At 40.6% G+C, this 68698-nt stretch overlaps 3 protein-coding genes and 3 long non-coding RNA genes across 7 annotated transcripts; 3 read left to right on the top strand and 3 right to left on the bottom strand.

Moving 5' to 3' along the window:
• Positions 1–3868: 3868 nt before the first annotated feature.
• LOC124327465 (alpha-crystallin B chain-like) lies at positions 3869–5796 on the bottom strand. Its single transcript, XM_046786400.1, has 3 exons — positions 5161–5796; positions 4626–4750; positions 3869–4186 (listed from the first exon to the last, which is right to left on the bottom strand). Exons 1-3 carry the CDS (start codon positions 5191–5193, stop codon positions 3994–3996), a joined length of 351 nt encoding a protein of 116 aa, XP_046642356.1. The 5' UTR covers positions 5194–5796; the 3' UTR covers positions 3869–3993.
• Positions 5797–8611: 2815 nt separating this feature from the next.
• On the top strand, positions 8612–23000 carry LOC124320886 (SCY1-like protein 2). Its single transcript, XM_046783789.1, has 16 exons — positions 8612–8949; positions 11779–12055; positions 13952–14356; positions 14996–15116; positions 17252–17347; positions 17596–17741; positions 18004–18134; positions 18555–18669; positions 18908–19053; positions 19220–19373; positions 19884–20133; positions 20207–20375; positions 20627–20814; positions 21500–21732; positions 22115–22294; positions 22415–23000. The coding sequence occupies exons 2-16, from the start codon at positions 11795–11797 to the stop codon at positions 22436–22438; spliced, it is 2619 nt and encodes an 872-aa protein (XP_046639745.1). The 5' UTR covers positions 8612–8949; positions 11779–11794; the 3' UTR covers positions 22439–23000.
• Positions 23001–33291: 10291 nt separating this feature from the next.
• On the top strand, positions 33292–34050 carry LOC124344331. The gene has a single exon (XM_046797854.1). The coding sequence runs from the start codon at positions 33292–33294 to the stop codon at positions 34048–34050; it is 759 nt and encodes a 252-aa protein (XP_046653810.1).
• Positions 34051–38868: 4818 nt separating this feature from the next.
• LOC124338320 lies at positions 38869–39511 on the bottom strand. Its single transcript, XR_006917713.1, has 3 exons — positions 39258–39511; positions 39115–39194; positions 38869–39056 (listed from the first exon to the last, which is right to left on the bottom strand). It is a non-coding gene; the product is annotated as an uncharacterized LOC124338320 (long non-coding RNA).
• Positions 39512–57009: 17498 nt separating this feature from the next.
• On the bottom strand, positions 57010–57757 carry LOC124338527. Of its 2 annotated transcripts, none has more exons than XR_006917863.1 (3): positions 57724–57757; positions 57169–57384; positions 57010–57099 (listed from the first exon to the last, which is right to left on the bottom strand). It is a non-coding gene; the product is annotated as an uncharacterized LOC124338527 (long non-coding RNA). The 2 variants fall into 2 exon arrangements; XR_006917866.1 differs by lacking the exon at positions 57724–57757 and adding an exon at positions 57533–57688.
• A 5833-nt stretch (positions 57758–63590) lies between these two features.
• On the top strand, positions 63591–65198 carry LOC124328049. The gene is made up of 3 exons (XR_006916235.1): positions 63591–64053; positions 64125–64395; positions 64459–65198. It is a non-coding gene; the product is annotated as an uncharacterized LOC124328049 (long non-coding RNA).
• The last annotated feature ends 3500 nt before the right edge of the window (positions 65199–68698 follow it).

Genomic DNA, 68698 nt, shown 5'->3' with positions numbered 1-68698 from the left:
TTGCGCGATAAAAGATAAATACGAATTTGAAAAAAAACTGTGAGCACGGGCGACTGCAGAACAAAAGAGTTCATTGCAAGGTTAAGATAGAAAAGCAAGCTTATCAGCTCGCCGCGAATGGATAGTCGTAAGCCAGTTGAAAACTGTCTTAAATGAAAAATTCAGGGCCTATATTTAAGTCGGACTTATTCACAATTCACACTTTTCTTAACAGACTTTTTGGTCTTAAAACGGGATTTTTCTGTCACAGTTCAATATCCTTGCAAGTTATTTACGTTTAGTTTGTTCAACTCATATTTTCCTATTTTTATACATAAAGTTCAATATTTCAATTTTTATGAATCAAATAACTGTAAAACATAAATGCAAATCTGGTTGTTGCGTCATGGTTGGGACATCAAAGATTGCGTCATCACAGCGATGCTATGGACATCTGGTGGTGAATTATTTTGACCCAAATTGAAAAAGTTGTAGTCGCCACCGCAAGATGTCACTAGTCGTTAATCAATTATTTTAACAGTTTTTCATTAATTACGGGAGAACTAATCAAGTAAATGAAATTATTTTTGTTCTGGTCGCACCGCATATTTTTTGCGTAATTTTAAAGACCAAAAAGTCTGAAATCTGTCGTAAAAGGCCCGAGCTATGGAGCGTTACATACATACATACATACAGACAAAGTGACATGGCGTTTTTTTTTCTGCGTATGCGATTATTAGCTTCGCCCTTCGGGCTCGCAATAAGTAGAACACATCTGTAGCAGTACACATCATATGAGAGTCATAGAGTTTGATGGTAAGCTTCAAAGTTTTCTGATAATCGCATATTATTCGATATTATTGACGAATTCTGTGCTAATTGGCAAGTTTCGACGTCGAGATGGGTTTTCTCTCGTCTATTAAGAGTCTTTTGCGTCTTGGGAGTCGGTATGATCCTCAAGAAGAAAAAATTGAGATCAACATGCGTTTTACTATCTTTTGTAAATACAAAAGATTGTTCTCCGGATGGATTTGAGCATATGGAACGTGAAGAGAAGACTCTTCCGGATGGATTTGAGCAGCTGGAATGTGAAGAGATCAATCTCCCATCGCTCACGGATGGATTTGAGCACCTAGAAGGTGAAAAAAAGACTCTTCCGGATGGATTTGAGCAGCTGAAACGTGAAGAGAACACTCTTCCTTCTCTTCTGGATGGATTTGAGCAGTTGGAACGTGAAGAGAAGGCTCGTCCTTCCCTTCCGGATGGATTTGAGCACATGGAATCCGTTCTCCCGGTTTTATCTAGCGGTATCGAAAATACTGTAGCATCACCAACAGAAGATGAAATCAGGGCAGCAAAGAAAAAGGCCAAAAAGGCCAAAAAGAACTTCGATTTGGCTGCCAGGAGACGGGAAAAGAGGCGACTAGAGAAACTAAAAAAGTCTTTACTGTCCGAATTGCCAACCGCCAACCCGGGCGAGATCGATGTCATTTTGACGATTGAGGAGTATCCTTCTGTTCCGTCGTCTGTTCCCGCATTGCCGGAGATTGTTGCAGACTCGGACATGGTTAGCAGTATACCTGATGATTATGGAGTATTAACTCCAGCAGCACTTCCGTCATCCATCGAGCCTGCTGATATGGACGTCTATGGAAAAGTAACATCGAGTAATGCAGCAGCTTCGGCATCAACAGAGGTTTATTCACGACACGACACCTCACCACCTGAAATTGCACAAGAAAGCTCGGCACACTCCCACCAAATGTACGAGCACAACTTCGAGTACATTCATCTGTCTAATTTGCCTTACTTAGCGACAGGCGAACAAATTGTTGCATTCTTCGAAAATCTAGTTGGGCCTGTATATTCCTTGAGCATGTTTTTGGATGAAAACGGTCTCTATACGGGTAAGGCATCACTACTCTTCCGCAATCCGGGCGACACTTCCAGAGCGATGTTCTTTTGCCGTTACGGTATATCAATTCAAGGACGAAGAATAAGAATGAAGCTGTTTTCCAATGGATTGCAGCTGCATCCAGGGGATTTTGTTTTACCAAGCGATCTAGCCTCAGACGCTAAACCAATTTATTACTTGCAGCTGTAGGTGCCAGGGAGCTCGCGAGGTACTACACTGGAAGACGATGAATCAAAATTGTTTTTCTTTATTATTTGATATTTCTAAATAAACGGGTTTTGCCCGCCAAACGCAACTAGTTTCTGTTCCGAAATGTTTTAACTGGTTTTAACTATACGAATTTTCTTTACGAACAATAAAGGTAACCAACTCACCGTAATGACACTGTTCAGTGCTCATTACTGATTTTAAAACTTTGAGCTCTACGCAGCTGACTTTTACCAGTATGGTTTAATCGGGTAGGCCTATACTTCTCGATATAATTTTTGCTATTTTGAATTCTTGCTTAGAAACTTAAAATGAGATTTAACATGGATATAGGCACGCCGTGAAACAAACAAAGATAAAAAGACATAAAAGGAAAATCTGTTCTCAGTTTTAGTGCACGTCTTTACAATCACATCATTCACATGACTACAAGAACACGAAAGATATACACAAACAACCAGCAGTTAATTTTCCGAATATGTAAAATTCTTTTTTGAATCATGCCGTTAATGCTGAAGCAAGAAGAGTGCTGTGTGACTCAGAATGAATGCGGTACTTGGGGTTGTAAAGTGCCCATTATAAGCTACTAGCGTCTAGTCTTCTACACCAAAGACTCCTTGAGGCCATCGATCCTGCTGTTCTTAGTCACAACTTTATTTTGTGAATGGGATGGTACGTAGCCTACACTAGCTTGAACCGGATTCTTCTTACTCCGACAACAAAGAAATTCTTGAATAAATAAATGCGATTCTTGGCAGCTAGCTCTTTCAACACGCAGCGCGATCCTCGCAAAGAAAAATCCTTTTTCAACCATTGACGGATCGATAACCCTTATAAGCCCTTACTCGAGCTCGAGGTACCGACGAGAATCAAATTTTTAATCTCAAGAAACTAACTGATAGTACTATCCCTAATAGAATTGAGGAAATGTTTACAACGACATAATAAGACATCACGAAAGGAACTTAAAGTTACAATTCCATGTTTACGATTGATAATTTCCTGCCATTGTCTAGTATCGTCTAGTGTCGTCTAGTGTCTGTCTCCATGGAAGCTATGCAATGCATAATAGCTAATCTCGATTGAACTGTTGAATACTGTATTTTAACATAATGCAATTAGTCCTAATTAATCTACTTGACTCACTTTACTTCACACCTCACTTTTCTGGGAATCTAGAGAAACATTTTAAGTTATAGGACACAGCACGTCAATAAAAAGTGTTATCAAAAGTCGAGCCTCGAGGGCAGGCGAAACAATCCTTACCTCATTTGTTGAACTGGTGATATCTGGATCTCCACTTGGCTGCTTTGTTTGAACCACGAGCTAGGTAACGAGGAACAGATGGACACAATAATGAAAATGATGACAATGACAATGACAACATGACCACTTAGGTCATCAAGATACGTACATCCGTCAACTTTCTACAAAGAAAAACTCGTTTGCCAAATGCGTAATAAAATTAAACATTTCGAGTTGGAAACTTAAATAAATCTACGATAGTTGAACCGACGTGAAAGCTATACTTAGCCGAACTTTCGTCGCAGACAACTTTTGTCTTTTCTCACTTGCCAGCTGTTGTAGGAAGCAGGTAAATCGATTTACCAAACCAATTTACCATCTATAACATGCTTCAGAGCTAAGCTAACGGAAGATAGGGTCATTTTTACGTTTCAATTGATGGTTCCATCAATTAATCATTGTTTTGGTCAAACTCTCCATGAAGTCATTTATAGAAATCCGGAAATACTGTGGAGCTACTGTATATTCATATCACCCTGACACCGTGTAAAACTATTATAGCAAGCGTTTCTGCTCACAGAGGAAGGACACTATAGTGGTTTACAATTGGATGTATAAAGTATGACTTCCATCAATCGTAACAGAATTTAGGGTCCACCGGGAGAGACGTGTGGATGGTCAGACAAGTGACGATGCGGATCGGCCGGAAAGACCGGAATGATTCGCTCGTATTTGTTTGCCGTTTCTTTGGCTACGATCGTCAGTATCCCATCCGGTGAAAGAGATGACTCGATGCTGTTGGCATCCACACCCATCGGAATAGCGATCCGCCCTTCAAATCTGTCGCACAAGAAACAAAACAAAAAATATTTAACTAGAATGAATTTGAATTTGAGCGCCGTTTTTTAGTCATCTTAACGAAAGCTTTCGCCGATAGATGGCCTGACTCGACCGACGAAATGTCCAATGAAAAACTTCCGTTTCTTTTTGTATTAAAAATGGTGAAAAGAGTCTGAAAGGATTTGTCGTCAGCTGTATTGGAATTGCCAAACCAAACGGTAATAAGAAACTCGTATTAATTCTTGACAAAAAGAAAAAAAAAAACGCGAAGTGAAAAGCCGGTGGGAAACGGGGAATTCACCGTTGAATTTCTACAAATGGGCCTCATAAAATAAACACGCGGAAGTAACTCTACACAGCGGCAATAAGTAACGCCAGTCCGGAATTAATGGCGAAAACTTTGTGTGCGGGGTGGAATGAATCTTTGATGGTTACGTACCTCCTACTGATGTGTCCGTCGTTCTCCATTTGTTCGTCGTGTCCGGCGTGGACGATGAGATCCCCTCCGTGTGTCATAAACACCTTGATTCCGGTCGATCCGAACGGCGCCACATTCACTTCCAACTAATGAATGAACCATAGAAACAGAAATCGCAGAAATCAAAGAAATATATAAGAATACAAAAAAGAGCGAGAGAGAGAGAGAGAAACACGATCTGATTAGCAAATGAATTCACGCCCCACGAAAAAGTCTAACTTTCAAATAATTTAAGCGGAAGTAATCAATAGTTTGCAGAGTACGGGCAGAGTACTACTACTACTAGATTTCGGGAGTAAAGGAGTTTAATTATCCGCTCAATGAACACTCAGAGACTCTCCATAGGTGAGGGATAGGATTCATACAAAAATCCAGTGAGTCTGTATGGCATAGACTATAACCAGTAAGTGGCCGTTTCCAGCTCGTTAACGATCCAACTAGAAATCTGCTGGGCAACAGTTGTGTGCGAGGAGCTAGTAAAACGTGAATTATATACCTTGAAGATCGAACCCTCCTTGAGCCACCTCATCGCGTCCCTAGTTGTTATTATAACTCGGAAGAGATGTGACGATCGACTATACGACCAGCGCCAACCAGCCAACCAGCCAGCCAGCCAGCCAACGTTCGATATTAGACACCTGCGAAAGATGTGAGAGCGGCGATCGATGGTCGACCTCCACAGCGATCGATATTGGCGGAGGGCACCAGCAAAACTGCTGTCTGCTGGATGCTGGATAGAAGGCTCGCAAAATGTCTTGGTGGTGCTCTTCTGATTGCTTTGCCCCAGTGCACTTTGGAGAGCCCCGTCTCTCTGTATGCTCTCCCACTGTGTCTAATAATTGCTGGACCAACGATAGTACACACACAGTCTCCGGCCCTTTTGGCGTATGAAACAGGTCCGAGTTGATTGAGAGAACGCCACACACACGACGATCAATAACAGCTGCCGCTTTTCTCTTGCTGTTGTCTAGATATATAGACGTCGTCGTCTATATACCTTGATTCGCCTGATTCCTTTTGTGTGTGTTTGCCAACTCAAATAGATGTATTGAACGTTTAATGGCTGTATAAACAATAAAAGCTGCTCGCTCTTTTCTTTTTCGGGAGGTCGGACGTGTATTCTATAGCCACACTGAACCCAGCCAACACTGGGGGAAATAGAAGCGCAGCAGCGGTGCAATCGTCGTCGATGTGTTTGCTGCATATATACGTTCGTTGCATCAACGGCATCAATTTTCTACGAATTCTCATCCGGACTGCCTGCCACTTGTTGATCCCCCTCAACGATTGATTAGATTGCTCGAGGGGGGAGAGAAAGGGAGAAAGATCGTATATATTTTTTGATTGGCCCTATTCTTTTTCCTGCTTGCACACGAATTTGACTAGCTGCTGCTACTGCTCTATGCTATGATGATTAAGCCGCTTCGTTAAACCGCTGCTGGATGTGGGTGTATCTCGATTTCATATAAATAACTCACAATTCCCAGATTTTTTTTATTTTATTTATTTTTGTCTGGGATCCAATTATTTATTTCCTTTCCTACAGCTTCCGGCAATTTCAATCCGGTATATATCACACAAATGATCCTATTTTTAAAGCTGGCTAAATTTAGGTGCGATTCAATGGTCCATCAATGAACCTGGCGGGTCTTGTGCATTCAAGGGGGATCATTACGTATTCTAATACATCTTTTGAAATCAAGTTTTTTCTGAATGAATCAAAATAAAATCGGTCTATACATGTGATCTCGGCTGGCTGTAAATACTATACTTGAGGAGAGGGGCTCACAGTCTTTGCTGCTGGGCTGTGCTGCTAAATCCCGCAACATATATATCTACACAAAAGCGGGAGGAGAGAGGATGTTGTTGCATGTGCCTATTCACAAAAGAGAGAGAGCCGAGGCTATTTACTTAGATGAGTAGATATAGAGCCCTCGGGAACGGATACATATTCTAAGGAATCGGCGGGGGAGAGAGGAGAGAGAGAGGCGAACTCTAGTGCGTCTTATTCTGCATATATTGACGTCATCCCTTTTGATATGACAAAGTTTTTATCTGTTTTGATTTCCTGCAAAACGCGCGCTGGATATATGTAGGAGCAGCAGAGCCTACGGTACCAGTGTTCTACCAAATCTCGTCAAAATACTTCTTGAATGTTTTATCAAGCAACTTTTTTTTCTTTTCTTCCGGCTGCTGGTGGGGGTGGAATCTAAGTATAGAGAGCGAACCAGCGAACGAAAACTGAGTTTGACCGAGCGTGAAAATCTGGTCAAATGGCGTGTGAGCAACAAGTGTGGGGTGATAAACACGTCAGTAACAACTTTATATGTAGCTATAGAGTCCGGTGGAGGCGTGGGCGGAATTCGCTATAAGGACCTCCTGATTCAACAGTTGGGAGGAAGAAAAATAAATGAGAGCTATAAAATGTCTCTGCGATGGCTTGGCTCCTTCTATATTTTCCAATAGGCGGAATCAATACATTTTCACTAGGAGAGATCTGCCCTGATGGGGTTCTTCCTATATAACTAACATCCTAATCCAGGCGTAATGGAAAAAAGAGTCGCCCGTAATCTTTATTTTCTATTTTCATAAAGATATCTTTCGATTCTTTTCTTCTATCCCTTTCTTCTCTGTGTGGTTGTGTGTGTGCGTGTGTGTGTGTAGTTGAGCGGTTGCTATAGTGACCTCCAGCAGGTATTGCGGAGCAACTCCACGAAAACTTACAAGTACATCCACGCCACACTTTTTGTTTTCCTCTTATTTGTTCTTTTTGGGGGCGACACAAACTCTCATTTGGAGTTTGCGCCATCAACGGAGAAATCAAATCATTCCACTCATCTTTCTCGATCTATGGCTAAACTTTCGTGCCAAATCGATCCTGGCGGAAAATATCAAATGGCCCTTTTTCTTCTTGATCGAAAAACAAATGCAGCTCTCCGACACAGCCAAGACACAGCACACAGCACACTGTCCCGAATTGATTAGAATATCTTAAATGCTGAACGACGCAGCGCGGCCGCCTTTCGCGTTTAGAATTCCGCGCCGGGAAAATAAATAAGTTGCTGGGGGAGTCTACGCATCTGCGTGAAGAGAGAGAGAGAAGTAATAGTAGTAACGTGAAGCTTTTATCAAAGGCTTCTCTACAATTTGTGGCTATTACTATATCTCTCGTATATGCAACTTTGACGGGGAGGAGAGGATCGAGGCTGTAGAATGCACAGCATATCTTGTATAGCCTACAAGGTTGTGTATACATTTCGTGGTTGTGGGCCACGGCCCCGGTTACAATCCAATTGAGTTTTGTCTTCCACCATCTCTGCTAGATGCTCTCTATCTCTCTCTCTCTCTCTCCCCTTTGTAACCGGATCGATATGTAGACACTGCGGATGTCGTAGTTTCTTTTTAGATGATGTCTCTCTACCTTTATAGATGTGATGTGTACTGAAAACTACAATATAGTACTATTTTGTCCCGACCAAAGAATCTGATAGCGTCGTAAGGACATTTCGTGTCACTCTACCACAAAGACTTTTGGATATATTTTATATATTCCGGCGGCAGCAGCAGTAGCAGCAGCAGCGACCGACCGTAATAATCGATATGCCATTAATGCGATGAGGTTTTTGGCCATCCACCGTCGATTCACCTGTTTGCTGTGTGTTGTGTATTCCATTACATCATCTACTTTTCCTTTCCGCCTTCCCGTTAAAGACTGCTCACTGTAGCGCGCAACTCTTTCTATTATACATGGAGGTATATACTATATCGGAAAAAAAAGGCGGAGCCCAGCTAGAGCCGTACCGGAGGAAAACTCGAATACATATATACAGCGCTGTGTGTGTGTGTGTGTGTATTCTATACATATGTGTGTGTGTGCGTGTAGAGCGCCTGGTCGTTTCTATAAAGGCAAGTCGTGTCGCAGGTGCGCTGCATCAGAGAACGGAAGGACGTCGCAGCGGCAGCAAGTCTCTCCAACATCCTCCAACATCCCGAAATCACCTATCGACTATTTTTCAATTCGTTCGGCAGGAAACAAGAATTGCCAATTTGTTTTGTTTTGACTTTTGGCTCAGATCACCGGCGAATTTTATTTTTCTCGAAAAATGACCTAAACTTCCAAAGGCTATATATTGTGACGTGTCTTTTTTTTCCATCAGTGCCATTAGACGGACCGATTGAATAACAAGTGATTCATTTTTCAAATCGCATCTACCCAACTTGGTCGATAAACAATTCAACAGGTCGTCCGAATCTAACCCAGCGGGCCGTTCACAACATCCACCAGGTATATATGAAATCATAATTCTTTCAAAAAATATTTCAATGTAGCCGCCAATGGAAAGATAACAAGACATTATTATTGGCCCCACCACCACTTTGGTATGATGGCCCCTTTTTTTGTATTTTCCGAAGGAGAAAAAAACCGCTGGGTTTTTCTATGAGCTGATTGGATGTGTCTTCGTCCCTTTTTTTTCGCCCTTAAAGATTGCTTTTCTTTCGCCCGTCTCTTTGACGTTCCAATCACATCAGTTGCGCGCGCGCAAGATCAAAGACTATTCCCATCCATGTTGTGTAGTACCTATCCAGCAGCAGCCCCCCAAAAAATAAATAATCAAAGACAAAAAAACCTTTTGTGATGAACGGATTTCGTACGTCCCTCGTCTCGTCTCTCTCTCCTTTTAATACCCCCGTCTTAAAAGCAAGTTGGGTCGAATCAGTTCAGTGCTGGCCGCCCGGAGTTGCGCGCATCGATTCGTTGCCTGAATATAAAAGAAGCGGGTCGTCCAGGTGCTGGCTGCTCTAGCTGTACCAGCCGGTAATAAAAAAAGGAAAGAATGGCGGCGTGCTGGATATTAACTAGCTCCAGATTGATGCGTTTCAGTCGAAAGGGAATGAGATTTGTGCGACAACTAGATGTCGTTGGTTATATTATTCACGAGAGATCCAACAGGTGCCAAACTGACGTTAGTAGTGCGTGAAAGGTTTCCCGGTAAATCCGCGCGGTGGGGGAGAAGTCGAACGCTGCTGGGGGAGGGATATACAACGGGAAATTATTGTTCATTTAACGACCGCCGCTCCTATGTATGTATATGTGATTCGTTTATACGTCGCGCTACTTTGCTGCCGCTCCGGTTCTATAATCCTCCGTGAATGAGTTGAGCGTGATAATAATCCGGTCGTCTTCCATCCCTCTGGGAAATCACGAAATAAGTAATAACAACTTGACACAGAGCTGGTAGAATTAGTTTAAGGAGGAGAAAAAAAATTTGTTTTTTTATTATTTTATCAGCCATTTCCGCGAATTTCAAAAATAGGAAAAGAAAAAGAATTTCCTTTTTTAAAAGGGAAATTTTAAATGGAAGTTTTCCGACCTTTCTGCTGCTGCAACACTCTGGAAAGAGGATCTATATAGGCCTTTATTAACACATGCTGATGATTATTTGATTTGCTTCTGAGTGCACGGTGTCCTTCCGGCGCCGATGCATCCGTATCTATCCAGCAAGGCGATGAAAAATGCAAATGGTGACTGATCTGATGGCACTATACAGAGACTAGAAAGAGAAGAAGAAGGAATAACGCGCCGTTATCAAAGAAAAATCTAAAAGAGAGATAACAGAATGGCTAAACAGTATAGGATAGAAGAAATCTTGGATGGGAAAAACGACGACTGTATATTCGCGCGCCATCCGCTCTGGATACAAAATCTATTATGAATGCCAAGTCTCGTCCCGGGATGCGTCACCAGACTTGGATTGTTATTTGATGTTTTCTATTTATACACACGTTTACTACATGTATAAGGAAAACTTTTAGATTTGTAGACGGAGGATCGTTATCGATATTTCATCGGTCCCATCCAGCAAAGCCATTCACACGTTGGCTGCTGGATTAGTCAATCGGCGGAATTAGACGTCACCGTTGACGAGTTCTTATTGTTGAGACTATCTGTGCCGAGTGCTGGGATTGTGTCGTGTGGTGCAGTATAAACTTAGATCTATTTAGAGATCCTTAGACAAGAATAGGCGCAATTTATATCCCCCCCGACATATTGTTGGCGGGAAATTCTAACGTCCATAAAAGTTTCGGATGGTGTGATGTATAGGCAGGTGGGAGTTATAACTGTTATTGCTTCAATACTATTATAGTATAAATAAAAAATGAAAGTATATTTTCGGAAATTGGTTTAGAGGCAACCATATACGACGAGGATTTGCAAACTCGCCCATTTGCTCCGCTTTTGACATGAAACTTTGAAAAGCACTCGCTTTTTCGTTTATAGTGCTACTGCTGCTCCTCCTCCTTCTAAACACAGACGTGTATAGCCTTTGTTTCACAAAAGTCAGACCGTTAAGAGAGGCAAGCTGACATATTATTAGGTATACACAGGCGCGGGCTTTTATGTTGGATATTCCCGGCGACGTCTATATAATCACGGCTAGGCACTCCTCTCTCTCCCTCTCTCTGTGCATAGATCAACCTCTTTTTTTCCTTTTTTCAACAAAAACGGGATGAAAAGTCTAGAGCCGAGAGATTCAATTAGTGAGAAAAGAAGCGCCCATGCAGATTGTCCTTTAATTAGCAGATAGAACGAATTCGACATTTCACCAACGGATGTAGAGAGAGAGACTGCTGCTGTGCGATTAATTCGAATTTGACGACGAAGTGCATATAAATGGCTTATCACTTATGGATATTAAAGGTCGAATTTCGATGGTACTCGACCCAGTCGGGATCAATCCCATCATCAGTCTAAATGTGTGTGTGGCGTACTAGCGTAGCCGCATCTGGAAATGATTGATCAAAAAAGATGACATGCAAGACGTTTATAGTCAAAAGGTCGATTGCTCGAGTAGGGGTATATAATTATTCCAGCTAATAAGTTTCTTATTTTCCCTGCCGAATGATTTCTATTCGAGCATCAGGTTTCCATTAATCAAGAAAAAACGAAACTCGAGCTGCTTCCTGTAATTAGATCTGTATACGGATTCTTCGAATCGACGCGCTGCTGTGTTGACGCGGTGCTGGTCGGATGAGATCCAGCAGCAGCCGTCAATCCGCGTTATGCGGATTCCCAATTGATTTTTCTTAATGTAATTTATTTTGACATGTATAGAGGCCGAGCGCATCTTATGCCGTGTATCAGCATGTTTTCACGCTTCAAAGCGGACCGCAGCGGAGGTGGCGGCGGAATCGGGAGCTACGGCGGCGGCGGAGGCAGCAACGGGTCCGGCGGAGGCGCCGGAGGTGGTGCCGGAGGCTCCTCCCTCTCTCAGACCCTCCTGGAAGGCAACGCCATCACAACTTTTTTCGAAATCGGGCGCCAAACTGCCACGGCCGGACCCGGTTACCTTTGGAAAGTTCACGACGCCTACCGTAAAAGCGACGGAAAGGTAGATATAACAAATTATTCAATCCATTTCCCAGAATTCCACCCGTTAGGTTTGGCATGGCATTGCACAATGCATGATGTAATAAATGGCGGCCGGAATCCTTCCAACTGTCCACCTTTGAATATCAGGAGAGAAAAATGATGAATTAATTTTGGCGACGATTTCATTTGCGCTAAACCGAAGGGTGTGGTCGTCACTTATGTGGACTTCCCAGGCATCGTGACCGGAAGCGAAACACAGCCATCGAGATGATGTGTGCAACATAAAATACATCAACTCATCCAACAGCTGTGTATATTGTCCTCTAACTGTTTAGTTTACATGGCAGCCATGACGATCAATTTTTCTCCTTGCGCCGCTTCCGTATCCTTAGAAACCAAGTTGAATCGTCACTAACCTCCATTTTTTATGGTAATGCAAAGAAGGAGAATAAGGGGAAGAAAAAAGCTAAGGGCTCAGCAGTTTTTCTCTCTTGTATAGCGATCGACAGACGTGCTCAATCCCATTGAAACAGCACTCGGGATTTTTTTTTTTTCCCTACCGAATTTCTTCTATTTTTCCCGCGTCTAGGACTTTTTCTTTTTCTCCGTCTCCTGTTATCGCTCTGATACAACCCAAAAAAAAGCCTACCTCTTTCCCCCCAAAAAAGTTGTTATCCGAGAAACAAACAAGCGAATCTCTTTTTCTTTTTTCTTCTTTACCCGATCTCATTGTGCAGTCTAAAATGAGCAGAAGGCGGAGCTACGCGACCCCAGCGCGTCGATCTAACCAGGGAATGAAACGAAGCGTGTCGACTTGACGAAGCCAATCGGCACTACTCCGACTGTCTGATTGCCTTTGTCGAGAGAGAAAGAGGGAAATATCTAGGCGGTGGTGGTGGGTGTGGAGATGTCTCTTCATTTTTCTATCTCTTTCTCTCGAGTTCTATTTGTTGGGTATTCCTTGATTGAGAGCGATGACGGGCATTATAGAGTTGCGAAACGGAGCGTGAAATAAAGAACTGCCGACAAAAAACAACAACAACGCCCTCGGTTCCGGAGTGAACAGCTGAGATGGATCGATAGGATCTACAGTCTACACACACACACCTGCCGGAATATACAAACGCGATATAAACAACGAACACAGCAGACAACAAAGGAAATAAGGAAATATACGTAGTAGAGTATAATAAGAACTCCCGTTGTGACGAGAGTTTTCTTTTCACAGACTGGCGGGAGGGAACAACCATGTGCAATTTCTTTAGCTCTTAATTATTGCCGCTTGTTGGTGTAACTGTTGGCGATAGATCAACCGGCCGATTGTTCGCGTTTATTTTCTTTCCAAAAAGTTCTTTTATGGGAACACACACACACGTGAGAAGCCGCAATTTTTCGTCGGTTCGTTACCTTGGCATCAGCTTTTGACATTTGAGATCAAACGCGGGAATACAGAGGCCAGCAGAACGGCAGCAATGACGTCAAAAGTAAACTTTCGACAATTTTGCCTAGCGGTGACGATTCACCCATCCTTTAATACGTTGTCACGGCGACACGCCGGGGAAATGTTTTCAAATGTTAACTTTTGGATGTGTTACATTTAACAAAAGTTTTTAAACGGTTTTGAATCACCCGCCCTTTTTTTCTAAATTTTAATTGAGCGCGCGCATACAATTTGACGGATGGAGTAACGCAGCAACTTTTGAATTAACAAAAAGTTCTCGACTTTTAGGCTTGGCTCAATCAAAAACGTTTGTTATAATGTGCCAGCTGGGAAAGGGTGGGGAGATAATGGATCCGGGCGGCCGCCCTATAGTGGATTGCTAAAAGCCACGCCCCTATCTCGGCATGAATTAATTATGTCATTCGTCCAATAACGATTTTTTGTGTTGTTGTTATTGTTTCATTGTGTATGCAGGAAGCGTCCGTGTTTCTGTTCGATAAGCGGACGGCCGACAAGTTGCACAAACCGCGCCGGAAGGAAACCATTTCCGAGATGCTGAGACACGGCGTCCGGCAGCTGGAGCGCTGCCGACACCCGCGGCTCCTCCACGTTCTGCACTCGGTGGAAGAGACGAGCGACACTTTGGCGTTCGCCACCGAGCCCGTCTCCACTTCGCTGGGCAACGTCCTGGCCGCCCTGGAAGACGAAGTCCAGCAGCAGCAGCAGCAACCGTCGGCCGGCAGTAGCAGCAGCGGCGGCAACTCGATCTTGACCGTCGCCGAAACTCACAACGGAAGTCGCCGGAACAGCGCCAGGGAGATCCGCCCTCCCGAAGTCCAGCAATTTCTCGACATTGAAATCAAATACGGAATTTATCAGGTATACTAATACTAATTGAATTGATTTGATGTATCTTTTATCACTGTTGAGAGCGGGTTGGGACGGGTGATACCGTGATAGAGTCCAATAAGTCACACGCCCATGTAATCGGTTCATCGGGGCATTTTCTCCGGGACAATTCGGCCGGAAATTCTAGTCGAAATGGGGAGGAAATAAATCGATCGTGTTTCATTTTCCTCTCTCCTCATCTCTTTTAATGATGCAACTTGATTCGCCGGAAGGATATGAAATCAACTGGACAAGATTCTCGTCTCCATCTTGCCGAGGATATGTCTTTCTATTTCTCAGTAGAGAAAGAGTCAACGACGACGTCAATCGATCATTAATCGCCATTTTGGAAGGTCGTGAATTTTGACAATTTGAAGAGAGAAATAAAAATGGAAAGTTCAAAGGGACACACGGTTGCCATGGTGACTCAATACATGAGAGGATCATATTCTATTTTTGGAAAATGTTGTGTGTTTTTTCTTCTTTTCTTCTCCCTGGGCGAAACAAAATATCCAATCTCCTTGTGTACGTACGGTATATCTACTGGCCAATCAATTTCGTCGGATTGCTCGTCAATTGATTAAATATAATTCCGCCGGGTTTTTATTTTATTTTCCCTCTTTTAATTAGCTGATCGAAGCGCTGAGTTTCCTGCACATGACGGCGCACCTGTTACACCGCAATGTCTGCCCAGGGTCGGTCCTCGTCACCCGACGAGGTACCTGGAAATTGGCCGGTCTCGAATTTGCAGGTACTGTCGTTCTTGGTCTCGTCTTTCTATTTCTATTTTCCGACTCTCGTTTCGCCATCTTTTTCACCTGGCTGACTTTATTCTTCATATCACTTTTAAAATTTATTCACCTCCTGTTTGCGCAGACACAATATTGACACACTGCCAGGGGCTTTTCTCATATTCAAATGTAGTCAAAGAAAAACAGCTAGAATTTTTACCTCACTCGAGGAATTGTCCATAGTATTGTCTATAGTATATCAACCCTGTGGGCAAATTGAAAATGTCTCGCGGGAATTTCAAAAAAGAAAGTCGTCCAATTTAATTATCTTCAAAACAAAAGTGTGTTATAGGCGGGAGGCTATCCCCTGTATATATAAGACATTATACAACACCTTTTTTTCGGGAGTGTAATATACGGGTATAGTGTTTAACGACGCCGTTTTTCACGACACGCTCCTTCCCATCCGACATCATATAAAAGGAGGTACGACAAAAGGAGATGAAAGTAGATATATTTATTAGATGTTGCATACAAAACTTTTGGTCGGTGGGGGATATAAATTTCGCCTTTCAATATTCTGCTGGGCGGTTTATATGTGTCCCGACAAACTATCCAGACGACCGCCCGGGAGAGAAAAAAAAGGATCTATAGTTCGATGAAGGGAAACCACATCTCCCAAAGTTTGGTCACAGAAGGATCTCTTTTGGGACGTGAGCTATATAGACGAGGTTTTTGTGTGTATGTAGGTATAACAGGATTTATATCGTTGCTGCTGCTGCTGCAGGAAGAGCTAAAGGATATATGTTATGTGTGCTGCGCGGACTGTTGTGTGTCTATTAAGTCGACGGTTATATCAATCCACCGAGTTGGAACTTGGAAGCGGACATAAGGAATACGTCAAAGTTTTCTTGATCCTTTTTTTTTTCTTTTTTTTCCTGGCGTTTGTGGCTATGGTAACGGTTGGCGCTTGTCTATCGCGTTACACGCCCGCTCGCGCGTTAACATAGGGGCAACCGATGTGCTTCAACTAAAAAAAAAAGAGAAAAAGAGTTATATAGCGACAACCTGTCGACGAAATAAAAAAATGTCCCCCCCAAAAAATAAGGAGCCAAATCGCTGGATGAAAAGAATCCGAATCGAGATATTATTTCGGCATACAAGGTATACTAGGTAGAAAGAGAAATCAATAAAAGCACCTTGCCCACCTATACTATATATGCGCAGCTGGTGATCTCTCTTCTTTCACCCTCACCCCCCCCCTGGTTTTTTTGCCTCTATATATCTCCGTTGCACAAAAGAGAGAGACCTACTCTACATCTAGCTATAGGACATGCTGTTTACCTTGGAGCTCACCATCGATCCTCCGCTATAAAGGAAAAAAGGGCGTCTCCTTGGCTCCTCTATTTTTTTCCCCCATTTTCCTTTTTCTTGTTTCTTTATTGAGGGATTCACATGAGTTATATACGTTCCAGGGCCCTTGGAATAAAAGAAAATTGTTTGGTATAAACATATGGGAAGAAAAGAAAAAGAAAGTTTGGACATGTCAAAAAACCTCGGGTGTCTTCTCGGCAGAGACAAATGGATTCAGGGCCGTCACCTTGTCCCCTCTGTTATTATATTGCACTTCTGACTTTGAATGAGGATCGTTGGGTAGACGTTTCAATCCCCCACCCCCTCCACTCCCACACAAACACTATCCCCCCACCTATATAGTCCCGCGGTGTTTGATGTCCTTTATTTGCAGACACTGTCAGGATGTGTCGCTGTGACTTCCGTGTCACGACATCCGCCCAGGCAAACACACAGTGTCTCATATCCGTCCCTTATGACGTACGTACGCGCTGCTGCATCCCAGTCTTATTAGTTCAACAATTTGTAAATAGCCTCAGGCGGTCTTACCCGAATGATGAATGTCCCTTCTTACATCAATCCATTAAGGAAGCCTGGGGTCTTGTTTTGTAACCAATGTAATCGTTGCTGGCCCTCTTAATTGATGAAATACGTAATCATTATATTACGGGCAGCACTTTGAATCGCTTGGCTCTGAATGGATATGTACTAATTAATGATCGGCTTTCTCTTTGATTAGATGTATACATACGTGTATGAGAAAGAGTGCTATTTATATGATGTATCATTTCCTTCGAAATAGAACGGATGAACGAACAGGACGGATCCGAGTCGTTGACCGTCCAGAGATGGACCTCGCGGATTGCCAAAATGGCCCAACCCGATTTGGACTTTATCGGTAAGTAGTCCCGCGTTTTGTTGTTAGATCAGATCAGTTCGGCCAAATGGAACTGATCCTTTGATGGGATATATTCACGGAAAACGGGACGTGTATTATTATTATTAGCTATCTCGAGGATTTAGAATATATACTATATACGCTGTATATACGTGCTGCTGTGTACAATTGTGATATTGTGAGTTGAATTGATGTGTGTGTGTGTGTGTGTTGTCTATTTCTGGGGTTTCGACCGACGCATTGATCAGCGCCGGAAGTGCAGACACAGTCGACGGTCAGCGCTGCCAGCGACATGTTCTCACTGGGACTGGTGGTGGCGGCCATCTTCAATCGGGGCCGACCACTCATTCAGGCCAATCACAGCAATCCCAATTACACAAAGCAAATGGAAATGGTAATATAACACTGACCAAGGATCAAGACTCTTTCTTTCACCACCAATATATCTTTTAATATCACCGGAATAATCCTATCGGACTCCCGATCCATCGCTTCTTCCCCCCTATAACCTTAAGCGGATGACGGGCTATTTCAAATCAAAATTATTCCATTGCCTTTCTTCTGATATCCATCAAGAGTCGATCAAATCAGCACCCAATCGACTCCGACTAAACAAATCGGACGGGCTTTAATTTCTGATCGTTTCTCACACGCAGTTAAACGACCAAGTTCGAAACGTTCTTCCGTCTCTGCCCGTGGGTCTGCAAGAGGCTCTCATCCGGCTATTGAGCCGTGACGCCCGCAAACGACCCAACGCTCAGCTGTTGTCATCCATCAAATTCTTCAGGTATATAAATAATCAAAAGATTTTTTCTTTTGATTCCGCTTGATTGCGGAAGCATCAAATATTGATTGAAAACAACCAAACTATATACCGCCGCCGTGATGAAAGGCAAAAGTACATCAGTTATAAAGAGGATTCCCTCGATAGTGCATAAATGTATCATTCAATCGCCGTGAAAGCGGAGAGCGCACCGGGCTCCCGTCGCTATTTAATATGTGACTCTCTATACACGGAAGATTCCGCAAATCGGATTAGACCAAATACGCGCCAGAGTGCAGCGGGGGAAAAAAAAAATACGAAATTCACGTTCTTTTTTTTTTTTTACTTTTTGACTATCGGATAGTTTTTTTTTCTCGTTTGGATGACGATGAAGTTGGCATTTATTTTTTGTCTCAATTTTGTTTCTTTCGGGGAAAAAAAAAGTGATCCTGCCGTGCATGCGCTTCAATTCCTCGACGTCATCAATATGAAAGATCCCGGACAAAAGTCGCAGTTTTACCGCACCACTCTCAAGGATATTCTGCCATCGATTCCCAAGGTAAAATAGGCGAATCTCAAGAAAAGAGCAAATCCTAATTCAATGGAGAGACACCATTAGTTTGATTAGATTCTTATTTGACTCTATCTCTCTCTCTAATATACTTAGCCAAGATATCTACGCATTCAATTTCATTTTCTAGAGCAGCTGCTGCTGCTCGATCGATATTTGTAGTAGTACATTGGACCTAAAGTGCTGGACACCTTATCTAACTACATCTTTCATTGCCCGCACACAGAAACTTTGGTTCCAGCACGTTTGGCCCAGTTTGCAGCAGGAGCTGAGAACTCAGGAGGTCCTGGCCGCCGCTCTCCAACCCATTTTGCTCATGATTCAGGAGATCTCGCCCGATGAATATCAGCAGCACATTATGCCAACAATCAGGTCCGCCATTTTATTCATTAATTTCCCAGTGTGCGAGACTTGGCTGCCAATTGGCTGATGGTGACCAAGCTGGTGACGTCGTTCATAACTCAAAACCACGCAATTTATGTATATATATCTACCTTTTCGCTATATGCACGGCGCTGTATAACTTACCCATCACCAGGCAGATCCTGGGGGTGCCGAAATCGATCCAGGCCAGCGTGACGCTCCTGGAAAACTTGCACATTATCGTCGAGAAAACGCCGGCGGAAGATCTGCAAGCCGAAATCTTTCCTATGCTCTTCTCGTCTTACGAGTCGACCACTTTACAAGTTCAGGTAATCGTCCAAATAATAGAAGATGTCGACGCATTATTTAGATATTCCGGCAGTACACAGCACACACTGACGCTCGGCATTAAAAGCCAATAGGAATCCATTTCTCTCTTGTGTGTGTTTTTTCTCAAGAGAGAGAGAAAACAGAAGCGCCCAGCTGTTGCCATCGATCGGTCGCTTAGAGGCTCCTTGAACCTGCACTGATGCTGACGATCCCGGGGTTGCTTGGATGTCGATGACATTTTCAAACGAGACCCTTTCCATCATGTCAAACAGATTTCTCCCCTTTTTTTGATAAGTGAATCTGTCGATTGCATTCGTAGTTTTAGATTTGATCGGGGCAACAAACAAATGCTTTTGGGAATCCTTGATGTGTTTCTGCACGGCTAACAAGGTCCCCCCACCCCCATCCGCTGTGTGACATTTATACGCAGGTGGTGGATCGACCGGATATAATTGATTTGAGCTCTTTTGCATATTTCGTTTTGTTTTGTTTCTTTGTTTTAAAAAAAGAGCGCGGCGTTGGTGGCCGTGACCAACATCGCCGGATCGCTAGACGACCAGATGATCCGCAAAATGGTCCTGCCCAAGACCAAGACGGTGTTTGAGCGCAATTCCGGCGACCTCAAGTTGACGTTGAACGTCCTGGCGTGTCTGGCTCAGGTCATCGATCGACTGGACAAGTCGGCCATCATCGACGAAGTCCTCCCGCTCCTCTGGGACGTCAAACTCCAAGATCCTGAAATCATCCAAGAAGTTGTCAGTAAGTCGCTCGCTGTCTCCACCACCTGATGTATAAAAGGCCGACATGTATAGTGCATTGTGTAATCCTCCAGGTATCTACCAGCGGATGATCAGCAACAAGAAGAACGGACTGTCCGTCAGTCTGATGGCCACTCGAGTCATGCCGTCGCTCCTACCGCAAACGATGAATCCTTCGCTGAGCCTAGAACAATTCTCCAATCTTCTCGAGGTCCTCCAGGAAATGCTCGACCATATTGACAGGTATATACCTGAATAAATTTTCTATTTTTAATTTGTTTTCGCGGGAATTTTGATTAGCGTTATATAAAAGTTATGCGGTGTCGGTTATATAACGACACCCCGGAATTGTTTTTTTTTTCTTTCCCCCTTTTGGGTTGTGGCGGGATGATCCTCACAGTTCAGTGCGCTTGAACGCTCAAAAGTTGTGTGTAGACGTATAGTAGACCCTTATGTCGGACGTCAATCATTTTCTATTTCCTTGGTTGGATAAGGCATCAACGTAATAAGCTCAAGTTGGACAACCTGTCGCTGGGGACGAGTCCGGAGCGGATGCGGCCTTTACGGCACCAGCACAGCACGGACAACATGCACGCCGCCAACAACTTCAACATCCCCTTCGTCAAAGTCGAGCAGCGCAAAACCTGCAGCGAGGAAAACATGATCAAGACCCATTCGTCCAGTAAGTTGTTAGCCTACAAACGCTGATTGATGCTTCTTTCGACGGCCGTCTTTCTTTTTATATTGATGTAATATGACTAGATTGCATTAGAAATGACGAAAAGAGAAAGAAACATCAAGAATATACCAAGTACTTGGAAGGAGTGAGGTCCACTCGTGAGCAGAATAACACAACAGCCTTTTTTGTGGGGGGCCCCCTTCATATCTTTTATTTATTTATTATTTTTTATCTCCACAAGACTGTGTATGGCTGCTGCTCTTCACGCCGGAGCTATCAAGTTGGCTTTATTAGATATTTATGGTAGGCTGAAAGGGGGCACGGAACATCATCACGACAATGGGGGCCGCTGCTGTTTGCTGTTGTACTTGCAGGCCGGTAACTAGGACGCATTTAGCATCGGCCGCCCCCCACCAACATCTAATGAAGTTGTTGAATCAATAAAACTTAATACACAGAGAGCGAGTGTGTGTGTGCAGTGTTTGTTTGAAACTGGCACAGCATACACACAATGGACAGATCCGTGCACACACACACACACACACACTCGTAACGATGTATCGACCTGGTTCATTAAAATGTTGAGCTTGGAAATTGTCGTTTCGTGCCTCCAAGGGAAGGGAGGTCTTGCTCTTCTTTTGTGCCTACGTAATGAGTGATGCCTCTCTCGCTCCTTTTTGTTATTCAGATTCGGGCCCTGGATCGCCTGATAGCAATTACCTTCGAGTGGCTCAATCGCTGGCCGGCCGTCGGCTCTCAGACAACACCAATTCCGGCAATCGCGGACGCCCCGCCCCTTCGTCTAGTATCCACCTGTCGCCGGCTACTTGCCTGTCCGTCGGATCGCTGCCGACGCGTCGCCATTCCAGCATCGGATCCACCGATCGCAGACCTTCCACCGCCAACCTTTTACCTCCTTCGGTAATATAACGAGACCTTTTGTTCATCATCATCATTTCCTTCTCTTTTTTTGTTGTTGTTGCCCGGCTAGAAGCGAAAAAGTGTTATTTCCCCAGCAGCAAACGAGAAAGACACACAACTCGTCGCTGTTCCTCATTGATCATTACACGGACGTACCTAATACGTCACGTACCTTCGTTATCGAGTTACTCGTCAATGTTGCTCAAACGTATTCCTGTTACTCGGGAGAGCTCAGAAAGCTTTCGAAACGCGCATTTGATCAACAGAGAGATACATTGTCGTATGTCACTGATATTCTTTAGATACCTGGAAGAAGAAGGAGGGACCCAAGGAAAAACGGGCATCAACTTTTAATGTTAATATATTTTACTTTGAACGTTAGAGTGGCGGACCCAATGGCAGTACGAGCGTGCCCATGCTGAGTACGGCCTCCATTTCATCATTTGGCGGACTAAGCGGCTTGACGAGCCGGCGGCCATCGATGTGTCCACCTACCTTTATAACGGGCAACAGGACAGCCGAGAGCAGCAACAGTATTCTCCAACAAATCGGATCGGGAGTGGTGAGGAAGCTGTTTCGAAACAGCTGATTGATATCCTACTCTGACAAAGGTTTTGACTTGCCGGCCAGTTTAATACCCGCGATGTTTTTCCATTTCTTTTTCTTTCCCCATCGGCCGCAGTACCAACTCTTTTCCGGGAAATGAAACTCATCCACTTTCATCGCAATCTCGAGAGATTTTCTTTCCACGTCGACATCTACCACGCGCAGCAGCCAAGCCCTTCAGTTGAGACAACATCCAACTGTACAGATGATGAATTATGTCTATCTAGATAATACTATCTTTTTGCTACAAATTGTTCGTTATAAGGAAAAAACAGAATGTTATTAGATAGAGAACAAAGAATCATTTCTTCCCGAATCTTCCATGATTGACCGACCATACATAGCAGTTGAAGACAAAAAGCTGCTTATTTTAAATGCACCAACTTCACTAGAAAAAAAAAGAAAAAGATTTTTAAAGAATTGTTTGTAAACAATATCAGTTATATTTTCTCCTCTTAAACAGGCGACTCGAACCTGTTTGTATACGCTTAATTTCGTCTCGTGCCCTCTCTTGAGAAATAAATCCCCCCCCCCCCCCCCAAAAAAAAAAAGATTCTCACTCGAGACCTTTCCAACATGATGTATTCAAATACCTTCTCTTATATCGCCCATGTACACGAAAGTGGTCAAAAAATAAACACAAGACAAGTGTTCATCAATGATGGATTGGGTTCTTTGTAGGTTTTTCGCCTTTCTTCTGGTTTAGTAATCGAATTTGTCGAAGTCAAAGTCAAAGAGAGACTGGTCAAATTGATTCAAACGAACGTAACCATCTTCACCACTGGCGTACGTCTTTCCATCGGGATAGAAGGCCAGAGAATTGATAAAACCTAAATGGCCCTTGACAAGAGCGAATTCTTCTTCGAGAACCAGATGGAAGAAACGGGCGTCAAACTTTCCGACACGCGTTGAGGTCATTGTTACGTCCATGGCATCTTGAAGAATTACCCCATCATCCCCTCTATCCCCAGTCTATCCCCCTCTATCCACATCTATCCCCTCATAAAAGGATTTGACAAATTGTTCGATACTGCCTTTCTCTATCATTGATATTATGGAAGGTGTCTTAAAATGCTTCAGCCAGGCTTCAGCTACTTTGCTGGAATTAACCAAGCTTTCAAATGTGCACAAGCTACACTTTGACTCCCACTTTTCCACCCCGCGCGCCTTTTTAACTGTTAAACAGAGAAAACGCACGCTTAGCGCTTATAAGGGGGCGAAAACTCGGCGTGGGTAGAATGGGGGGGAGGGAGAAAGGGACTATAGAACGGGCAAAAAAATCATTCTATATATTAAATTTACAATGGACTACATTAAATATAAAAAATCAGAAAATGAAGACTGTTGTTGAGCTTGTAAAGCTCTTCGTTTCAGAGTTTTCCGCGTCTTCCTAGCATAACCCGTTCTATAGTTACCCCCTTTAAAGTACCCTTATTTGCATGGAGCTCTACGGAGTGTTCCCAAACTTAGGGATACATTAAAAACCTACCCTTCCCTTGAACGAAAAAATCTAAAAAAATTTAGCTTAATGCTACCCATATGGCTACGGCCAAAAATAAATTCGTCGTGTTCCGACGAAAATTGAATTTTTGGGATTGCCGAGAAAAAATCAAAAAATGCCTTTCTCCATAAGGTTCCCTCGAGCGCGCTCTCGCGTTCCCAAACTTTAGGTAGGTACTAGGTACTGTATTTTAAAAATTGGAAGTTTTTTGTTATCAGCTTTTAAAATTAAATAGGCATATCCGCATTTTGTGAGATCTGTACAGGCAATCAATTTAGAAGATTGTATTTGGCTATATTTCAATTTCAAAATTTATGGCCCAATACCACGCACCTTACGTGCGCTTAAAATTCGTATAAATTACATGTTACAAAAAAATTTTGTTCGGAGTTCGCATTTACATTTCAGGGTTTCTTTTTAAATACCCTACGGAATTATGTGCGAATAATTTTTTGGCTTATAAAGGAGATCTTTTTAAAAACGCCCCACGCACATTTGAGCTTTTTGAAGGCCCCCGATCTTTCATGTCAATGCATTTAATGTCTGTAATGAAAATTGAGACCTTCATTATTAAAGCCAATGTTACAAGAAACTACTGTAGATGGAAGACAAAAGGCCCATCGGTGATGATTACCTGGGAAAGTAGGATCCAGACCCGTCTTAACAACAAACTCATGAGTTTTCCCCAACATGGATCAAGTTTTTCTGTAGGCAGTCCAAGGATTACCTCTCTCAAATTCATGGCCCGTTCTTTTTAAAACAATTGGAAAATGGGTCCACTCAGCATCCATCTTTTAAAATCGGCTCTAATGAAGGTTGAACAACAAGGTGCAATGAATGTGTGTCTATTCAAGACGTCACATTTATGTTTGGTTTGCCGTATAAATGAGATTGACTGCTTTTTAGTGTAGAGCAATAGCTACTGCGAGAGATTCTTGGGATGAACGAAAGCATTGTACAACTACAAATCTGGAGAGCATAGCAAGAGCCATTTGTAAGATGTTAACGTTTGAGACCACGACTAATCCTAAGTAGCTAAAAGGGGGCCAAGAACAATCTTTATGACAAGAAAGCTAGAAAATTGTTATATCTGAACCAGTCATAAAAGTCGCAAACTCTGCAGATGCAAAATAATGGAACCAGGGTCACTATACAGGGAAGTTTGCATTGATACTGATTGAATACACTCTTTCTTACATGCACCCACCAGAGATAAGGAGATGGCTTACTCTTTCTAAAGTCCAGCAGTCGGCATTTTGCCCCCTCCCCCTACTGAGAAGACGAATTCGACTGCGCTGCTCCTTTCGGCGAGCTCCGGAAGCTTTGCCTTACTTGGCGGTAGGGGCGATCCTCAAGAGGGAGAACTACTGGGAAATGCTCCATGTTTCTGAACAATAGAATCATGATCTATCCCAATCTGATGGAGATTGTTGTCAAAAATTCTTATCTGCTCACTTCTAGTGACTTCATGACGAAGCTCATCCATAAGAAAGTTTGGGGTCTGGATGATTAGAATGCTAAGTGGCTTTCTAATCCCAAATACATTACAGTAGAAACATACTGCACTGTCATGAACTTCATGTGGAAATACATCAATTTAAAAATGAAGAAATTAAGTGGGAAGAGGATGTCATCTGGTGAAGTCAAAGAGTTTCCTGTGGTTGTGGATGTTGCTGTGTCATCTGAAGACTCTGAAATACTAACAAGCTTTGAAGCAAAATCCTCTGGAGATATCACAAAATCCAACATTGCGTTGGCAGTCGACTACAAGTTTGGTGTCTCTTTGCAGAAATTGTGGGCATTAATGATTCTGTACAAACAAATTCATTAACCGTTCTGGTTTCTGAGTTTAATTCTGACTTCACCTTGCACAAAAACTGCATTCGACATTTTTTCAGGTGGGACACTACTGCAATCCTCATAGGAGAGCAGGAATCACTGGCTTCAAGGCAAAAAGAGATGGCCTCAAATCTAACGAAGGTTTTGTCTGGAGGTGGTAGCTTCAGCCTGACTAGTCACTGTCAGATTGGTCAATCATTACTTCAGTATGTTCTGCTGGGTTGACTGTTTGAGTTGTGTTTCAAAACCTCAAAGAAGAACTCAAAACAAACACAAAATAAATGATCCTGATTTCTGATGGACTTCCCTTTCTTCTCAAGATTGGTGGGTTACAAGTTCAACTTGTGGAGAGCTGTTACTTCAACAGAACTATAGGGAGGACTTAGGCCACGATTAACCAGTTTCCAATAAAAAAAAACTAATGTCAAGATGTAGCTTACTTTGGACACCTCAAATGGAGGGTTTTTCAGCTATACAAGTCATCACATGTCAAAACCGGAAGAAACACGCCAGATTAATTGAGAATATGACGAAGCTTACTGGACTGGAGGCAACAGATAGACTCAAATCATGAAGTTCTATACAAAGCTTCTAAGGACTCCAATGAAGTGCTTTTTAATTTTGCTAAAAGAATTCATTCAGCTGGTATATCTGCTTCACTCAGTGGTAAAGTCAGTTTATCAAGAGTTGTTGCAGCATCTGTGTACATAGCATCCAAACATGTTATGACTCAGTCTACTTTTTGGTTAAAAACGAAAAAAACTGGTGCCAAGATCACCTTGTTGAAATCAACTTATTAAAAGTCAAGAGAATCCATGGAACAACCTATGTTCACCCCTGAGGGCTTTTCCTGACCCTGTTTTCCTTGGGAATTCCCCAGGAAAAAGCCTAGCCTGTGCGGAATTTTCCCAAGGAAATTGATTCCTGAATGTTATTTTAGTTTCCCAGCGTTTTTCTGTCTGCTGTGGCCACAACGTTTGTTTGTTTTGATTTTAAGATTTCTTTCTTACAAGTTACAGGATAAATTTGCCCAAGCTGGTGAGTTTGCAAATTGCGTTATTTATGCTTCTGTGTAATATTCGTGTTATTTTTTGTGAAAACTTCGAAGCACAAAGGGAAAAGTAACAACATAAAAACTGAATCGACTATTTTTTAAAGCCGGAAAAACGTAGATAAATGTGACCAAAGGTAAAATTATACCTTATTTCATTGCAATTCAGTTACTGATTCTAGTTCTACTAGTCTTTAGAGTACACCAAATCAAGCTCGAAGAATATTTTTCACCAAGGTTTAAATACCTTTGTGCAGTTACTGATTCTTTTTCAATTTTAAGGTATCTTAATTGGAAGATGAAATGAAGACACTAACCTAGTAGCCAGCAGAAAAAATTGACTCCACTATATATACTCACTTCAGCATGAAGTAATCTCTAGTCTTCTGCAGTAAGCTCAAGCTCGAAGAATATTTTTCACCTATCCAATAGGAGAAATTAGTAGAAATAGAAATAATTTATCAGTGTATTCCTGGACAGCAACTAAATACAGATTTTGTTATAGAAATCTAGTTGTTTTTCAGTGCTAATCAATAAATCCAGTGTTAATCAGTGCTACTCCCAGATTACTCCTTGGATGAGAAGCGTGAAAGGCCAGTGCACATCTTTTTTTTCCTGTTTCGGTTTCCTTGGTTTTTCTTTCCCCCTTTTTTTAACGAATCCCCTTAAAACTTCTACCATTGCGTTAGAAATAATAAGTTTTTTTGGCTTCCGTCTCTTGAATGGAAGAGTCTCTCTTTGATGCACGTTCGTCCTGCTCCTTTTCTCTCAGCATTTTCTAGTATTTGCTGGAAATAAAAAAGTATTTTAAACTTAGACATATATCATTTTTTAAAGTAAAATTACCAACTCCATTGATTGCATTTCTTCGAGATTTGAAACGAAAACACTCAAAATCTTGGTACTTGCGCCCAATTCAGCCTTCTTCTTAGGGGAAGCTTTAATTCTACCACCGAGTAATTCTTCTGCTTCTTCTGTCTCTCTTGGTGTAATAGTACCTTAGGCCACCAGCTCAGCGTTCTCATCTCTTATAAGCTGCATTTCTTCATTCGTTATGTCTTGGCAATTTAGATTTAGCAGCTCGTTTTCTAGAAGCCAAATAGCTACTTGAAGCTTTGGGCTTTACGAGCGCTCTGTTACCTTATAAATATATCTATGTGATATCATAAATTAATACAATTAATTATATTTCCCTACCCAATAACTCTTGGAGTTTCTCATAGAATGCCGGTTGCTTAAATGGCCCTTTCCCAGTCTCCGATACTGATAGTCAAAATAGGACTTGTAAGTCTCATTCAGCTTGCTTCAACTTGTACGGACGACCCAAGCTACTTCCGGTTTTCTGGTGATTTTAACACAAGTTTGTCGCAGATCTGTTGCTATATGGAAAATAACGTCAGCTTCGGAATTTTTTGTCAGCAACCATCTCCCACCGTTCTTTCATAATTTCTAGTAGCCAGACAGATGCAGCACAATCAATGATTTTTATGACCTTGTGGCTTCTTGCCCGACCATAGATCATTGTCCGTTTCGAAATCAGCTTCAAGAATTATGTCATTGTCGGTGTTTTGTGTGGCTGTTCCGTTATGAAACGGCCATTTGGCTACCACTTTGTCCGGCACAATGCGTACACTTTCAGTATTGGCATGTAGCGCCAAGGGTGGATCTTAAGGGGTCACCATTGGTGTTGCAAAAAATCATTAAGGATGTTGATGTCGAGCTGCTCCGTTGGCTCTTGGCATGGAACTTCGTAGTGCCCGAGAGGCACCTTGTCAATTTCAACAGTCGCAATGTAGGACGATCCTGAATAAAACGACCGAGTATTTATTGTATAAGTTTTTATTCTATGGAAATAATGCCGGGACACAACATAGAAAAAAAGGAATGTATGCTTACATTATTAATCATTGTGCCAGAATAAACATAAAAATAATCGCACTTGAATTTTATGAAGCCATACAGAATGACATTGTCAACGATATCAAAGTCACTCTCGTTCATGGCGAAGGTTTTCGTGAAACTGAGATTTCCACATCATGTATCAGGTGAAGGTAAAAGGTAGGTGGTCAGAAGATGCCCCAATTAACATGATTTCCTTTTTGTATTGTACAAGAAGGTTTTCTTTTCTCGGACTACATAATGCTTCCTTACCTTACCTCCCGTAAAAACGACCATAATGGATACTTCTTGTCAGTTTCTTTTGAGATAGCTAAAATCATGGATAATTTAACTTTTGATCGGCAGTAAAGCGGTTTTTTTATTTACTGTTATCGAAGACCTCAGTTTTGAAATCTGAAAAAGAATCGGATTATGCGGACTATAACACTTTTTCAAAAATAAACCTGCTAACGAGGATTTTCATTATCCATAACATCAGGAATTCCCCATATTCGTGTATCTGTATAAGTATAATTGGTTCGAAAATGAATCCAATTAAAGGTAATGGTAAATAGAAAACTTTTACAATTTCTTTCGCCGTATAGTTTTGTTCATTACAAATAGTAAGCTTCCTGCTGGTACTCCAGAATTTCCGTTTTGTTGCGTGTAGGCAGTGCCGATGGACAAAATAGTTAATAGGCCTACATTACACTGTGGTACAGTCGAGTCTATTGACATGCGCGGGGGTCCCTTACCCTACGCGGGAAAAATGTAGCGTTGCATTGAGTGTACGAGGCACGAAAGATATTTTCCTACCGTTCTTGGGTTTCTATTTTCTTACCCAACCCAAGAACGGTAGGGAATTCCAAAGGAGGAAAATCCCTCAGAAGAAACTGAAGTGGTGTTCTCACTCCAAAAGGCTACAATTTTCTCTACAACTGTGTTGCTGGGTCCTTTAATAGGATTAAAGGTTGCCTGAGTGGGATTGCTTTGAAGAAAGTCAATAATTAAATGTAAGGGAGTCCAAATCTGATATTTTGTTCAGCCCTTCTAATCCAGTAAAATGGAGATGGTTTGCAATGGACTCCATACCTGCATCCAGCAGAGCCAGGAATAGACGTTGGACAAAAGTCTGTGAATCAATCCCCTGGATAAGAGACACTCTTTGTTCCAAATGGAAGATCTGGTAACGGGCCAGAGCAGACGACGCACCAGCGAAGACACACGTTTTTCTCACTTTGATCAATCTTCACGTTTTTTCCTCCGCTGATTGAGTGTATAACGAGAGAAACATTGTGAATTGGAAAGAAGAAGAATACATCTTTTGTGACCCGTAAGCTCAGGTATCATAATTATTGTGTATATTGGCTCAAAGTCTCTTTAAGGTTCATGCAATATTGAACATAATGGTGTCGAAACCCGGGATCTCATAGAACCAGCACGCTCGTTACTTGTTAAAGCAAATTTATCGATCAACTAACTAATATCTTATAATTATAGTGAAACCATTTGTGATAAGTAGACATAATCTGTAAGAACAAGGGAGTGTGATCACAGAGTTGACAACACATAAGTTTGTCACGAACCACCCTGAAAGATATTGGTTGACACAACTTGCCTCTTTCATTCAATTGCATTACGGTTGAAAGGTAAGATGCAAATACGAACCATGGCCTTAAGGCATAAATTAATTATCCCTTTTTGACAGATACAGCCTTAAGGCAAGTAATTGACTCTCAAGAGCAAGAATTCAACACTGACTCTTAAGAATATAAAACTATTGGAGAAAGTTATAGCAGAACGGAGGGACAAGTCAATTCAATTAGAAATAAAGGTAAAAAGAAAAATCGTACGAAATTCAAAATGAACCTGGCCTTAAGGCGTAAATTAATTCCAGATAGAAGAGACGACCGACCAATTGAAACACATCGTGTAGAAATGTCAACATCATCAGGAAGTGAGCTCGACGAGAGCACCTCGACGCCTGAAGAGGCTAAACTTAATCGGAAAACATCACGTAACAAGTTCACGAGGCTTGCTAAAGCCATTGAAACTGCAATAGCACACTCTAAAAGCATTGAAGCCGTGGAATTACTGAAACAATCGCTGAAAGAACATTATGAACATTAATTCAGCAGAAGTAGTGGCTGGCCCAGATGGCGAGGAGAAGGATAAAGTCGAGAAATGGGCCTACGATCTGGATGCAGCCTACACACTCGTGAATGAAGCAGTGGAGACATATGTTGCTCAAACGAACGCAGCCGACGAGCAATCACGCAAGCAAAAATAATATCAAGAGTCCGAAGAAAGAAACGCTCGAGTGGCAGCAGAGAACCACATTGTGCAAAAGCTAAAAGAAGCTGAACAAATAGCGGCTGAGGCAAAAGTGGTAGCAGAGATAGCCAACAAAAGAGCAGAAACAGCAGCTGAGGATCACGCAGCCTCACTCATAATAATCAAACACCAAGACGCAGCTCTTAAGCGCCGTCATGACCAAGAAGACGAAGAGATAGCGAGAAAGCGGTTGGCGGAGGACACCGAGTGAGCTGAATTTCGTAGGGGATTGAGTGCATCAACAACGAACCCCGTTCAGCGAACCACCAACGCGGCACCTAGGACTCCTAATAGACTCTAGGACTCCAGCTCCTATTAGAAACGTTAGTTTCCAGGACGAATTTTCGCAAGTTGACCCACCAACACCACCACCTTCAACTAACCGAAGATACAACACAACCGGAAACGGGACGACGAATGGGTCAACGATCCCCAACACAGTCGATGCTTGGATATTCCAGCCATTCGTGCCAGTAGCTCAAACGACAGGAGGAGGCGAGGCGATGATGACGATGGCCAAGCTGGCCAAAGCAGCAACCTTTGGGGGAGAAGCTCGCGACTGGCCTATAATCATCCAAACCGTAAAGAGCATGATTCACGACGTCTTTCCATCAGACGTACAGCGACTCACGATGCTATCAACGATGCTGGCGGCTCCTATATTCGAGAGGGAATGAGCCAAATCTTCAACACACCACTAGCGTACCGAGCAGCTCTACACGAGTTACACCGTAAATACGACCACCCGCACTTGGTAGTCCGTTCGTAGATCCAGCACTTAATGGCCATCTCGCTCGGCGAAGGAGGATCCAACCTCGAAACATTTTCAACACAGTTAAACGGTGCAGTCGCTACCCTCGATGCTGCTGGTTACGGCCACGAACTGGAATCGAGTGTAGCTTTGGAAGGACTCGTATCAAAATTGCCTACACACTTGCTGGCGAGATGGGGAAGGAACGTAACGCGAATTTTTCCAAGAGTACCCACCCTACGCGATCTGAATGCGTGGCTCGGCTTCGAACTGATGGGAATGAAAAATGTACAGGGCGTGATTCCGCTAACCAAACCGGCAACCCCAACAATTGCTCCCCCGCAACACTCGATTCGTCAGCGGCTCCAAGAAAATGGAGTCGGTTGGACCCGGAATAGTAACCTATCGTTGTATCGTGCGTCAACAACAATCAAAACAACCCAACCAACAGTGAACGCGATAGCTGCAAAACAAGAATTACTTAGCACATGCAGTGTCTGCAATGAAGAACCGGGTCACGCTCTGGAACGTTGCATCCAATACCTTGGAATGTCGGTCGACGACAGGGCGGAAGCAGTGTTCGACTTGGACAACTGCTTCCGTTGCTTGGGGCGCAACCACTTGTGCCGCGATTGTAAGAAATCACTACGATGCGAGATCTGCAACAGCGCCTCACATCACACACTGATTCATGGTGCATCTCGAGCAGCACCTGGACAGCAAAGTCGCCACTCAGAGCGAGGCCGACTCCGTCCATCCTCCAAGTGAAGCCAACTAAACACCGAAACGACGCCGACGGGAAATCACAACGCTCGTTGGTTTGCTGTTTCACCGTATGTGCGCCTTCCCGTGCACAACGGATCAAACGTCGTGTCAACCGTAGCCTTACTAGATCCCGGCTGCGAAACATCACTTATTTCAAAAGAACTGGCTCTTATTTTAAATCTCACTGGAAAACGAACAAAAATGAATTTGAAAACTTTTCACGGGCAGGACCCGAAACTAATCTAAACCGAAACCCACTACCAAATCTCGTCTATGGCAAACTTCAGCAGCAAGCTCACAGTCGATCCGCTAATTATCGTGCCAAAACTTCAAGTCAATGAAAGATTCATCAATTGGAAACAACACCAAAACCGCTGGCCAAATCTTAGGAACGTAGAACTATCAAACTTCGACTGGAGAGAGGTTGGCATTTTCATCGGAACAAACGTTCCTCAAACGGTATCTTCATCTACTACACCTTTCCTGCTTCTCGCATTGGTGTTGGTCAGACTCCGAAAACGTTCTTTACTGGCTTCGTTCGGAGGCTACACTATACGCCCAGTTCATCAGCAGCCGCAAAGAACAGATATTGTCCGTCTCACCCGCGTCCAGGTGGCGTCATTTTCCCTCAGAACAAAACCCCGCCGACGATCTTAGTCGAGGAATAGAAGCGAGCGAGCTGACGGAAGGCCAGCAAAGCCTAGCTGGACCTGCCTTTCTACTAATGGGAGAAGAGGAGTGGCCACAAAGGTTCGGAGGAGGAGCGGTGCAGCCGAAAGACCTGGAAATCATAAGACAGTGGCTGTGTGTTAGGAGGTGATGGTGAACACCGTGATGGCGACGGAAACAGGAGCTGCCAATTCCCTCCTGCCGACGATCAATAATCTAATCGAGTCCAGCACCACACTCTCCGCTCTCAAGCGGTCCGTAGCCGGGTTGAATGCTGCTCTGGGCGAGGAATTAACGCCGTCATTGTTGCGGGCTGGTCTTAATCGCTGCATCAAAATGGCCCAAAATTCAGCGTTTGCCCGCGAAATCGATGCATTGGCCAAAAGCAAGCAAATCGGACGCGATTCACCGCTCCGCAAACTCTCTTCATTTCTTGATCCAGACGGTCTGTTGCGAGTGGGAGGACGCCTGCAACATGCCACTATGAACGAAGACGCCAAGCATCCAGTTATCTTACCCCATCACCACAAGTTGACGAAGCTCATCACCATCAACATCCATGAATCGCGATTTCACGCCTCGACCGGAAGGACACTCTATGAGGTGAGCGCCACCTATTGGATCGTCATAGGAAGAAGAACGGTGCGCCAAGTGGTCAACTCCTTCCTAGACTGTCGGAAGCGACACGCGAAACCATTGGCTCCGGAAATGGCACCTCTTCCCGCCTGTCGAGTTACCCCTTTCCACCCACCATTCAGCAATGTCGGGGTCGATTACTTTGGCCCAATGCACGTTCCAGTCAAGCGAAGTACGGAGAAAAGGTACGGGGTGCTATACACCTGCCTCGCCACGAGGGCCGTCCACCTGAAGCTGGTCAACACCAGAACACCGACTCGTGTCTCATGGCCTGGCGCCGTTTCGTAGCTCTGCGAGGCTCCCCAAAGAACGTGTGGAGCGATAATAGGACCAACCTGACAGCCTGTGAGAAGGAATTGAAACAAGGGCTGGCAAGGATTGTTAACGAGGGCCGACTGGTGGCGGAAATGGCTGATAAAGGCATCAATTGGCAATTCTCCCCTCCATCAGCCCCACATTTTGTTGGATCCTGGGAAAGTTTGGTCAAGTAAGCGAAATCAGCACTTAAGGTAGTGCTGGGCAACACTACGGTAAATGAAGAGGTGTTGCGTACCGTCCTAGCAGAAGTGATGGCCATCCTGAACGCTCGCCCGCTGACACATCTGAGTGTCGACCCGGAAGACGAAAGCCCACTTACCCCTAATCACTTTCTTCTAGGCCGAGCCCACCCACACATTCCTCCTGATTTGTTCGATGAAGATACGCTATCGCGTAAACGCTGGAGGCAGGCGCAAGAACTGATGACCCGGTTCTGGCGCCGCTGAATGACGGAGTATGTGCCTTCGTTGATGGAGAGACGAAAATGGACCTGAAAGAGCCGTATCGTCCAGGTCGGCGACCTAGTACTCATCGTGGACCAAAATGCACCAAGGGGAACGTGGCTGACGGGTACGGTCAGCCGGTTGTTACCGGCCAAATCTTCGCTGCCGACCGGAAAGCAGGTGGTCTTGACCGTCTGGGAAAAGACGACGACCGGTGAATACCGACGGCCCGTCGTGAAACTAAGTCTCTTATGACGCGCCACGGACTCCTCTTCCTAAGGAAAGGACTATGTTCCAAATGGAAGATCTGGCAACGGGCCAGAGCAGATGACGCACCAGCGAAGACACACGTTTTTTCTCACTTTGATCAATCTTCACGTTTTTTCCTCCACTGATTGAGTGTATAACGAGATAAATATTGTGAATTGGAAAGAAGAAGAATACATCTTTTGTGACCCGTAAGCTCAGGTATAATTATTGTGTATATTGGCTCAACGTCTCTTTAAGGTTCATGCAATATTGAACACTCTTGATGCAAGTCTTTTTATTTCCGACTGTCAATTACACTTTTAAATTACACATATTTTTTGTCGAGTCTTGAAGGTTGTAAAAGAGTTAAAATTACTGGAGCTTCAATAGCTAGAGCAGCCGCTTAAAGTAACGTTAAGTCTGCAATTCATCAAGACGTCTTTACTAGTTTCCAGTTCAAGAAAGTTCACATCCCAGAAATTCACGACTCTTCAAACCACATTTAGCTATGAAAGCACTCTATTTTCACGAGAAAGCAATTTGCTCTGGAGAATTCATTGTGTTCAGATCTGTTGAAGTTTATGATAAGAGCCTCACCCAAGCTACCTATTAGGGAGCAGTATGAAAAAGCAAACACAGTGCTGGCATTCTTGAGAGAATTCTTAAACGATCATTCTAACGACCACGAATAATTTCTTAATTTTTTTGTGTCAGTGAAGATAGGTACCATTGGAGGATACTTTAGACCACAGAAAAAGGTTAATTGTGAATCATCTGAAACTACCTTTAACGACATCTGATGAGCGGAAAGGCTTTAAAGACGTTAAATAAATCTGGCAACTTTACATCTAATGCGTGGTGTGGAAAATAATAATAATAATTAAAAAAAAAAACACTGGTGCCATCTAGGAGCTAAACCTAGTGTGTCCCATTTTTTAATTTAATTTTTATTCGAGGATATTCTTTTTGGTTGTTTAATGAGACAAAAAAAATATAGTCCCAAATGATGGTAGGCCAAACTTATTTTTTACCCCCCCCCCCCCCCAGTAGCCTCTGTCCTATTGGGAACCACCGCAAGGAGACAACTGCTCCTGTCTCTTTTATTGCGACACCTCTGAACATCCGTTGGCCGTCAATGTATTTAATTCGGTGAAATTTCCTTATACGAAAGCGAACAAGCGTATTTTGTTAGAACTTTATAATATACAATCGAGTATTAAAAAACACGATATGGTGCATACTTTTGTTGGGCTTGCTTTCGTCGCTGATACCAATACCAGTCCCACCTATTTGTTCTGAATTGTTCAATAATACTTTGATGGTGACGTCACTGCAAAAGAATTCCAAATCAACTCTAGTCTTATGGCTTTATATCCGTTTAACCACAAATAAAAAAAATATTCTGCTCTGTCTCTCCCTCTTTTTTGCAATTATGTAGTTATGTAGCGCTCGGCCTCTACAAGTTTATTTCCTGCCATTTTCTGCAAGTTCTTATGCTAAATTTCTTGAATAAATTGACCCACATGGATTTTAAAACTATGAAACAAATTTGTGTAATAGATAACGTGAAAATCGTGATAGAAAGTGAACAACTGAAGCAAAGCAAAGTAATTTATTTTATAATTGAATTTTATTCATAATATGCATGGTAATACATGAAATTGGGAAATATACACACATAAAATCAAAAAAGGACTTTCGTTGAAAAACAATTGTTTGAAACACTGAAAAACAACTTCTAAAGATCATTTTCAGTATCCTTATAGGCATTGGTGCAGTGTTATTGCAAGATGGCCAGCCGGTGGATTTTTCGTCCACGTCCTTGACTGAAACTCAAAAACAATATTGCCAAATAGAGAAGGAGTTGCTGACCGTTCAGTTCGGTTTGCTAGGACTTTGGCAGTATGTTTATGGACAGAGAGTGACCGTTGAATCTGACCACAAACCTCTCGTGGGACTTCTGGAAAAGCCGATAGCAACTTGCTCATCGCGAATCCAAAGAATGCGGCTTCAACTACAAAAATTCGACTTTCAGCTTGTGTAAAAGCCCGACAAGGAACTTTTCATATAGCTGATACGCTAAGCAGAGCGCCATCTCCACGTTTGTTCACAGATGACGTTACTCAAGATAGTGAAGATCAAGTGCACTATGTTCTTCACAGTGTTATCAGGTCTGGTTCTACACGGAAGCGTTATGCCGAAGCCACGTCCTTGGAGCCAACCATAAAAATCGCTACAAATGGTCATCCAAAAAGTTTGGCCTGAAAAGCATAGCCAATGTCTGGCTGCAGTGAAACCATACTGGTCCGTCCGGAGTGAATTGTCGATTGCGGAAGGGTTTTTATTGTGTGGCAGTAGTTTAATTGTTCCCATGTCGCTTCGTCGTGAGACAATGGATGGCATACACGATGGTCATTTCAGTGAGACGAAATCTCTTATACGTGAAAAATCGACTGTTTGCTGGCCTGGTTGGGAAGATCAAGTGAAAAACATGGTGGCCAGTTTTTCGATTTGCCATTGCCATTTTGGTCCCCACGCCATTTTTGCTGGACGGTAATTTATATGTGATACATTTTCAGACGACCATCACCCTTTTCTTGCTTCCTATACCCCCTCTTTTGCCCTTAGGGCCTAAAGGCGAAAGACGAAAAGGGTGAAAAAGGGGGGAAAAGGAGCAAAATTATCACATATCACATTTAAAGAACCGCCCACCAAAAATGGCGTGGGGACCGTTTTAAAGTTAGGGAGCTAATCTCAACTCTGAAGTGAGATTACGGGGGAAAATTATTATTAAAAAAAAATACCATGAGAATCAGCGTGAAAAACTGATTCTAATGATATTTATTTAAAAGGAATCTATTATTCATGCAAGGACCCTATTCTCCAACAGACAACAAACGGCAGACTTTGTTCTGTTCAGACCAGTAAATGTTCGGTCATCTGTGTTAACCTTTGGCCATTGTGATCGTGCCTTAGTCAAAAGAAAATGGCAACTTGGTGTTGTAAATGTGGTGGGCCCAGAGCCACACTCTTATGTCGTACGTTTGAGTGATGAACGCCTGTTTCGTCGCACATCGGTAATAGAGCCGGACTAGCAGTTAGAATGTCCCAACGACCTCCTCGTCCAGTGTTTCTCCGCGTTCCGGTCGTCGTCAACGCTGCTCATTGATCGCCTTTGGGTCCGTCGGATGGGACTCCGGCAGCTGCTGCCCAGTCTACCATAGCTGAGACGTCAGGTCAGATCGCGGTAAGCTGTCATGTTTCTTCGTCTACTCCAATTAGTCCATCATTTGTTTTTCCGTAAGCTGTTAGTCAAGGGTCTGGACCGGTTCGTTCGACCGAAGCGCCCAGCCATCCCGTTCGTGAATTTTCGGCATCATGGCCTACTCGTTTATTTCTTTCCCGTGTTCCAGTTCGTGACTGAACAGTTTATGCGCCAGCTTCAGCCAGTAGTTATCATCAACAAGCTCCTGTGACGGCCCTTGGTGTTACCCGCTCCGGCCGTAGCTACATCAAACCCCCACCACCTTCTCAGTAAATGATTTGTGTGTTATTTTTATGTTTCTCTTCGTGAGCATTTTGTTTGCTGTGTGTGCTTGATTGGGAGACAACTCGCTGATTGCCTCCTATTCTTGATCAAGCGGAACACGCAAATATTCCGTTTATACGATTGTATCGTCATTATGATTCGCTCCATTTTGTTCTTATTGTTCATTATTTCAACCTTCATTTTTCGTTCGTTTATGTTCATCTCACACCAGTGTTGCCACAATCGCGATTGAAAACTAATCGCGATCAAAATTTCGATCGAATATTTAATTGAAAATCAAATCTTTTTAAATTGATCTTAATCGCGTTCAGAAGGCCAACAAATAATTTCCGAGAAATTTTTGTTTTCGATCATTTTTTGACCCTTTTCCCTTCAACTGTGGGAGTTTTTGTACTCTTACCCGTCTGTCTTATCTCTTTGTTTATTTCGCACATTTCAATCCTCTATACCTATAAAAAACCTCAACAAACTTTTTCCTTCTTTTGATAGATTTCACTAAATAATCGAAAAAAATGATCAAAATTAATCAAAACTCTCAACAATTTTTGTATTCTGTGTAATGTGGATCGTATATTGTGGAAAGGGGGAGATGTTGTAATATCTACCGCTAGATGGACACTCATCCTCCAACCCCAAGTCAAGGCCAGCCAGACCAGACTCAGTAATACACAGACACACTGAGACATTCAGACAGCCGAGACTACAACACCCCATCCAATGGCATTTCCTCGAAACTAAAATATATAGAAAAAATGATGAGATGTTTATAAATACTGTATTAAAATACATAACCATTCGTTCTCCTTGTGAGTGAGAACCCTCTATTGAGAATGATCGGGACATGATACCTGCATCCAATTTATCTAGCACACCTAAAACAAATATTCACAGTAAGTATAGATAAACTTTTTAAACAATTAAAAAATAATTCCAACATTATGTGTATAGAAAAAAGATCTCAATTTGAGTTCCGAAATGATGAAGAGCAGAGTGAAGCTGCTCTCCAGCATGAGTCAAGTGGGGCTGAGGGTGAAAAAAACCAAATAGAAGTCAACCAAGACTCTCTTTTCAAATAATTCTCGTCGCGGTGGGATTGAAAAACGAAATCGTAATTTTTACGAATGGGATCCGTTGAAAGGGAATTTTTATCAGGGACTGGAATCAAATTGCCCTTTACATAATCAAGGGCGAACTTCTTAGCTTTCTTTTCTGCTCCTTCCTTTTCTTTAGGGAAATACATAGTAAAGTACTGCTTTTTTGCTGGATCACTTACTGTTCTTGGTTGCTGACAATCAGTAATGGCCTGATTAGCCTTTAGTCCTACAAGTATTTGTAGATATTCTATTTCAGAAAGACTGAAAAAGAATGGACGATAGGCGTTTTACACTTACGGAATGCTTCTCAGAGGTAAAAACCTTTCATCCTTTTTTGGATCAATCTTTAGAGGGGACGATTTGAAACTGTTGACGTATGCCCCGTCCCTAAAAGATCTAGACAGGTCAAGGATGAGGCTGTTTACGTAATCCTGAAGCTCATGAAGTAAAGGTTGGTTATTTTGAAACGTGGTATTGAATTTATTGAATTTCTCTAGTGCGTATACTAGAAATTCAAGGTAAAATTTTGTGAACGGATCCTTAAAAAGCGATAGCATCTTCATGTTACTGTCGTTAGGTTTTTCATTGACAAGTGACGTAAAAAAGAAGGAGAGGGTTGTACTGTTCGAGTACTCGTGCCGCACATGGCTGTAACGTTAGCCAACGTGTTAATCCTGGTATAAGTATACTATGAGCTGCCGTTTCACAGAATTCTTGAAATTCAGGAAATTTGTCTTTGTTCTTGTAACTGGAAGTAAAAAAGGCAGATAGTTGTCGAAGGAATTCTTCAATTAATGTTGGCAACATTGCAAATGCCTTTGAAGAGCACAAGTGGCAGCTTTGACAGGAGCATTTCACTGTCAAGAGATGGGGGATCAGTGCTCTTAATTTCTGAGAGACGGAATTATTCTCGCCAAACATGGTATTACACGTGTCAGCAGAAAACCCAACCATTTGACTTTCCGGAATCTTGGACTTTGCAAGTTCAGCAATTAATGCTGTGAAGAGTCATTCGGCTGTAGCATCTTTGCAGCGTTTCATTTTCAGCATTTCAGAATTGAATTTTCCATCCCAGAAAGAGAGCATTACTGCCATCTTATTTTTCGTGGATACATCTGCGCCAAAGAAATTAATAATGATTATTTCGCGTATTAAAAAAACTGTAGTTTTTAAGTAAAATACCAACCAGTGCTTTCATCGATTATGACTGCATAGAAACAACTCCTCACTCTGTCAGCCAATTCAGTTGTCACAAACTTTCCTACAGCTTAGATTACATAAAAAAATTTAGTATATTTAAGAGCATGATTTGTAAAGTTCTTGTCCAGTTATACCATCTCGAATGACGTTAGCAGTCTTGGTTTTCCCCATCGATACCCGATTTAGGAAAGGATTACTAGGCAGTTCTTTTTTTAAAATGTCAATTATTTCCTTTGGCAATGAGAAGGCAAGATTTCGTTGGGTGACCAATAAAGCCAATCTCAATTCCAAAGCCTTCACTTTGTTTTCAACAGGATTATTGAGAAATGTAGCCATTCTTCTTTCCTGCTGTTGTTTTTCTGCATATTTTTCCATCGCTTCTTTAGGATCATTGGAATTCTTGTGAGAAGAGATATTGCATTTCTTATTGAGGATAAACAAAGAGCAGGCATTGCAAAACGGATGAGCACAGTTATCTCGAGGGTCAATTTTCTTAATCAGAAAATCTTTAAAATCTTTTTCAAAGAGCCATGCATCCTTGAAAAGACGTTTAACTGTTTTATCCTAAGGATGAAAAAATTTATATGAATAAAAACTTATTGGGAATTTTTTTTAGAATGACTCACTTGCTTTGGCTTGCTTAGAACTACTGGCCTCTGAATCTCTATTTGACGGTTGTTTCGACATTTGACACTAATCCTAATCCGTGAAATCAGAAACTTAGAAACATTACTACTTGAAAGTTTTGAATTGTAAATTTGTAGTCTGCTCCACTTTACTTTACAATATAATGTAGCGAGTCGCGACATTGCCAAACCCAAACGCTTGAAAAAGATGAAACTAAATAACACGAAAATGGTATTTTTTGTTCTTTTAAATAATCTTAAGTATTTTCAAAAATTTTAGCAAAATCTTGAAAATGGCCAGACCATGGCCACATGGCCAGACATACTGAAAATAGTAAAAATGGCCAAAAACAGCCACTTGTGGACGCACTTACGGGAAGAGCCTTCTATAAAATGATAAAGTTTTGCGCTTTTTATAAATTGTTTGCCCTTTTTTTTCATTTAAATTTCTGCACGGGTCATTTGTATCGTGTTAAATAGTATAAAAAAATAACGGTTAAAAAGAGAATTATTTTATCTTTTTGATGGTGTATTCATTATTGTGAAATCGCAAAAAAAATCTTGAAAAGTCTAACAAAACGAACGCGGTAAAAGAAAATAAACGTTTGTTGCAGGAAAACAGCAAACTGCAGAAGATAAAGGAAGGAAAATGCATCGAAGTTAAAAGGAAGTCGAATAAATCGGTAAAAAAATCATATAATCCCACACTATAGTAAGATATTTCATTTTGTTTGCGTAAAAAGTTATAATACGTACAACAAATTCGTTTTAATTTAGATACGTGAAAAAAAAAAGAAAATGATCCTTGTCATGTAACACCAATTGCATCAAGCGTACAAAGGAAGCGAAATGTAAAATGATTTGTTAGTACCATTTTGACATGAAAATGACTTCTCAAACCAATACTTTTAACTAATGGTGCTAGAAAACGACGTTGACAGCGATTCTCATGAAGTGGCTTATATTCCTCCTCGCAGTCTTGACTACCTAGCGTTCAACTACAGCGAAAACGTCGTGAAGTGAAGAAACCAATTAGGTATAGCATGTGTCCGTAATGGAAGCTGTAAAGACGGAACTGTGAAGATTCGTGTTTAACTTTGTTACTTATCTTCATTTAAAATCACCTTTTAATCGAGAATCAATCTAGTTCCTTATATCCCTTAAATTTTGATTTTTTTAAGCAAGTAAAATAATAATACCTTGTGCTTCAAAAGGATTCTAATGGAAAAATGCCACAACAAGGAAATTTGAAATGCTTTAAAATTGTTTCAGCTAGTGTTACCGCTACCAAACCAGCAGTTTGTAAGTTACAATAGCCTATTCATTGAAATAAAATGTAAAATGACCGTGTAATTAATTATTCTTTATTTATTACACATTAACTGAAAATCACAAAGTAGTTACAATATAAAACAAACATGGTTTATCTATTCCCTTTGATCGCAAACCAAATAAATATGACGACATTAATACAATATTGCAATGCCAGGCTAATCAACGTTTGTGGAACCATCTGATACGATGTGGTTGAGCTTTAGTTGCATTTCTTCAAGTAGTTTCTTGATGAACACATCGCTGCGGACTTTTCAATACATTATACTGAGACTTACCTCCATAAGGTGTGCTTCGAGGCGAAGAAATTGAGAATTGATACGGAGATGACACCGTTGGCATGAGAGACTCAACGTTCAATCCATTTTTCAACAGATCTGCGGTTCTAGAACATTAATAAACTAAGAACATGTTATTTGTCAGAATTTACGACAAGTTAAAAAATAATAAAAATGGTTTACCAATGTTTCTGTAGTCACCAGTGGTTAAGGTGAATAGGTCATTAATTTGAGTAGTTTGATTCCCAAAGTGTGAAGAGTTATCCAAGGAATAATGTATTGTTATGATGGGCTCCACCCGTCCAATGCTTTCCAGTACTACTGGGTGGCTCAAATGCTCAACTTTTTCTAAGCTGTTAGTGACTGTTGAACATTAAAATATTATAAACAGAATTTGTTTGTGTATATGTATATCAATTATGTATACCAGCTCTCTGTAGTACCTTTAGTTGAAGACAAATTTTCTGTTGCATCCCAGCAAATAGGAGTAGTATTCATACAAGAAACTGACGAACTGTGCCATGTTTGCCAACATGTATGGGAAAGATCTACTTTCTGCTGTTAAGTTGGTATCAATACGGTACGGTAACGTGAAACTTCATTGTCTTACTGTTGTTGTCCGATGAAATGGAATGTGTCTCGTCAATGGAATTCGCCTTTGACCCGTGTTTGAGGACATTTGGTATGTCAATGTACAACTCTTCTCGACACTTTTTGTCAATCGCAAATAATTGTTCATAGGCTCTGCTTAAAATTCTCTTGACTATACCGATATATGTGCTTCTTTTTCCTTTTCTGTACAAATGTAACAAAGACATTTCATTAAATTTTGTAATAATACTCTTTTATTTAACCCATCAGGAACAAATATGGAAATATAAAGATCAAACTCTTGCGTGAGATTTAGTATTTGTCAACAGTGCACCGCAGTCTTCTAGCCAAGACTTTAACTAATAAAACGACTGAGTCCCGATTATTGACTGCTGAGTGCTCACAAAGTGATTGATGGGTTCTAGTTTCATGGAATGATCGGTGGGGTCTGATCGGTGACCGTGTTGTGATTTCGTGCTCCAATTCTTTTGGATTATTTAATTATTTTGGTTTGTTTTTCAGACACAGCGTTCGATTCATCTCTTTCCGGAGTATATCTCAGGTCTCTGTGGAATACCGATTCATATTATTTATCAGATGATTTCATCTGTCTCTCTCGCTTGTCTTTTCCCCCCAACATCCTTGTATAATCCCCACAGACCCAGCTGAAAAAGAACTGCAGTATTTTGCCGAAAACTGCAGTATTTTGCAAAAAAATGTAGTTATTCTAAATTTACTTTAGTTTTCCATTACTATATTTATTTTACTGTAGTTTATCCTTGTAAAACTGTAGTTTTACCAAGTCTGTTTTTCCAAAATTAAAACAACTGCAGTTTTTTTTATTAAACTGTAGTATAAATTTTAAAAACTGCAGTTCAGCAAAATGTATTTTAGTTTTTTATTACTATGTTTAGTTTAATGTAGTATAAATTTTAAAAACTGCAGTTCAGCAAAATTTACTCCAGTTTTTATTACTATGTATCTGTAATACTGCAGTTTAAACAGTTGTTTGATTTATAAAAATAGTTAAACGAATATGAAATTGTACGTGAACAATACATTTAATAGGAATTGTTCACATACACTTGGCAGTTATAAAATTGACTGAAAAAAAATTATTAAATATTATACAGCAGGAACACATTTAATCCATTTCAAATCTATAATTATTTGGGACAAATGACTAACTCTTTAAAAATAACCCGTTCCCGAAATGATTCTGGGACAATAATCTTCATAAAATTAACGAGATTACTGTTTCTTGACTTGACAAGTTTAGTTTTTCTCTATATGCAGCAGCGGTACAAAATTATTTAAAGTCTATTTAATAGTTTATAATAAGTCCATTAACCACTTTAGGCCTATTTATCAAGTAGATCAATTTTCATTTGCACTTAGCCATACATCACATTTTCCAACGTGAAATATTTTTATGTATCTCCCCTTGCTTATAATTTTACCAATTTCTTAAAACGTAAGTAGTCTAACCTATAATGTTAAGTCTAAGTACTATAATTGTATTTGTGAGTGTTTTCGACAAACACGCCCGCTACCTTCTTACTCCTGTTTTCTAAACTAACAAAGACTAGAAAACTTTTAAGTCCATAGGTTATAGAAAACAAAAATCATAACCTATTTCATAGATGTAAACCAATTTAATATGACAATTGGTCTAGTGGTTAGCGAGATGAGTTGTCAACTCCAGAATTGAAGGTTCGATACTGGCCCCCGTCGAATCTTTTTTTTCGAAGTTATTTAACAGTGATAGTAATAAAACTGCATTTTTTATTGAAGAAAAACTACAGTTATTTGAACTAAAAAAACTATAGTTTTGCGGCCAAATTACTCTAGTAATGGAAACTATATTTAAACTACAGTTAAACTGAAGTTCTTTTTTAGCTGGGGATGATTCTGTCAGTGGCTTGCCTCATCTCCTATCGCTTCTTCTCTCATCTTTCCAGTCAAGCTTGTCGTATTCAGTTTCTTAATTTGTCTTTTGGTTAGAACTCCAACTGTAGGCAATTTGTTTTCCTTTGAGGCCCGGTTATTGGATCTATTTTGCAACAGTGTTTACCTTGTTGCCAATAAGTTAAGAAGTATTTATTTTTTTAGATTTTTCAAAGCAAGAAGTGTGTGGTATATATGCCATATATTCCATCCCGTTCGTTCTGGTTGTAAGCATCAACTAAAAAGGCTTGTTCCCTTAGTTTTTATCAGCTCCAAGGAGCTCAGATCTGTAATGCCCCGGCGGCAGCCCCGCCCACTTCAAGATGGCCGCCGCCAAGGACGTCACACCCTGACGTCACGACCGGCACCACACTGACGTCAACCCTACTGCGTAACCACTGACGTAACGCGGGAGAAGCGGCCGGTCAGCACTTACAGACCTGGAATGACTTGCCACACCAACCCGGTCCGACTCGCCGCACCAACCTGTTCTGACTGTCCGCGACATCCAGTCCCGGCTGGTCGCGCGACCCCGAGATGACTCGGGAAGATGAGCTGCTCTGCAGCCGGCGTGCTGAACTCCCCCCCCCCCCCCCAATATATAAATCGCATGTATTCATGTCTCTCACTCTCTCTTGCTGTACTCCCTTCCTGTTGACCGGACGAATACACCCGCTTGTCACCGATCTACTTGTCTCTCTGTAATCACCCAACCCAGGTATTACAGATCTATTGTGATCTCCCTCCCTCTCCTTGAGCGAGTGGCAAGGCCAGTGTTTTGGTCCGGTCTTGTGTCGTGGGCTTCTGCAGAAGTTAACCCGGAAAATTCCTGGTGGAGACCTTGAGGGGACTGAAATCTGGACACTCTACTCATGCGCCGAGTTGGGTGGTGAGTGAACCGGAGAATGGTAGTTCTGACGCCGTGTTCGTCAGTTTTTTTGTCTTTCCCAGTGTCGAAGAGGATCGTCTATTTTTGTCTCTTTCTCTCTCTCCTTCTTCTCTTTTATTACCCTCCTATGTTTCTCTGGCATTACTTGCAAGTTGAGGACCCTTCGTAATGGGTGATAATGATGACCCTGGTGAGGGCGTGATTGCTTGGGGTTCTCTCTCTATAGCCTCCAGCATCCCCACTCCATCTCAGGACCACTCCATCTCTTGTAAAACCTGCCTAAGTCTGTTTGTGCCAATCGACTTCAGATAAAAGTACTTCCCTAGTTTTTAATCCAAATTGGCTACCAAACCGAAAGTGATTGTGGTCAAAAGAGACCATTCGGTAGCTTTTGTTTGCTTTCAAGAGACAAACCCATCTAAGCTCCAGAAAGACGAAATAGGTGACGACTTACCTTTCCAATTTTCCTTCGCTTTTGAACTCGATTTTAAGGCTTTCCTTTCTCTTGATCACATGATGCAGTTATGTAAATTTAAGTCGTTCTTTGCTAAACTCGAGGAGGACGCGATCTCCGTCAAAACTTAAAAAGGCCTTATGTCCAAGAAAATCAAAAAATTTGAAAAAGAAGTCGCAAGCAGAATTATTCTTCGTAGTGATCTGGAGTCAGCCAAGGAAGACCTCGTTATTGCCGAACTCTTTCTTGCAGACAAGGATATTTGACTGTTTGAGCTTCAAAACTCCGGTAAGGCAGATGAAAAACAGCACTCGGCCCCTCCTGTAAACGTTTTTTCTGCCCCGCCTAAAAAGCAACCCAGCATTCCTGGTAAACCTTTCCTTATTGCTAGAGTAAGGGACTCTGTCTCGATCAGTTCAATCACAGAAAGCAAAATCTACAATTTATTACCTTTGGTAAAGGACAAAGAAGGTCCAGTAGTCCAGTAACTGAAAAAGCATAGTGACAACTCGGTCAAAATGTTCTTCAGAGACAAACACAACCGTGCTAACGCGCGAGAGCTTCTGGATCAATACCAGAGGGGAAAAGGTCTTTAAAAATGTTCATGTGCCAGAGAACTGCTACCCAGCCATTCTAAGGTTGAATGGGATCAGTGGGCTAGACAGAGTTATAGAGGATGGTGCCAGCAACAATATGGACCTATTTAACGCAAGAACTCAACAAAACTGTGCCCTCATCAACAGACTTCAATCCAAAAATCCCCTCCTTAAGTGAAAAATTGCTGGTTTCCGTATCCTTTTCAATCATACGACTTTACTTTAGTTATGCTCAGCCTTCGCAAAACAACCCGTAACCGTTATTTGGAGCTGGGTTGCATTAAATTAGGGAAACTAGCTCACGCAATCGTTTAAGTCAAAGTAAACAACAAGGTCAGATTCTGTAGTCACTGTCAAGACCACGGATAATTATCCGGGTTCTGTAGCAAACCGATAACTTGCTGCAAATGCAGCCTATTACATTCAACTCAGTCTTGCGCTGTTTCCCATCCTTATCTCAAGTGCGTGTCCTGCTCTCTAAATCACGTTGATGGCTCGTATGGTTGCTCGGCCCACCTTAAAGCAGTCACCAACTTCGTGAAATACAATTCAGCAGTCCAACCATGAATTGAAACCACTCCTCTTCTGCTTGAACTTCAGCACTTAACTCTATTAATCTCAACTTTTTTTTTCAAATCAATTAATGTGAAAGATGCGGCACAATGTGAAAGATTTCACATTGTGCCGCACTTAATCGCACTAATCGAAATTGATATTAGATCTGGATATCGATGTGTTTTTAATTCCTTATTCCACTGCCATCTCCTTGTCTTCCTCTATTGAGCTTAAATTTATTCCAGCTGGCTACGTGTCCTTTCATGGTCTCTCCTTAGAGCATGCCTTTGGTGCTACCATCTTTATCAAAGCCTCAATAAACGCTTCTCTCTTCAGCTTCGAATTTAGCAATAATTGTTGTGTAATAAAGTTACCGAACAACCTGTTTTTCTTTTCTATCTACTGTAGACTATCCCTTCCTTGTATTTCTTCTCATCTGTCCGCAATCTGCGAATGTATTCCTCCTTGGGTGAAAAAAAGCAGCCATCTTGGGTATTGATTAAAAATCGAGAAACCAATCTTGGAACAGTTTTTGTTCAGTATGGGCCTCGGCAATTGGGGAAAAATGGGTAGTTGCTTCCCTTAAAGCAGCGCAACGACCTTTCGCTCTAGCCATAGGTCGTCTATTTAAATCCACCTATACGGATGCGGCCCTCGTTCTTGCTAATCTAGTTCCTCTACACCTGAAAGTAATTGAAATCGTAACGAAGAAACTAATCTCTACTCGCACCGATCTCCTGCCTCAGCCCTCGCGTTGCATTGATGGTGAAATTCCTGGGAGATTCTAGTCATCCTGTGAACCTGTTGACACCTCTCTGCGCCTTCATAGATTTAAACTACTTTGCTCAAAAATGTGTAATCTGTGGAACCGAATTTGGTCTAAGTCAATCCCGATTTTTCTTCCCCGCAGTGAAAACCCCTTTTATCCTACACTCTTCTTTAACCCATATTTTTCTTTGCAGTCTTCTCTCTGGCAATTGGACCCTAAACAAGTTCCTATTCAAGATTAAAAGAAAGCCCTCGCCACTCTGTTCCTGTTTGTCTGGTGAGGAAGAAGATATAAGTCATGTTATATTTGTATGCACCAAGTACAACGCCTCCAGAGAGGTCCTTTTTGCATGTGCAACCAAACTGGACCTGTTGTGGAGAATACAACTTAAACCCTTCCCAGAGCACCCCCTTCCCTGTCACTCACTAAACGCTTCAAACTTCAGCCCTAATCTCTCTCTTTCTCTCCTCTTGCAAATTCTCTGGCTACCATCGTTCAATTTTTTCAGGTTGATTATTTCTTTAATTTCATAATAAATTTCTGTTACTATAGCATCATTTGTAAATGTCTTTTCTTAAGGAGAAACGTTTTAACCACATTAAAAGTTTTCAACCAAGGGAGAGTAAGTAAAAAATTTCTTCTAAACTAAACCTTGATAGAGATCGATTTTAATACTAAACACAACTATTAAAGAACAATTACAGCTTGAAAGTGTCAGGCACCTTGAAGAGATCGAAGAGGTCGAAGAGTCAATCCTCGAAAATGGTAAATATAAATTATTTATTAAATGCAAAAAGCTTTACAGTTTTCTTTTTTTATTTTACAGAGCGTGATAATGCCTTAGCAGACTTGTATTATGATGTCAGCTCTCTTTTTTTTGTGACTCGTGGCCATCTAGCGCTCGGACATAACACACATATTTGAAAACAAAAATAGTGTGATAGAGGCAGCCAGTTTAGTTAGTTTAAAAAAGAAGCGGTAATTTATGTTTTATAGTGAATTTTGTTCTTTTATTTAATTTTAAATTGAAATAACAGATGATTTAGCAATGGAAAATAAAAATCTAATTTGAATTGGTTGTTTAACTGCTGGAGCTATTTTCTATGTTAAATTTGATCCTGTGTTTCTTCTACAGTAATTAAAATGTATATTCTTTGCGAGATTCTTTGTTTAGCTTTGCCATCTTCGCAAAACATTCTAAATCCCAACAAAGAAACGTAACCAACATTTTTTGTCTTGGCTACACGGGACGGATTGCCTCATCATTCAACTGATGCTGCTGTTTCTCCAAAAAGTGGATTTGTGACAGACAAGGTTTTGTTGTTTAGGTTTTTGAAAATGAAGATGAAGACATTAGACAAATACAAGCTTTCTAATTGGGAGATGTGAAAACTTAAAAGATAGCTTCTGAAAGATCAAATACCTTTTTTTACTTTTACTTCTTCTATTAAGTAAGGATAAAAACAAGGACAACTTTGCACAAACAATTTGGGAAAATTAAAATTCAATGCAGAAAACGACATGTATATTGTATATGAGTTATGCCTCGGTTAATGTTTCTTCTTTGAAAAATAAGATATTCGATCGATTATTATCCCACTTTGATGATCCCACGATCGATCCTACGGGATCTTACCTATAGTAATTAGAAGACAATATAGATACAACATAGATAGGTGCACGTAAAAATTTACATTGACGGGCTAGAAAGGCGGCTGGTGGCGAAATAGGAGCACTTAGAATTTATAAAGGTGGGCGAAGTTCGTCCGGTCCTATATCTCCGCCATTCATTAGCAATTGTCGATGAGAATAGACGTTTTCAGTCCTTTATCGGGTGAGAAGGGTTGGGACCGAAGCGGCTGTTGCGCTTTGGTACAACACCGTAAGGGTGTCAACCCTGACGTACGGCAACGTCCTTGACACGTCGTATGCAAAATCCCAAATCTTTTCTCTCTCTCTCTCTCTCTCTCTTTCTCTTATCTCGTCACCCCACCACCCACCTACTCAACTTCGAAGTTGGGTGGGGGCTGAGTGGCTGGGTTCTTCACCAATTCAATGGAAGAAAAGACTTGTGGATTAGGCATCAAATGGAATCTGGCACACATGTTGGAATCTAGCGAAGTCAGCGGAACAACTCTTTCGATAGAAATGAAACGACTCCAATGAGTGAAACCGAAATTTAATCGAACCATTAAAGTTATCTTCGCTCCAACAAAGATCGCTATGTAGCCTTTGAGCCATGGAACGCAAAAGATCTTACCTTTTTTTTATTTGTGGGCGTACAAATTGTTTTGGCAGAAAAAAAATAATTTTACGACGATACATCCTACCGAAATTTTTTGTTTTGTTGTAAATGTATTTAGTAAATCATAGCCATTTTAGTTAAACACTATTCAATTTTCTATATTTTATACCAGACAGTCTGGCTTCCTGATTGCGCCATAGCCGGCCATAGCAGCTCGCACCAAGAAACGACAAAAGACGAAAACCACAGGTGCAACAAATCTGTTTCAATCTTCCCAATCACGCTCTTTCATGCTGTCAAGCAACTCTTTGCTAATTTTTTATCAAACTGATATTGTGATTGAAATGTCTCTACTTGTTTGCTACATCCCCACAATTTGGCTAAATGTTAATCTTATGTGTAGCTTGTAATGCATGTGCTATAAATAGGACATGTTTTAAAATGTCACAGTAATTATTTTGAGAGCTGTCTTTTGTTCCAGATGCATCTGTGTCGATAATATTTTTATTAATGAAACAAATATATTTTTATTTTAAATGCAAAATTTATTTAAATTACTTTTGAATAGTTCGATTGCGTGTAGCTTGAGAGGTAGGGATAACTTTTCAACACGTGTCGATAAGGTCCGGGCCCCTATTTTTCCTATGATTAGAGATTTTTCCCGTTATATTCGAGAACTCCTAGTTGTGCTTTGTAGCAAAGCAAACATGGTTAATAAAGGGGTTGGGTACGAATCTTGAATTTTTCTTAAAATAAAAAAAGCCACTGGTATTGGAATACAAAGAGAAGTGTTAACAGGGGTTCAATGGGAGTTAAAAAAGTAAGGATACAACGCAACAGAATCACTCTTTGCTGGGAAATCCCAATTAGACGGAACAAGGTAAGCTGCTGTCTTCAATTTCATTTTAGTGTTCGTTACTTTATCTAATACCAACAAATTTATATTTAGTAAGAATTGGATCAGTTTACCGATTCTCGCTTCCCCTTAAGGACTGAAAATGAGGTTTACGAATTCAACAGCTTTTTTAATTCGGATGAACTCAAAGAACTATTTGTAAGGAATCATTTCTTGAATTTGGAAAATATCACTTATTATTTATTTCATTTAAAAGTTTCAAAATGTAATCAAGTTTGCGGGATCGTAGCGCACGAAGAAAACAATACAAAATTTCTCACATTTAAAATGTAGAATTTTTTCTTAGAAAAGAACTCTAGTGTGAAGAATGTATGGGATAATTTTGATTTCTTCGAGGCATCGCCCATATGTACTGGAATTTACAGTAAATGAAATTTAATAATACTTCATTGCATTAATTTAAACATTTTTTTCTAATAGCTTGTTTATTGAAAAAATTTCCCACATGGATCTCACATTGTTTCTAAGCCTGGCAATGAGGCGGTGCAACCGACGGATAAGCCCGATCCACCCCGGAAAACCTCCGAATATTTTCGTACCGATTCCACACCGGGAGCTGCGGTAAAAGACGCTTAAATACATAGATAAAGAATAGTGAATGACACCAACTTGTATATTGTCAATTTTTATAAATAAACAAATCAAGATATTTGAAATAAAAAGCCGAACTACAAATCATTATAGAACCGTTGCCTTAAACTCTATTTTGCATGGTTTATGGTCGACCGTATAGCTGGTCTCGAATGCCGTCAACTCGACAATCATAGTCTGGCTTCCGTCTTTTCTATTTTTACCATAACGTTTTATTGTGTTACTGGCCGTTTGAACAGGAATGGTAAGGACGTGTTCAATAGATCCTTTTGGTGCTTCACTAAGGTACTCACGAGTGAATTTGAGATCTTCCTTGAGGGCAATAATTTTCGGATGACAATCTGCTAATTCACCCTGCTTGATATCCTCTGCTTACAAGTTTTCAATTTCAAATACAATAGGAGGCCACAAGTAATCGATAATTTCCAGCCTCGACCCCGGTCCACAACCTCATTTCGTCACGCCATCTAGCGGCCGATATTGAAAACAGCAAGGAAGATCTATTCTTCTGGCCATTAATTTTTTTCTATTGATTGTTGAGAAAAGAATGGAATCGATGTAAAACAGCTGGGCTTGGTTGGCTATCGATGGTTTGAGTTCGAAAAAAAATTAATGGCCAGAAGAATAGATCTCCATAATTTTTTTTTAAATCGGCCACTAGATGGCGTGGCGAAATGACGTCTGTAAATGGCGAAAATCTTCAGAAAATGACGAAAAATTTTCATGATTTTCAATTGCCAATATCTCTGCTAATAACCGTTTAAAATAAAAACGGTGCGAGATGTCTCTGGAAGGGGGCAAAATCTTTCATTCAAAAAAATTAGATTTTTTTTTAGGTCTGGTTTGCCCGAAAACTGATGTAAAAAATCAGTAAAAATGCTAGAATTTCATGGGGGATACCTTAGTTTTTATTAAATAACTTAAAAACTATGCTAGCTAGAACATTGCAAATTTCACCATTGGGTTTTCCGTAAAATTCTGCACAAAATGGTTTATACGGGGACTGGCTGCGATGCATTCGTCACCCTTTTCCAAAAATTGTAAACCCCCAAAACCCCCACTTTTGGTCTCATTGAGTGGTGGACTCAGTGTTAAAAGTCAAGAGAATCCATGGAACAACCTATGCTCACCCCCGAGGGCTTTTCCTGATACCCTGTTTTCCTTGGGAATTCCTCAGGAAAAAGCCTAACCTGTGCGGAATTGCCCCAAGGAAATCGCTTCCTGACTGTTGTTTAAGTTTCCCAGCGTTTTTCTGCCTGCTGTGGCCACAACGTTTGTTTTTGTTTAGGTTTTAAGATTTCTTTCTTTAATGTTTACAGGATACATTTATCCAAGCTGGTGACTTAGGCCTACTTGTTTGCAAATAACTTTATTTATGCTTCTGTGTAATATTCGTGCTATTTTTTGTGAAGACTTCGAAGCACAAAGAGAAAAGTAATAATATGAAAACTGAATCGACCACTTTTCAAAGCCGGAAAAACGCAGATAAATGGTTCCTAAGGTAGAATTAGACCTATACTATTTCATTGCAATTCAGTTACTAATTATAGCTCTACTTTTACGTATCTTACATGTTAGAAGATGCGATGAAGACACTAGCCCTGTATCCCGCAGAAACAACTTGCCTACACTACTCACTTCAACATGAAGTATAGTCTCTAGTCTTCTGGAATACACCAAATTAAGCTCGAAGAATATATTTCGCTTATCACATAAGAGAAATTATCAGAAATAGAAATGGTGTATCTGTGTTAAATTCTTCGATAAAACTAAATCCCGAATCTGCGAAATCGTCACAATATCTATCCTGATCACGAGTGAGAGAAATTTTTCGATTGTATCAATTGTTCCTGTATATCAACAAAAACGAATAATTTTATTAATGCGTGATCTAAAGTTTAACTAGCGAAAAAATACGACAAAAAGGGTATTTTTGGCACTGAAACTGAATGGCTTTCTATCCATAATATGAAGTTGTAGTAATAATTGGGAATCACATATATTTTCGTGAGTAATTCTGACTCTCAACCGCTGCGCTCCTGGGCTACTCTGTCTGTTGATGTCGTCGCTCTCATAAATGAAGCTCCCACTAAGTCCTGAAGTCTGGATCCCATTCCCACTAGACTACTAAAGAGCGCGTTGAACGAAGCCTACTCGCTCCTGCTATCACTCGCATCGTCAACCTCTCCCTGTCCACCCCTTCATTTCCTTCATCTCTGAAACATGCCAACGTCACTCCACTTCTGAAGAAGCCCTCTCTTGATCGTGAGGTGCTTGGGAACTTTCGTCTGGTGTCCAATATCTCCTTCCTCTCGAACCTATTCGAGAGAGCTGTCGACTCATGAGACATCTTGATGCCCATGATCGACTGCCCGATCGACAGTCGGCCTATAGGAAAAACATTTTCGACTGAAACTGCTCTCCTACGGCTCTTTGACGATCTTCGCCGTGTTGCTGATCGGAAAGTAGCAACTGCGCTTCTATTTCTTGACCTCAGCGCCGCTTTCGATACTATCGATCATCGACGGCTCCTGGATCGTATCGCCTGACGCTGCGGGATTTGGGATGATGTTCTGGCCTGGTTCACATCCTATCTCTCTTAACGTACCCAGTCTATCCGCATCGGTTCCTCTGAGTCACTTCCTTTGGCTATTCGCTACGGCGTACCCCAGGGATCTGTGCTGGGCTCTACTCTTTTCATCACTTATATGTTATCGCTTCCATCCTCAACTTAGTGTGATAATGCTGATGTTAGCCAGTTTTCCGGCGACACAAGCGCATCCACGCTCTTCCAGCTTGATGTCAGCCTCTGCAGATCACCTCCATCTTCGCTCTCACTTTTTTCCACGTGGGCCGAGTCTGCTGAGCAGTGGTTTATGCTCAATCGTGTGAAACCGAATGTTGAAAAGAGTGTCTTCATGTATGTTTCTTCTAAATTTCATTCGCATCTTGTTCCTTCCTCCCCTCTTGTTGTGCGTGATTCTACCCTCCCTCCTGTAGACGTGTGCAACTACCTTGGTGTCACAATCGACTCCCATCTATCCCTCTCTTCCCATAAGGAACGTTTGTCGCAGAGCGTACTTTGATCTTTATCGCATCGGTAAAATACGTAGCTACCTCGATGCATCAACTGCTCATCGCCTCGTCCATGCCTTCATTCTTTCTCGTCTCGACTACTGCGACAGCACATTTTGCGGTCTACCTTCTGCCCTACTTGATCGTCTGAAGATGGTGCTTAACTCTGCTGCAAGGCTCATCCTTCGCGTTCGTCGTCGAGAGCATGTGATGCGTCCCCTGCAATACCTCAACTGGCTCCCTATTTGGCGAATAATTGATTTCAAGCTGGCTGTGCTTGCCTATCGCTGCCTGTGTCGATGCTGTGACCGTCCGCTGGGCCCCCCTCCGCTGCTCAAACTCCTCTGCTCCACTCTACCTTTCGTCCCTTCTTCACGTCTATATTCCCCGTCGGAATGTCCGGGCTGCTCTGCACCCTGCCCTTTCAATTCTCCTTTTTCGCACTATCACCCACAGTGACCGAGCTTTCTATCGCTCCAGCTCGCTGGTTTGGAATTCTATTCCACCCAGTGTCACTTAATTTGTGTAGTACCTATTGACAGAAGAAAAAGGAAAATTGTTTTTTTAAAGCGGTGAAGTATTTTGATTATGCGGAGAGAGTACTGATTCTGATTTTCGCCGTAGTATGGTAAAAAGTATCCAACGACATAAACCCAATTTTTTTCAAAAAGACTCGCAACCTTATGAAAAGTCGTCTGAAATTCGGTTTTACTCGTTAGTCTTATACGGATTACATGGATAAATCATGGATCATTCCGTCAGTTCTGTGGTAGCAAAATCACACATCGGTAGCCCTTTATCGAATATTATGTTGAAATTACTGTTGAACACATCACATGTTTTATTTTTAAGTGCTGAGTGATCTGTTCTTTACGACAAAGTTCAGTCACAGGAATTAGTAATGATATGAAATGTACCAATGAAAATATTTATTTTCTCTCCTTTATCCTTGTACATTGACCAAATGCCTAACAATGAAATAATGAAATGTAGGGAAGAGTAGTCAGGGTTCAAACCAAGTTTTTTGTTTTTATTCCAATTTTTTTTAGTTTTGCATTTTTAATCTGCAAGGACAAAAAAAACTTTATGCGGTAATTTTGTTGGTTTTCTTTTTTACTTTTTATTTGTGTTGTTCCTCATTTAAACAAAAATCTGAAATGTATCAAAAAGCCCCTACAACGGGACAAGAAGCTTTTCTGTAAGGGGCAAAACAGCCCATGTATTTCAAACGGATTAAAAAGAAAAACAGGGTGTCATACAGAAGCAGTTAAAACACTTTCACATTTGCTATAATGGGTACAATGTTTGTTTTTTTTTTTTTTTTAAAAAACAGAGTAATATAATACATTTTCAACGATAAATAATCACAATAAAAAAAGGACAAAATATCACACGAAATCGTTAGCCTAAACATTAAAGCAATCATCACAGGCCATTTGTTCCTCTTCAAGTCGTTGTTTTACTGTTTTTTTTAGTGAGGATTGACGTTTTTCTTTTGCGACCTGATTGTCTAGTTGAAATCCTTGGCACAGCTTTTGTGAAAGGTTAAATGACTTCCAGCAGAGCAGCAGTTCATTTTCACCATCTGTGAGACAGCTGAATTTGGGTAAATCAAAATTCTGTAAAAAATATTCAATATTGATCATTTGTTTAATTGATCAAAATAAAACAGAAAAGTTTTTTTTTACTTGGCTCTCAGTCAAAGTAACTTTGTTTAAAAATCCAGCCAGCCAGTCTTTCCCAGCTGTCAAATTTGTCGAAAAGTTTTCAGGACATTTCAACTGAAGTTTTCTAGCATAATCATGTGCCCATTTTCTGGTATCCCTTGTAGTGAAACCATGTTTAGTGTCACTGGACCTTTTCAAATACTTGACGAGTTAATTTTCTTGCAGATCAGTAAAAACCTGGAAAGAATGTAAACGATTACTGTGTGAAACGATGAATGCCTGGTTACATAAAAATACGCTTAATTTCTAGTTTCTTTTATATCCTCCCAAGGAAAAGGTGAATTGAAGCTTAGAAACATCCATTTCTTTGGCCTTTTTCAAATACCTCAAAAGTTATTGACGTGGAATCGAGAAGTTGAGTGAAACACTAGTCACAGTTTGATTTTGCAACAAAATTTATTTGGCAGCATTTACAATGTGACCTGGTGGATACTCCACACTATCAATTTTACGAATATAATTTCTAACCATCGTTAAAAAATCTTATTGTAAGGTGAAATGAAAAATGACACTTACGTTTTGACATCCTTTGCAGCCATTATATATTGATATTTTGCCCCATGTTGCCAGGCAACCCTTTCCCCACACAGGGGTGTCTACGTATTATTAATATTTAACAGTTAAAAATAACTAGAAAATTTAAACCAATACCAATGAATAATAGGAAACAAAATTTTCTACCGGAATCGTATTTCAAAAAAATTTTACGCGATAAGTAAAGGTTAATACAACTAATTTACATTAGCAAAATCTTGCAACGAAAAATGTAAAAATGCATTTATTTTTTTTCAAACCGTAAGTGATACAAAATCCAAACTTTAAATTTAAATTTGCGTTTTTATAGCGCATACACGGTTAAAAAATGGAAATTGTTATTGACAAATTACATTAATTATTTAGATATGAGCTACCTGCCCCCAGGCCTTATAGCCCCACTCTCCGTACCGTCGATATAAGGTAGAAAACGAGTTTTTTTAGCTATGTATGTTGTTGGTTTTTTCTTAGCTTTGTGTAAATCAAGTCACCGCAGTGTGGAAATGTCTTACAACGACCACTATTGTTACTGTTGGGGGGGGGGGAGGGGGTGGTGGTTATCCCACCCACTAACCCACCTTCACGTGTAAAGAGAAGGCAACATTTTGAAAATCTATTTATCCCGCGCAGCAAATTTATTACAAGGTGAATGAAGGAGTTTTCGCAGTAATGCCCAAGGATAAATCCCCACCAATTGCCAAGATTTCGCTTCACAACGCGAAATTTAGTAGATCCAGAAAAATGGCATGTGACTTCAGTAAAATAAATAACTTTCTGTAAAACCCCATTTGAATTGTTTGAAGATGTCCTGGAAAAAGGGGCACAAGTCCTACTCCACCTAATACGTTGTTGTAAAAGGTTAATCACTTTTCGGTCTTTTTCCACCTAAAGTCAGTAATTAGTTAGTTTTCCATTTACTTTGCTTCTCCGCAATGTTGACGGCGTTTTTTGTGTTTCACATCTTTAAGGTGGACTTTTTCTTCATATGTAAAGGATAGCACAATCATAATGTCAGGCATTAACGCCAGTCCAGTTCGGACAAGCAGAGAGCTTCACCGGATAACACGCAGAGAACCACCATATGCCAAGCATCAATCAACTGCACTGCGGCAAAACCGCAAAACCGAATACTGGATCATTTATGAGGAAATTTTTGTTAAATTTCAAATGTATTCCATGTGGTGATTGTTTTTCCTTCATCCTTCGTCTAATTCCAGCATTGTGGCAAAGTACGGCGACCTATGCTATTGGATCTGCTGAGAAGGAAATTCTCCCTTGAATACGAGACGTTTGCTTACGTCGAAAGATTAGTTGTTTTTCACGTTTTTTCAAACTTAAACGAGTAATTGAATTGGTTTTATTTCTCATTTTGTGAACAAGCACAAGGCATTTCTAGTGATTCCACAGGTTTTGAAAGCAGCAACTCCAAAATCCCATTTTGCTGCATCAAGCTGCATCAACTGCTGCATAAGCTGCATCAAACTGCATTCGATTGCTCGGCGCTTACCACTTTGTGGTAATTTCGGGGGAAATTGTGCCGAGGTGATTTATTTATGCATACAATCACTTCTGTATCGAAGTAAAGTCCATTGATACATGAAGGAAACAATGAAGTTCTAAGAATATAAGAGATATTTATTGAAGGTTTGTGAACTACAATCGTTGAAGTAACAGAATATTAGTAGACGGTTAGCCTTGGTATGCTTTTAGACAGCAGATGTTCTTTATATTGGGGCTAGAGCAAAACGACGGCCGATAGTCAAACAGGAAAAGTCAGAGGAGCACCAGCTACAGTTGCTTGAGGGACGGATACAGCAAAATCTACTAAAATAATTGCTTGATCAATAACATACTCTGCGGCCCTGGTTTAATCTACTGCCTTTTCCCAAGCAAGTGTATGGACAGCAATTCAACGAAGCCATTCTGCCTCACGCTGCATTTCCCCCGCAGTGGTCTAGTATGATGCGTGGTGTAATTGACTGCCACGGAAACGAGCCTTAGCCAAAATAAGGTAAATCTCGCTCTCAGCATATTTTCGTGCGGTTTTGCTTGTTTTCTCCACCTGGCATTCTGAAAGCAAAGACAAAAATTTATATAAATTATAAAAAATCCGAATTGGGCTCAATTGTCAAAAAATTAATAAAAGTGTGGTCATTCGCCATCTCAACCGGACTTTCTTACCAGTAACCGATGAACTCGACCATCACGTAGAACAAGTAACAATGCAAGAAATGTTTTATTCCAAAGGTCACAGTCATTAATCAGTGCTATTTTTTGGAAGTCATCAAGAGGAACTGTCTGTCAGGTCATTTCCATAACCAAAAAGAATTGCGGGATAAACTTAAGTAAATACTAAATAACGAGTTTTTTTACCAAAGCTTTCTTCGATGATGCAATTGAAAAGCTATCCCAGTGGATTAAGCTGTAGATTGTTAATTCGCCGTTTCCCATTCCGGAAGGCAGTGTTCCATGCAAAGGGAACAGAACTCTTATATGCTGTTGGTTACCAACAAGGAACAAAGTGTCCCATTAGTTCGTAGTAAACAATGTTAATTTTGGAAAACCTGACAAAAAATTTGTTTCATTTGAGGAATAAAAAAATGCGCTGCAAAAAAACTCTGAAAAAGCTCAACTGGTTAGTCATTCTTTTCTGTATGTCTTAATAACTCATTCTTTTACTACTTGTTTTCAGGAAAGTTGCATAAATTTGTTGAATTGTGGAAAAACTTCTCCTATAACAATTGTTGCAATTTATGAAACAAAGCGTTTGTCATTTTATCAAATAATTCCTCCCTTCCTTACATATAACAGCAACCCGGACGATATGGACACTTTGATTGACCTGAATATCCCTCCGACATTAAAGTTGTCGGCAAATTTGCCAGTGCAGCCAATACAATTTTTCTTCCTTCTATGATGACTACCCCAATATAGAAGCAAGAAGAAGCGATTCAACTTTCCCAAAATTTAACGACCAACGCTTATATACTTATTATATACAACTAGTAACATTAGCCCGTTCAGGGCCGGTCATCAGTGGGCCTAGTGTAAATAAGGCCCGTTGTGCAAACTCCCTCACAGCCTCCACTCCCTTACCAACGCTAATAGGTTGGGTAAATTATCGTCAATTATCGGATGGGTATAGATACATTTTTGATGAATTTTTATACTCATTTCACTTGTGTCAATTTAAGACTAAAAATAAAAGGGGATTTGCCGTTAAGCCGGTTTGGCGGCTTACGCGCGTACATCGAAAGCTGAAGGGAACAAAATTAGAACTGAACCGAATCGAAGGTTAGCACTACCTTTATAGCTACCGATTACGAACAAAATGAATAACGCTTGCAGGAGTGATTCCGATTTGGAACTTAGATGTTGTTTTGAGATCAATTCAATAGATTGCAAAAAATTCAAGTTGTAACACTGTCCCAAACTGCGCAATTACGAGAAAAAGAAATAAGGGGAGAACAAATAGACCAACCGATTGCAAATCAAAGACAAGTTAATTATGAAGATCCTGCTGCACAAGAACCACATATTATTGATGATCAACAAGGGAAAGATCACTTTAAAAACAATTGTACGCATGTCTGCCTTCTCGCCAATTAGGTTAATTGCTGTTTTCTGCTGATAGATGTTTGAAAACTTGTGAAACAAACAATTAAAACCATTTTAATTGATGTAAAGTATGGCGATCGTCAACACAGACGACCGCTCGACTATAACAGACCTGTAATAGACCAACTTCAGGGCTTTATTAATAATAATCCCAAATAGAAAATAATTTAAGATTACACCTCTAACAACAAAGACAGAATCGGAAGACCTAGAGTTGCTCCACAACAACAAGAAATGAACATCTGAATTAATCCGAGGTACTGTCCTTTTTTACCGTTCGCAATCTTTAAAATTTACTAATGTCTAAATCTCTGTCTTAATGTCTTATTATTATCTCTCAGAGAGATCTAAACGCGATGGCAGAAGAATTGGAGATGAATTTCCGACGACGAGAGAAGATAAATTTATAAGAAGACATGAGGAACTTAATCAACTTCTACAAAGATAAATCCGTATGAATGACCTTTTTTAAATTAACTGAGGAACGCAACGGATATCTGCACAAATTTTAAAGAACACTATTGAGAAGAGAACGACGAATCCTACCATAACTAAACCGGCGACATCAACACAGAGGCGATGAACGTCAGTAAACGGTTATCACTTTTGTAAACTTTCATAAATACACCATTTATAGATTTGCATTTATAGATATTTTAAATTTTTCATATATCTGTCTTTATCTCCCATCTACGTTGGGATCGAGCTGGGAGCCGCAATATACAGCAAATCGAACCATTACGCAAATTTTACTCTACGCGAGTAAGTGGTGATAAATAATACGTAGACGGTATTGCTCAAAATATAGATTCGTCGGTTACGTAGGAAACAAATATATGAGGAATAAAGGAGTGTGGCGTGGGTGCTATATGTTGTTACACATAAAGTTACTTTGAGTTGGAAATGATTTTTTAATTAAATACTTCTTTGATCACAGAGAAAATGACACGTTTTGGGGTTTTGTAAAAAGATAAAAAGAGATAGTTCGTCTGCAACACTAAAAAATGGTAAGTCGTGAAGAAGGGATAAGTGACAACACGCACCATCTAGTGGTGGAAAAACAAAGAAGAGTTACGGTTACAAACAACACTATGTTGGATGAACAATATGAAAAGAGAAAACTAACGGCAATGGGCCCGACTTGGATCACATACGTAACGCGCTAAAGATGATTAGCAGTAATGCATGCATGCAGAAAATTTAGTTTTCCTAGGAGACCAACTAATGCTGCCTTATCCTTATCGTTCAGAAACATGTCGCCTACTGGTAAATTCGCTGGTATTTGATGTCGGCAACGATGTCAATTGTCACGGTTAAAACATAAACACTGATAGGGTAGACCGTTCCCACTTTGTACACCTCCGGTTTTTCCCATTATCTCTCATCCCCTGCATACGAATTTGTTAATTTTTTTAGAAAATAAATCATTTTTGGCTCCCCCCACCTCCCGATTTTTTGTTTTTTCTTTATAATAAAAATTGCCGAAGTTAAAGCGATTTTAATTTTGAGTGTTTTTTCTTGTACCAGGGTTACTTTGGAAAAACGCCTGCCCTACTTTAGACGGGGTCAGAAAATGGGGAATGGTCCATTTTAGAATTAACAAAAAAATTGAGCCTATAGCTATTTAAGTAAGGAACAATTACAACATAATTTCTAAAAGAAATTTTAGAAATTATGTTAAATACAAAATTTTTCTTAAACATGAAGTATTTAATTGTGGATGCAAGAGAAAAGGGGAGTTTAACTCATATCGATGTTTAATATATGGTTTTCTTACAAATCGATTTTGAACCATCATCTTGATTGGCGCTTTGACTTTACTGCTCCCCAAACACGCCCCGTTCTTGTACAAACTCCCACCTCGTTGTGTATAACTCGACAAAAAAAACATTTTGCAAAATCAAGATTGCGAATAAACTTGAAAGAGTAAAATTATTTCTTTTTGAGGCATTAATGGCTAGCCTAGAGTTTTAATGTAATTTACCTACGACTAACGATTTAGTTTTTTCACGTTCAAAAAGATTTTTTTGTTTTAATTTGAATTTTATTCTTAGTTATAATTCTTTTTTTTACTAGCTTGAAGATAGAGTCAGCAACGAGAAATGTTTCCATCTAGCGATCACTTATGTTACAAAAACAAAAAGTCTACTCTAACAAAATTGAATTTTCGTTTTTCGCGCTGCTGCTAATAAATAGCATAATAGCAGTTACTCTTACTGTGAGTGATGAGAAATTCCTGTCTTATTTCTGCTAACTTTCTACAATTAAGTTGATTAAATTCCATGAAAGATAGAATTTCTCGATTAGAAAAGGAACGATCCGTATAGTCATCGGAAAAACGAAATTTTGATTCTTCCTTGCAAACACAAAAACGAGACTCATATGAAGGATTACCTACGTATCTTCTTCATTGTCAGCGTTTGGCACGCAACATCCATGTATAAGTAGATATGAAGATAATAGAGATAAGAGAGATATGAAAGTAAACCCTCCGTTTATGAAATCTTAATACGTTTCAAAGTTGCCGTCATTTATTGTTGAAAACTTGAAACAGTGAAAGTGAAAATGTTCCGGCATATCTTTCACCAGGGCATCTTTACGCTTCTACAACAGGGAATTGGGTATGATAACCACGTTATGTGCAACGGACTTCCAGTTCAGTAACGTCTCACAAGCAACTATATGTATATCTTAGTAAGTAATTTTTATCTTCCTTATATTCTTAAACTATCTTTTTTATAATATTTCCTCATTTTACATAACAGGTTTTGTCTGTCGTTCTAGTCCTTCGACGTCGATGCTTCCGCCAAGTGTTGAAAATTACCTTATGTGGAAAAGTGTAAACCTCAATCAAGATGGGAAACCTGATGTACCGTGAGACTTTTGGATAATCGCTGCTCGTTCTTGTGACGCCAAACAACCGCTTTGTTTCTGGAAAATCTAAAAATGGAGTTGTAAAATTAGCGTATGATCGTTCCTGCATCAAATGGGGGCATGCGATTAACAGTAAGATCCAATTAAACAAAACGCTTTAAGGTACGAACAAAAGACTAGCGGAAGATGGCTTAGTTGACATATTTATAATAAATGCTGGAAAAGGAAATTACATGATGATTGAAGTGAATGTTTCCATGGGTACGTACCATTGTTGAAGGTGATGGAAAGAACTTACCAATCATGGCTCACCCACCTTTGAAAACTTCTGACCTGAGTCTGGAAGAATTCATCGACACAATTATAAGAAGTGGTACAAGTAAAGAAATCAAACTTGATTTCAAAGATACAGAAGCTGTCCATCCTTCTTTAGAGATAATCAAATCTAGGAATACCAAGTTGGCAGCATTTTCAAGTTATTTGCAAGCTGAATTATGTCAGCACAATTTTTAAAAAAGATTAGCAAACCCCTTTGGCTGAACGCGGACATTCTGCCAGGACCTGTGAACGACACTACGGAGCCAATTAGTGAAATAATTTCAGCATTCAATATTTCTTATTACTACTAATAGGTGAGTTCTATTTTGATTACAGATGCTGGGGTGTTTCTGAATTTGGCAAACACCTGTTAGAGTATGAGCAGCCACATTAATCATACATCTAGCCATTACATGAATACACTTAACATGTTCATCAAGATTACTTACTTCCTTTTATTCAGTAAAAGACTCCAATATAAGACACACACTTCAGAGCCTGTTCAGAAGGAAGTCAATACTTAAGTCCTAATAGCTTAGGCAAAACGTCACACACACGTATCTGTCGTCGAGCAAACAATCTGAGGTTTCAACAACCCCGTGCACTTGAACAGCTGGCGATAGGCTGAATGGGTAAAGAGAAATTTTGACGAGGTTTAAGGAGTTTGAAAATAGCGTTATTTATGCTTCTGTGTAATATTCGTGCTATTTTTTGTGAAGGCTTCGAAGCACAAAGGGAAAAGTAATAATATAAAAACTGAATAGGTCCATTTTTGGCCGGAAAAACGCAGATAAATGTGACCAAAGGTAAAATTAGACCTATAATATTTCATTGCAATTCAGTAACTGATTCTAGTTCTACTAGTTTCTAGAGTACACCAAATCAAACTCGAAGAATATTTTTCACCAATCTTTAAATACCTTACAGTTACCGATTATTTTTTCATTTTTAGGTATCTTACTTGTTGGAAGATGAAATGAAGACACTAGCCTAGTACCCAGCAGAAAAAAATTTACTCCACTATACTCACTTCAACATGAAGTAGTGTCTAGTATTCTGCAGTAAGCTCAAGCTCGAAGAATATTTTTTACCTATCCAATAGGAGAAATTAGTAGAATTATAAATGGTGTATCTGTGTAATCTAGTGGTTTTTCAGTGCCAATCAATTAATACAGTGTTAATCAGTGCTACTCCCAGATGACTTCTTGGATGAGAAGCGTGGAAGGCAAGTGCACTTCTTTTTTTCCTGTTTCGGTATCCTTCAAATCCTTGGGTTTTCTTTTCCCCTTTCTTAACTAATTCACTAGAAACCCAGATAGGAATTCTTGTCCCAAGGCGGGGCCAAAGCCGTGCGGATGGTGCGGTGGGCACAGGGGAATCTCTAAGATGTCCCATTGCGAGCCCTTATTCGAACACGTTACTCATTTTCATCTTGTCGGATACGTCATTTTTTACTCCCTCTCGTAGAAGTCTCTGATGCGTCCCGTTTTTTAATTTTTTTTTTCTATTTCGACACTTAGAAAATGTCGAAGAAACTGTCTTTGTCTTGATTCTAAAATCTTATTATAAACTTTACCTTCAAAACTGTAGATAAGAACTCTTGGCCCGTCGGTATAGTACTGGCTTCTCACCACGACGTTCCGGGTTCGATCCCCGGTTCAGGTTAAATATTAGTTCAACATTGTTGTTCGTATCCAGTCGATTTATATTATGTGTCCGGTAACCCTTGGTGTTCACTGACAAATAAACTTTGTCCGGATATCCGGATAAGCTGTTCGAGAAAAAATGTCAGCACCGGCCATACGTAAAAGACGTCCTAGGAAAGCCAAGTAAGTCTCAAAGTGACGTGTTTGGGACGTCTCTGGGACTGCACTGTGCTATCTGGGAACTTCTACCATTGCGTTAGAAATAATTAGTTTTTTTGGCTTCCGTCTTTTGAATGGCAGAGTCTCTCTTTGATGCGCGTTCGTCCCGCTCCTTTTCTCTCCTCTCAGCATTTTCTAGTATTTGCTGCAAAATGAAAAATATAAATTTCATTTTTTAAATTAAAATTACCAGCTCGGGAGCTCCATTGACTGCATTTCTTCGAGATTTGAAACGACAACACTAAAAATCTTGGTTTCCAACTTAGCCTTCTTCTTAGATTTTCTGATATTTTTTATTTTTTCATATTTTTTTCAAATTTTTTCATATTTTCATATTTTTTCATATTTTTATATTTTTTCGTATTTTCCCATATTTTCCCATATTTTTTGGTATTTCCCCATATTTTTCGGTATTTTTCTATATTTTTTCATATTTTTTCATATTTTCCCATATTTTTCCTTATCTTTTACTATTTTGTGCTAGAAAAGCAAGAAAACTAGCTGCAGCAATCCATATTTAACTCATTTATCTGAGTAGAATGGATTGAAATAGGGAAATGTAAAAAAATTTATAGCGTTCCCAAAATTGGGAAATTTCAGAATGTACTATGATTGAGGTTTTATTGCCAAATAAACATGTCAGTTGCATGACTGATGTTGTTATTAGGTAAGAACTGTCAATTTAAAGTTGTAATAGTCTATATATAGCCTGTAAATACAATTTTTTTTTAATTTTCACCGCTGTCACTTTTTTTCCAGATTTTGTAAAAATCGTTTTTTTCAAAATAATTTCAAATGGTATCGATTTTAAAGAAAAAACGCTGTTTTCGTAGCTAATAGCTTTCGTTTCCCAGAAAATTCCCATAGGGCTGTTCGAAATATTTTTCACATTTCGCGGCATCCATCGCGGCAACGCAGCAGTCGTTGGAAGTTTTTATCTGCTAGAGAGCCTCGGGCATTAAACCCCGCTTTGTCTGACCCATCCGATCTGACCCCCACCCCAACCTACCTCACCCCCAGCCCAAAAGCCAAAACCCACCCAGACAAAGCGAGGCACAATGCAGATGCCTTAGGCTCTCTAGCAGATAAAAACTTCCAACGACTGCTGCGTTGCCGCGATGGATACAAATGTGAAAAAACATGTCGAACATCCCTATCCCATGTGATCTGATTTTTGTTTGCGCGGATACAAGATGATTTCGTGGGATCTAGCCATCTAGGTATATTAAGTTTGAAAATTGTATGTTTTTTATTTTCATATTTTTTATATTTTTTTATTTTTTTCATATTTTTTCGTATTTTTCGTATTTTTTCATATTTTTTTCATATTTTTCATTAAAAATTTGGGGGAACCGGTGTACGAATATTTTTTCTAGTCGACTACCCCTCGGTCAAAGAGCTACTTAAAGCTTTGGGCTTTACTATCGCTCGGCTACCTAATAAATATATCGATGTGATATCATAAATTAATACAATTAATTATTTTTCCCTACCCAATAACTCTTGGAGTTCCTCAGAGAACACCGGTTGCTTAGATGACCCTTTCCCAGTCTCCGATACTGATAGTCAATATAGGACTTGTAAGTCTCCTTCAGCTTGCTCCAACTTTTATAAACTTTAACCCAAGCTACTTCCGGTTTTCTGGTGATTTTAACACCAGTCTGTCGCAGCTCTGTAGCAGCTATATGGAAAATGAAGTCAGCCTCGGAATTTTTTTTCGGCAACTATCTCCCACACAATCTTTCATAATTTCTAATAGCCGAAAAGATGCATCACAATGAATGATTTTTCTGACCTTGTTGCTTCTAACCCGACCATAGATGGTTGTCCGTTTCGACATCAGCTTAAAGAATTATGTCATTGTCGGCGTTTTGTGTGGCCGTTCCGTTATGAAAGGGCGATTTGGCTACCACTGTGTCCGGCTCAATGCGTAAACCTTCAGTACTGGCATGAAGCGCCAAGGGAGGATCTTGAGGGGTCAGAAACGGTGCTGCAATTACTAATTGAGAATGTCGAAGTCAAGCTGCTCCGTTGGCTCTTGACACGGAACTTCGTAGTGCCCGAGCAAAACCTTGTCAATTTCAACAGCCGCAATGTAGGATCATGAATAAAACGACCCAGTATTTATTGTATGAATTTTTATTCTATGGAAATAATGCCAGAAAACAACACAGAAAAAAGGAATTTATGCTTACATTATTATTCATTGTGCCAGAATACACATAACAATAATCGCACTTGAATTTAATGAAGCCATACAGAATGGCATTGCCAACGATTTC

This window comes from Daphnia pulicaria, chromosome 1 (genome assembly GCF_021234035.1).
Source record: "Daphnia pulicaria isolate SC F1-1A chromosome 1, SC_F0-13Bv2, whole genome shotgun sequence".
Classification (NCBI taxonomy): domain Eukaryota; kingdom Metazoa; phylum Arthropoda; class Branchiopoda; order Diplostraca; family Daphniidae; genus Daphnia; species Daphnia pulicaria.
The sequence above is the reverse complement of the archived record's forward strand: the minus strand, read 5'-3'. Positions and strand labels throughout refer to the sequence as shown.

Coding starts and splice junctions, on each gene's coding strand:
- LOC124320886 (XM_046783789.1), top strand. CDS start 11,795: ATGCCGTGTATCAGCATGTTTTCACGCTTCAAAGCGGACCGCAGCGGA. Junction 12,056..13,951: donor ACCGTAAAAGCGACGGAAAG/GTAGATATAACA, acceptor TTGTGTATGCAG/GAAGCGTCCGTGTTTCTGTT. Junction 21,733..22,114: donor CCAACCTTTTACCTCCTTCG/GTAATATAACGA, acceptor TTTGAACGTTAG/AGTGGCGGACCCAATGGCAG.
- LOC124327465 (XM_046786400.1), bottom strand. CDS start 5,193: ATGAGGTGGCTCAAGGAGGGTTCGATCTTCAAG. Junction 4,751..5,160: donor AGGAGGGTTCGATCTTCAAG/GTATATAATTCA, acceptor TTCATTCATTAG/TTGGAAGTGAATGTGGCGCC. Junction 4,187..4,625: donor GACGGACACATCAGTAGGAG/GTACGTAACCAT, acceptor CTTGTGCGACAG/ATTTGAAGGGCGGATCGCTA.
- LOC124344331 (XM_046797854.1), top strand. CDS start 33,292: ATGGCGACGGAAACAGGAGCTGCCAATTCCCTCCTGCCGACGATCAAT.